Raw genomic sequence first — 70,970 nt, forward strand, 5'->3', positions numbered from 1 at the left:
AAATAATGTGAATTTTATTTTATGTACTCTAATTAAATTCTTTAAATAATAATGCATAAATATTTTTCACCTACGCCAATACCTAATTATCGCCACTTGGGATATGCCAATTGAATTCAATATAATATTGAGAGACTATTAAGGTATCTTTTTTTCTTTCAGAAAATGCTATTAGCATATTTCGATTCCTAAAATAAATAAATAAATAACTACAGTGTTTTTAATTTGTGAAGTTGTAAATCTAGATGCTTTCTTTATATTATTAGAAACCAGATCATATTATACATATTAAGTTTTTCTTAGAAATAGATTATTTTTCAAAACAAGTATTGATTGTAAAAATATAAAATTAACCATTAATATTGAGTATTTTAAAAATAGTTTAGGAAATATCTTATCAAGTGTCAGAATCATTAAATTCAACAGGTGTGTGCAGCTGGTTGGTCGATCGATTTTTGACGATAGTATATAAGTAAAATTTTCAAACGTTGAGCCACTTTTGTATGCACTTCTTCTCTCCAGATTTTTGAGTTTCTCCTCCTTCTCTCTATAATTCTCCTCCTTCTCTCTAAAAATCTTTACTTTCTTCTTCTTCTAATCATCATCTAGGTCGTGTTTGAATTCTTCTTTGGTGACAATAAGTTCTTTTTCATCAATCTAGTTGTTGTATGAAGTGGGTAAGTAAAATCATTCTTCCTTTTTAAGTTTCGGTATTTTCTGGAACATGCAAGCACTGTTCCGCTTGCATGTGTTTTTCATCTATCTCTCTGAACCTTTTTCTGTTTGATCCTCTGGTTGGTCCATTTTACCGATCGGAGTTGTAGTAAGTTGCTTTAGAAGTGGTTGCTGGTTAGTCAAAGTGGTGAAAGCTTAGGAAGTGCCTAGTTTATTCAAGGTAAGGGAAGCTAGTGATTTAATTATATTTTTTCTGTGTTTGAAATTGATGTGTGAATGCTTGCATTTATGAATGACAGTATGTTTGATTGAATTGTATTCAAATTTTGTGGTTGACCGAGACATGTGAACTGGATTGGAGTTTCTTGTTGTAGAACGTTCGGTCAGTTCTTGTTTGGAGAAGAGGGTGTGTGAAAATGGGAGTGGTAAGCAGTGTGTAATAGGTTCAATGGAATAGGTTTAAAATAACTTAGAAATCACGTTTGGAGGTTTAGAAATTAAGAAAAATATCTTGTTTTGGTTTAAGAAGGGTTATTCTGAGATTTGTTTTGTTGACCGTTCAACTATGTTATGTACTCAGTCATTAACTGGGTTCGGTTTATTAGAGGTATTATCTATTTATGACCGTTCGGTCTAATCGTAGTGTTCTAATATTAAACTGGTGTTCGGTTTAGATAGAGTATCCAATAATCTCTAAGTACTCGGGCTAATATAGTATTTTGTATAAGTTTTTTTTAAGAGTTTCAGTTTGAGTTATGAGTGAGTGGTTTAAACTCTTTGGGTTGGGCTAAGTTCCTAGTAGTTGGTTTCTATGGTGGTCAGCCTATAATAGCTTTCGGTCAGTTTCTTTTGTTTTGTCTCTTATGAACCGTTCGGTTCTCTCGGTTGAGTAGTGTGAAGGTGTTCGGTTTCCAACATTCACATGTTCTCTTTATTCTGTGAATCAAGGTATAATTGATGAATGATAGATTATGTTAAATATGAGAATGTTGGACTTTTGAATATTGTGGAAGAGAATTCCAAGGCGGAATGTTTCGTGTGTGGTTATTGAATGGTAAAGTATGAATATGGATATGTTAAGCTAGCGTTCATCCTGAAATTCTATGAGTATCATTCTCACATAGAGAGGTATATCATTTGTGAGAATAGCAGGAGGTCCTACCACCTCAAGGTGCCGAGGTAGGTATTATGGGATTAACCTGGGTAGTAGCTTGATTGGCGTCAGCTGTTACACTACCACAAGTGCAAGGACGACTGTAGCTACATATTCATACAATTCGGATGGTCAAGTTATAGTGTTCGGTTTATATACATATATGAATGGTGGTGATTAATTGTATTAAGTGTTTGTATGATGTACCGTTCGGTTTCATACGTATTGAACTTGCATGAATTGTATTTATGTGTTTATAATTAAATTACATTAGCTTACCCTACTTTCTTGTTTTGTCCGTTTTTGCAATGATCATCCTGTGAATGTGAACAGAAGGTGATGAGTGTTCAGTGGAGCAAGCACTGGTAGGCGAGGATCATGTTGCTTAGGTTAAGACCGCTCGGTCATTAGTTGTGTATAGTTTTAGAATGGATTGTTCGTTTAATAGGCTTAACCTATCTTTTGTAAACCGATCGGTTTATACATAGTGTTGTATCAGTGTTCGGTTTATGACTTTAAATTGTATCATACTTATTTTATTCTGTAAAATTTTTAGTTTTATTTTACGCATATGATCATGTAATCAAATAAAATAAACCTTTTTGTTTTGGTACCGTTTTCAGATTATGTTTTCGGTATCCTACTAACTAAAACCATATTTAAATATTCAACTATAATTTTGTTAAATATATTAGTTACGGATGGAACAAATTTTACACATTACATTTATAATCTAAAAATAGACGATTTGATAAGAATATATAATATTCAATAAAACAAAAGGAAATATATCTTACATAATTTTTTTAAGTTTTTATAAATTTGTATCTTAAATTGAGTTTTTACTAAGTTTTTTCAATTTGTTGAGCATTTAAAAAATTTATATTCTTAATTGAATTTTTGTTATTTAACTTTTATGTTAACCGGATTATAAAACTATTATTTTAACTTAATTTTGTTTATTTGTTTGTATAAATTAAAAATTATGAGATTTTATAATTAATATAAAATGGTATTATCAAACATAAAGTAATAACTGTTTTTATTATTTAAAAATGTGTGAAATAAAAACCACCTTGACAGTTACTCAGACAGTCCACAGAGTGATATTATGTAATTAATTATAACAATATATTATATTGAATGTATTTTTAATTAAAAGAATAAAAACCATTTATGATTTAACTTTAATGATGGTTATTAATTTATAGTAATGATAAAGCTAATGATAAGGGGGCATAGAGAATATATGGGTCCCACCAGTAGAGGAAGAAGGTATTACTTGAAGAAGGGTTTAGGGTTAATTTGTTTGTATGGAAAGAAAAATTGCTTGGGGAAGGGGTAATGTTATGAGCTAAGAAGGGAATAAATACAGAAGTGACCCCATTCATACGGTAGCAGCTGTTTTTCGATGTGGTTTTGACGATGGGGATAATCAGAAGCAGTTTTTCGCACGTCATGGCCGCAGCTTTGGGGGTGTACGTTGCCCAGAACTACAAAGTCCCAGACATTAAGGGACTTGCCTCCACCGCTTTCTTCATGGCCACCCAGATTGAACACACTTTCAGGAAGAATTCAAACAAAAAAGATGAAGATTGATTATTCATTCTCTCTCTACACTTTCCCTTTTTATCATCTTTTCTTCTCTTATGCGCTTGCTTCTTGGATCATTCTGCCTCTTCCTAATTTTTATGGTATTATTTTAAAAACTTCTAGTAATCCTCCTTAGGCCTCAGTATGATATTTGTTAGATCGTGATTAATTCAGTATAATTTAAATTTAATATTTTAAAATTCATGTATCGTCATTTAATTTATCGGTGATTGTTTTGGTAACGGATTAATTTGAATGAATTATTCACATTATGAATTTATATTAAGTTATTCTTTAAAGAAATATACAATAAATTTTTTATAAAATTATATGATATCAAATATAAAATTTAAAATATAATTACAAATATATAATTACATTTGAATTGAATTAAATTATTAAAAATTTAATTCACATCTATATCCAATTATAATTATTCATTTTATTTAATTATTTATTTAATATTATCCGTTTACTCGATCCAATTAATATTACCTGGATCCGACCTACTGTATACCTAACTTTATTTTGAATTGTTTTTCAGATTCAGTCGAATGTAGATAAAATAGATCCTTTAGTGAAGTATAATAATCAAACATTTTTATTAAATTAAAATTAAATATGCTTTTTAGTCTTAAAGCCAAATCTTTACGTGTCAAACATTTAACGATATAAACAAGATAAATAGTAACATGAAACACGTTTGATAAGTCAAAAATTTAATATATTTAAATTAAAAAAAATATATATATATATATTCATTTTCAAAAGATAAAAATATATTAACGTTTTCAATAAAATCCAATTTCAATTTGAATTCAAAGTTTATAAACTAAACACATTTAACTTCTTTTAAGTACATTTTCAAATAAAATATGAGTACGGTTAAATTCCAAAATTTATCTTATTTTAGGCCAATAATTTAACCCATTTAGATAAACAGTAGCTAGTATTTGTCAACTTTCAATTACATGATTGGATTAAAGGTTTGACAGTATTGAAATTCTTTATTGTGTATCAAGATGCAAAAAATACTTTCAAAACATATTCTTAAAAACCATTTGAAAGAAAAAACTACAAAACTGATGACCCTGGCCAAACAATGAGCCTTTTATCCAGCTTTCAGAAATCTAACAACTACAAAGTGATATTATTCTCATGAAAAATAAACAAAATATCCGATAATCATAATATGCATGCTACTAGTGGCCATTGTTTGACATTTCCAGACCGTCACTGAATGAACCACATAAAACAACAAATTTTTCCCTTGACTTAAAAAGAATGCATGTTACCAAAAGCATGAGTCAGTTCACAGTAATCTGCTCTTAAAAGAAATCATAGACCCACGCTTTCAACTAATGTTTCTATGTCCATATTGTTGTCGACCCCCAAAAAAACACCAACACCTACTGGATTTAATCTGTTTTGCCCTTCGTCTTCATTTCTTGAATAGCCAGGAACAACAGGAAAACTAAGATCAAACATATGGTGAAGGATTGAATCTCAGAAAGACTTAGGTCTTCTTCATGAGATACCCCATAATTATGCCAAGTAAGCCAATTAATATGACAATGACCATCGAGACACCGCCACGACTTTTGTTGCTTTCCCGTCTCAGCATGTCCTGCAGGTAATAAGATCATCAATTAAGTGTTCCCCCACAGTTCAAACGTGATATATACTAAGTTTGGTTGGTTAAAAGACACTTGCTTATTTGCTTTAATACAAATAGATCATACCAATTTGTCTGTCATCATATACTTGTCTATATCATAAAAAAATTATCATCGTATGCATGACTAAACATATTTGACTTGTGTCAACTTTGAAACTCGACATAAATAGGTGAGAAAGCATTTTACACGAAAAATGTGTTCCTAACAGATCTAACCAAAGCACAAGTGCACAAATTGAACAATATTTTCCGTAAAACAAAAGCTCAAAATGCTAATGCTCGAAATCTCTGTTCCTCAGTCTCCCAATTCCACGCAATTAACAGTCACGAACAATACAGAAAATTAAGAACAGGAAAATATTGATTCAACATAATATGCATTTTTAGGAAGAAAATAAAAGATCATGGGCCCCTATATTCAAGTGAAGACCCTCCTAAATTTAGTAGACATAAACATTAGACACTTCCATGTTCCCCATCTAATCCCATACCATCTTGTCAATCAGGAATTAATTTGTCTTCTAAAATATTTTGATATGATTTCCTAAGAATACACTAGGTATTCATAGATTGATCTCTTGTCCCTAATTTCACATTATAGGATATTTTGTAATTGAGTAATAATTATTGTAAATATTTCTAGCATTATTTATAGTGGGAATACAATAGTGAAAGGCATCAAGCCATTTTTCATGACACATCTTTTCTACTTTTCAGTTCAAATCAGGTTTTCAAATAAAAAGACAGCTTGGTTATGTGATGATAAGTCAGATAACGATAAATTAATATAATATTTAAGGCAAATTATTCCACCATAATATTTAAGGCAAATTAACATAATGCAAACTTCATTTTACTAAGCAAAAGCCCAAGGACAGGGGGCGAAAATAAGCCAAAAACAGAACCACCTTATCCAATTAGATTATACAAGAGTTCATTTTATCATGTCAAGAAACGGAAAGAAGCAATTCCTTCCAAAGAAAATCAGCACATCCACCAGACTCGGTTGTGAACCAGTGATCAAACCTTCAACAAACTTTTCACAATTCTCTTTCTAATTTATGGTGCTTTCCTTTCGGTTTTAGAACCGTACTACCAACTTAAAGAGGGGTAACAATACTCTTTGGTATTCCCCTCTCCAATCAGGAGAAAAGGAGAAATACAGGTCAGTCAGATGGAGAGACACAAGTTATCTATCAGAACATATTTTGTAAATCCTCACCAGTTCCTGACGAAGCTTGTTATTTTGTTGGATAGCATTATTCTTTTCTTCAGTCAGCCTTGAGATAAGAGCTTTTGCCTGCAAAATAAGCTGACTACAATCAAAATAAAGTTCCCAAACATAAAAAATAAAAAATAAAAAAGCAAAACAGTAGTTACAAGCTTTTAAAACCATTACAACCTGGAATTAAAAAAGAAATTGTTTTTCGTCCTGTTAATTCATGATTGATAGGTCATACAAGAGATGCTGATCCTGAAAATGTGAACTTAGCCTGTTTGGTTGAGAGAAGGGGGAGGAATGGAAATAATAAAAGGCGTGTTTGGTTGGGTGAAGATTTGTGAAGAAATAATTTTAAAAGTTGGTAGATCTGTCGTACTTCTTTTCATCTATTTCCACTTATTTCCTGAACCCTCTCCTGTTTTTTTCCTTTATTTCTCTTTAGACAAAGACCTTTAATTACTACTTGTTTCTTCTTTATTCCTACTCTACCAACTTATTTTCACAATAAAAGGTTCTGTAAAACAAACGCCCCCTTAGAGTTTGAAGCAGAAACAACCTACAAAAGTTATTTGAAATGACTCTAAAATCACACCAAGGACCTCACTACGCAACAAAGATACTTCCTCAAGCCACCGTTTTATACAAATGATATGCTCTAATACTTATATGATCATATGTATTTAATTAGATGCCATGTTTTGCAAATATATGACCAATTTAGAGAATTCTACAACAAAACTGGTGAATGCCTTCCAAAGTAGTGTGAAAGAAACATGATAAATGGACATAGAAAAGGTGAATGAAAATAAGTGAGAAATAAACAGGAAATTAGAAGTACTTTTCTAAGAGAAGTAGAAAATACGTAGGAAATACAGTGAAAGTGAATATTGGATCCCACCTTTATTTCAAGTATCTCCACTCTATTTCTACCCCCACAAAACAACACACTATTTCCATCCTCTCCCTTCTGTCTGTTAGCAGCCAAACAAGGGATTAAAAATGATAGAGCAAGAAGCCCCACCTTTAAAACCATTATCTTTAATGATTACTCTTGCTTAAACTACTAATTTTACTTGGACATAGTTGAAGAGCCCACATCAATTAAAAATAATATCAAATTATAATATATTAGTGGATACAAACATCACCTTATAAGCTAGCTTTATAAGGTCGAATTAAAATTAAATTTCACTTTCTTAAGATGATATCAAAGTCACTCAAAATCCATCTTAACAAGGCATTGGACCTTGTATTACCCACTGTCGAGTTCCCCTCTAGTCCCTTGCCTAAGATGTATAGTCCTCAGCATAAGAGGGTATGCCAAAGAGCCTACATCAACTAAAAACAAAGTCAAATTAATATATATATATATATATATATATATATATATATATATATATATATATATATATGAGTGTAAATCTCAATTTAAAAGTCAATTTGTGAAGTTGAGTTAAACTTAAAGACACTACTTTAAGATGGTATAAAAGTCATTTAGAATCTATCCTAGCAAGGTGTTGGATCTCATGTCACCTACTATTGAGTCCCTCCTAAATCCAAGAGTCCACATCTTACATACAAGTTTTATGAGGTTAAGTGAGACTTAAAATCCACTTTCTAATAAGCACCAAGTTAGGAAATTTCCTTCCAATCAATATTAGACCCAAGAATGCGAGTAAGACTCTATCTTAAGTATTGAATTGTAAATTTGCACACCAGTTTGGCACACAGTGAATGACATCGTTCAAATATCCAAAGTTGCTAAATGATGCAAACTAAGCAAGTGACATGTTCAGAAGTTCAGTTTTCATTTGCAGCATACTGACTGCAAAAAAAATGTAAATTGAAAAAGTGACGCATGTTCAAGCAAGAAAGATCAGTTCTCATTTGTATTTTTTCCTGGTAAGTATCAATACTGAATCACGACTATTAGCGTCAGTTAATTAACACGGCCACTGTCCTCAGACCAAAACGCGGGTTCAGTAACAGCGTATAAACTCCAAAAATATATCAGTTAGATTTACCTCTACAGACTTTTCTGGACCATCATGTCGTTCAGCAAATGCTCTTGTTACCTAACAAGCCCAAAGAGAAAAACGTTCCAGTTAATATCTTAAATCTTCTGTTAAGAAAAAAAAAGTTTCAACTAAACCACAAGTTAAGAACTCACTGCAGCGGAGTCAGCACCACTGATATTTCCATTGTCGGAAACAGAACCTCTAGGTGATGATCCTTCCTCGGAACCTTCCGGGACTGGAGACGGAGGTTGAGGCGGAGAGACATACAACACTCTCAATTTGCACTCCTCAACCACATGCCCCGCTTCCTTGTTGAACTACAAAAATCCCAATGGCAGGAGTCTCAGTCATTTCACCCGATAAACAGTTAAAAAAAAGAATCAAAGAAAATTGCAACGGGTAGCAATAGCATGACGCATTATACCATTTCTGCAGTGATATCCTTTGCGGCGATTCCATCCTCTACTCTTACGCTTTGAAGAAGAAACTTATCCTTGCATTGCATGTCAGTCGGAGCTTCCTTTTGCGCTTGCATGGTAACTAAAATAAAACAAAAATGTGACAAAAACACGATTAACAGTCAAAAATTAAAAAATGAAATTAGATATGGATAGTATTGTATCCCGATAGGTACCGATAACATCGCATGTAGATCGTGGCAAGACAATTCCAGTGTTTGGACGAACACAGTATTTCTTTGGATTGGTTGTTTTCACCTGCGAGCGGAATCAGAATAACAAAATTAAACATGCAAATCGAGCAAGAGGCTGGGGAGAAAAGATTTGTCAAAATCATAATGACCATAAGAAAGTTGTTCCTAAAAATTGAAGAGAGAGAGAGTTGAAATGAAAGGTTGGTTACCTTGAATGCTACATAGCTATCGGTCTTATTTGACAATTGAAGAGAACACGAGATCTGCTTCTTGAGCTCAACTGAAAGAAGGGAATGAAAATGAAACCCTAGAAGAATAGAAGAAAGGGAGAGAAAGAGAGAACGCACATATGAACTTCAGTTCAAGAGGTTCGATGCTGAGAAGGTCGCCGGTGCTCATCTCGGAATGCGATTGAGGAGACTGAATGGATTGAACGGATCTGGTGCGTAGAGAATGTGGATCGGAGAGATCGAGAAGATGGAAGAAAAGGAAAGGAAAAGAAAGAGAATTGAAACCCAAATGGGAATTCAATTGCAATTACAATTACAACAGAGAGGAGGGATTCTCATTCAACTTCCTTTTCTTTTCTATTTTCTCTGTGGTCGAGAACGTGGTCATTTTAATGCGCCTCCCTCCTAATTAATACTTTAATAATTACTCCTTCTACATTTTAACATAAAAGACAAAACCATAATTCAACAAAAGCAATTAATTCAATTAACTTTTTTATTCACAAAAAAAATCATTACCCTATGGGTTAATTACTAGTTTTGTTGTTAGCTCATAAATTTCTAACTGAATAAAAATATATTTGCTAAAATTAAGTGTTAAATATAAATTGAAACAAATATATATATATATATATATATATATATATATATATAATTACAAAAATTCCTATCATAAAATGTATGTTGTTTGTAAAAGAATATCTTATCATGTAATTATAATTTTATATTTTAAAAATTAATTAAATTTTGTAGTATTTTCATTTTTCTAAATATATATTATTTTAATAAATCATTTCATTTAAAATAATTGAGCCAATGGTTATTAATTTAATTTAACTTAATTGTATAGTTTGTGATGAGATGAAATGAGAAGGAAGTTGATGTTTTGATACTTGTCTTTATTCAGTTTTTAACTCACATAGCCGCAAGTTATTTGAAATTTTTTTAAATAAATTGAATAAAACTATAACTTTGGTGTTTTAACAACTTTGAAAAATATATAATATGAAGAAAATGTGTCTGCTTATGCATCCAAGAGTGCTCTTATTTATTCTACGTGTAATTTTACTTTGAAGTAATTTTTATGCTTTAATTGTAAAATTTATTTTAACCACATTGGAAATTGCATTCGAAATACCCTTGAGAGATGTAATTAACTACTAACATAATGGTTTGACCACATCTCTCTCTCAACCTACTTGTCCAATTTTCCATAGAGGAAATCTTCACCTTTGTTAATTTTCGATACATTTGTGGATCTTCGTATAAGCTATCAAATTATAATCTTTTAAAATATATTTCTTTGAAAAAAAATACATAATACCACTCAAATCAAAGTTGATTTTTTAAACTGTGATCACATGTCTAAATACTTAAACATTAGATTATTTTTTAAACTATTAATGCATATTATCCCATGTGTATAACAATAGAATGTCTTTAATATGTAATAGACTATTTTATTACACTTCAACTTTTTTAATCTAGTATGTGAAAGAAATTTAGACATGATTTGTAATTGATTTTTTAAATATATTCAAAAATTTAATAATTTTTAATTTTACAAGCTAATTATTTTGTAATCAAACAACTTTCAATCTTGATTTTTACATACTTAGTAAAATAAAACAAAAGTAAATTTATAATTCATTGCATTGTTTAATTATTTTTTTCTTTCGTGTTAGCTAATTTTAATCTAAATTCTCTACCCATTTTTATTATTTTTCACTTTTTATTCTAATTTAAATATTTTACTTTCTTTTTGTTTTTGTCATTTTCAATCCATTCTGAAAAGAGTAAAAAGAATGGGAAAAAAAATTGAGGGAGAAGATGGTTTAATATGTACAATATGTGGGAAAAAAGCAAAATTTTCTTCTTAAATGTGCTGAAAGTTTTGGAAAGTGTGATTGACCATGTTGTGTATTAATTATACTGTGGAAACATCTCGTTTACAGTGCTATAGCCTTTAATAACCTTTTTTTTTATCTATTATAATAATAAATAATAAAGTAATTTTAATGAACAAATATATTAAACAAAATTACTAATTTTAGAATTATTAATAATAATTAAATAAGTTCCTTTTTCATTATTTTTTTTAATCTTGCAACTCATCTAATCATTCATTTCCTACCCTTTTTTTCCTCTACTGTAAGTCTTTATTTATTTTGTCTGTACCAAGAACATTAATGTTTTTTAAACATCATTTAAACACAAAAATAAAATATTCTTAATCAACTATGCACATGATTTAATTCGTAAAAAAATTGACGATAGTTTATGAGAAATAATTGATTTTCCCAAAATATATATACTGAGGAAGTCGAGAACTTTAAATACATATACCCAACACTTATTAATCTTAAAATTGTCTCAAAGTATCAAACTTGGTAAACAAGTCTCACTCTTTAACCAAAAAAAACATGAGGATGTATTAATAATAGTTAATACTACCTGATTATTCTATTAATAATAAAAAAAAACAGGGTTTAAAAATAAAAATTACAGAGATCCAGTTCTCCCAATACTACCTGACTATATTATATCTTAATCAAGATAAAGTAAAAAAGAATAAAAAAAAACTTTGAATTTAAAATAAATAAAAATAGTAATTATTTAAAATAAAATATTAATAACAATTATAGTAAAAATATTTCCTTAAAATCAAATAACATTCATGACAATAATTTTCTGTTTATTTCTTATTTATTTTTAATAAAATAAAATATATTATTTATCTTTATTTTCATTTTGTTTTTCTCCAATTATCTTTATTTTCTCTACCTGCCATCAACATCAACGATTTCTACGTTTTCACTTTTTGTCTGAATTTCTATTGTCTGTTTCCACTCCCATTATTTATATCAATAACGAGAAAGTATAAAGTTTATTTCGTTTCTCTTAATGAAACTTATTTTATACACCTAACTAGTAACTGTATACTAACAAAGTAAATCGAATAAACCCTCTTTCCTTCCGATTCTGTCATTCTTTTCTTTTCTACAATTTCTGATACTTACCAATATCATCTCAATAGTATTACTGTGTAAGATTATTTTATTTTTCCTTTCTATACGACAAGTATTGGTAGAATTTTTTGCCACGAGCATGTTAGGATATTAGCAAAGCAGATCTTGTAAACTTCAATATATTACAATAATGAGAATTGGGAAAAAATCAATAGACTCACTGCAACAGCATACTGCTGCAACAGTGCTGAAACTACCCACTTTTATACAGCTGGTTGATCGGAATGCTGTGCTTGTTCTTTCGATGGCTGAAACAGAAAAGTAAAGGTAAAAATACAAGGCCGTTTCAAATTGCTAGAGGAATTCATCAAAGTTTTTGAATCTCACCACAATGGTCTTTTGAAGTGCATCTTCCAGCGTCTTGATTTTCTGCTGACATTACAAGTATCATAAAAAACATCCTATTACCTTGGTTTAACCTTAACGTGGAATCATTAAAAATATGAAAACTCACATTCTGTATGTCTCCAAGAGTAGCTTCAAGACAATCAATTTTTTGCATTGCTAACCTACAAGTACATGCAGAGTCTGACCCCGCGCACGCTGTCTCCTCAAGCAGACTCAAAGTGTTATCGCCATCTTTGGTCTGCATATCTCATTATCTTTAGCAACAAAGTTCATATCATTGGTAGAACAATTAATACTACCTCACCTTTTTAGGCATCGAGGAATCTTCTGTAGCCACCTCAACATCCTCGCATTTACCATCGATCTCTTCTCTCAAGTTAACAGCCTGCATATGTATAATAGCCAATGAGATCAACATGCCCCTCTCAACTATTTCTAGATCACAAATTCACAGCTAAAAAAACAAGAGTAGTAATCTCATTCACAATACTGTCAAACCTGAATCATTTCCAACACTTCTGGATTTTTCCAGGGCCCTCGATCACTCATCAGACAACCTCCATAATCGGAACATGTGCAGTTACCACCCAGAAAAGTTGGCAAATTACTGCAAATCAGACAATCAAATCTATGAACTTCATTATATGCAGAATCTCACAAAAACATTTACTTGTTAATAGCAGTAATTCATCAGCAAGGTACAAGTTGCTACCTGTGAATATAATCAGGTACGTCTTAGGTATTAGTTAAATAAAATAATTGTTCCTCCAAAATATAACAGTTTAGGTAAATTTAAGAACTTTTCTGCCTGTCGTTCGATTTTCCCTTGTTTATTTAATCAGGCCTTTCATCCTTACTTGTGATAAGCGAATTTGTTAATCTCTTTAATTATAAATGTATTTTAACGATCTACAAGTGTATTAATCATGCAGAAGTCACATTACCTCGGCTCGATAGCCTCAAGCAGTACGCTGAGATAATTAGAGCCCAACACCTGTAGCAGCAATCTTTCATGTTCAATATGGATAGAGGCCAGAAAACAATAATATGTGCAAACTCATGGCATCTGATCATGAACTAATATATATAGTTTCAATTATTGATAATACCTGAATTTTTGCTACTGTGCGTTCATCTAGAAATGTCTTTACTGCTTTCCACAGCATCCTAAACCCAGATCCGGCATTAATAATAAATAGCTTATTTAGGGTCTGCAAGAATAAATTGCTTATTAATAACACTAGTTAACTACGCACTGATCTTATAAACACAACATTAAGCATATCTTCTCCATCTCGCATGGTTAAAAATGCAACTAGCTGAGGTTTACAAACTCTATTTTGTTTTGTTTCCTTTCTCTTTTTCTCTCTATATACATTAAAAGTCTGACGTCAACTAAAAAATATGATGATTTCTAGTATATAAATGGACGGGAATCTCATTTTACAAGTGAGTCCGTAAGATTGAATAATATTTAAAATACTTCTTAACATACGAGAGTTTATTTTAATGTTTGTTGTGTTTTACGGGCTATCGAGTAGATCACTCATTAATGTTTAATCTTGTATATGATTCGATGTAATTAAATGATTATAAACCTCGTCTTACTAACTAGTTTATAAAATTAAAGTTAATTTCAAAGTCACTTTTAGCATAAACATGTATATGTATGTATGTATATGTGTGTCTATATATATATATATATTATATTTTGTTAATGATAAATTGCACCATGAATGTACCAGAAATTACAACAAGTATAGATTATAATCATGTCCTGTTATGTTGAATCACTGTCACAACTTGAAAACAAATCTTATCAGCAGAAGTGACCTCCAGTGTCACACATTTATCACAAGCATAAACAAATCATAGCATGTGAGACCTATAATCTAAAAAATTACCTCAGGATAGTAACAGCTATCGATCTTCTGAATTTCCATGAAGAGGTACCTTGCGGGCTTTGAGAAATTAGACATTCCCTGGAATGTAAGAATACAATACAGACAAATAATTGTATCAGTATTTAGATACCTTATAATATAGATATGCATATGTACTACTAGAAAGTGAAGTGAACCCAAATAGATCATAACAAGGTTACATTTTGTATAGTTTTTGAAAAGGCTATTTTCCTCACTGTAAACTTAGCAAGTCCTCTCTCCCATGGCCAGCAAGTTGAGTTAAAAAGAAAAAAAAAATGTTCAGAAAAATGTGCTTACTACTCCGTTGACATCCAAGATACTTGTAGTGGATGCTATGTGCCTTTTAGCCGCTAGAGAACAAGCAGGGTATCTTAGTTTGAGAGTTTTCTCTTGCTCTAACACATGGTGTTTGATAAACCTTTCAAATGTGGTAACTTGGCCCAGTTTGTTAAGGTCTACCATCCCAATTCTCTCAATATACAAAGGTCTTCCATATCTATCAACTGCGTGGTATCCATGAGGATAGCAGTTCTTCACTTCGTTGTACTCCGTGAAATTGAATTCCTGATAATGTGCCAATATGTGAAACCCGCATATAATGTTAATTGAGCAATTTCATATTAAATAATTAACATTTAAAGCTGTGAATTCCTGGTTATGTACTAATATGTGAACCCCGCATATATAATATAACCTTCAAGTTTAAAGTTGTTCGTTCACCTTTGGAAGCTGGTCTACTCGAAATTCCTTGCGCCAATTGAGATAATTTTGGAACATTTCTTTGGATTTTGACATGTCGAAATCCCTCATGCGCAGAAACCTTGCGTCATTGAAAAGCTGTGGAGTTAGAAAGCTAACTCTGAAATTAACTAAACTTGTCATAGAACAGCAATCAAGAGATACATGTTTATGTGTATATATACCTCAGAAGAGTGTGATAATCATCGTGCTTAGGTGGCAAGAGAGATTCTTGTAAAAGCATTTCGCGAAAAGACTCGACAATCTGTTTATCCTTGGGATCACGAGCTCCTTCTAGAATCATTACAAGGCTTTTACTCCTCCTAAATTTCATGAACGGGAATGACAATGACAAGAGTGACTTGATAGGTGACGAATTAGACTTTTTCCCTGACGTTGATGAATGCAGATCCCAATGCGTTTCGATCGGAGGGTGAATACTTTTTTTTTTCTTACCACTACCACTTCCACTGTCAAACTTCAATCCCTGAAAACCAGGACGCAATTCATCTTCACCTCTTGCTATGGTCACGTCCCTGTCGTCGGACTCTGCCTTCGGACTTCTCATTTGTAAACAACACAACGCTACTGAAAAAGTGCATTCATATATACAAAATACAAAATATGTTCAATACATCCGATAGCCTGCAATTGCATGCCTTCAAATTAAATTGTTTTCATGCCAGAAATGATTTAATTTCTCACTGTAATTCTTTTGCAACCAAATCGGAATTAAAGAATCAAAACCCATGTTTAAAACCTTATACCTCTCACGATTGAAAACCGTAATCGATGGCCATTTCTTTTAACCGTAAAAACTTTACCACTACTTGTGGGTGGCCTACGATGCTCAAAATGAATCATTATTTTATACGAACCGTGTGCTAGGATGCACGACCCAAAAAGTTCATTGAACAAGGGTCGAATTCTACATGAGAATTAGAATCAGATGGGGGAAAAATGTAACTAACAGAAGGAAGGAATTGTAAAACAGTAGAAAGAGGTTGATGTGATGTAACTAACATTAAAGAAAAACAACAGAGAAGAATACTCACAAGAAGGAATTCAATTGGAATGAAGAATGAATAGGAAGAGAGAAAAGGGTGTTTTTCTGAGAGGAAAAGAGTGACAATTGACGTAGGAAGAAGCACACGCTGGGGAAGAATGGTATTCGAATTATGTGTGTTCCAAGGAACCGCCAAAACAAACCAACCAAGTTCGGTATCTCATTTTTTAAACTACATCGGAGTATACCTTAACCTTTACGTGACTACTATTAATATTTCCATCAGAAATTAATGAGATAAAAAAATATTTTTACTAATTCCACAGTGACGAAAATATTTATAAATTAATATTTTATAAATTTATGACTTTTTTTAGTTCTTTTATATGACTGCTTTCGAAAGCAATGAATCGCTGCCACTGATATTTTATTCATCAACCCTATTTTTTTTAAAAAAAATTGAAACTTTGGACATTTATCATTTCCACCTCAATAATCGATTAATTTTTTACGTTAATATTTTTGTGGTGACTAAAATTATTCGTGAATTTCTTTTTTGTAAGAAATTTCTTGAGTTCCTTGAAGCTACTTTATCTCTCAAATTTTGAAGCTGCTTTTAACACTGACATTTCCCTTTGGGCTTCTCAGACACACGGCCCAATTAACAGTTTTGCCATATTTGGGCTCGTAGCCCAATTAGAAAGCATCCTATAGTTTTTTTCTTTGGCACCTTCTTTCAGCACCCCAAGTTTCCTTATGCACCTTGTGTCACATTCTCACAAAATTTATCTCCTTTTAGAAAATCATTCTAGAATGTCATATGATGCGATTTACCATTACGAAGTAACTCAATAGTTTAGAATTGTTTTTTATAATAATCTTTCAAAAAAATATGTTCAATTCATTGTGGAATCTCTCACCTATCCATTCTGAAAATATAATTTTAGGATAAATTTTAGACTCTCACAAAACAAAAATCGTTTGGTAATAACAAATTTCATTACAAAATGATAATATTTTTGCAAGTACTACGACGTTAAAAAAATTACTCGATAGTAGTTTTTTCATTTCATATTTTTAGAGTTATAAGTCAAAATTCATACGAGTAAAAGAAATTAATAGCCCAAGGAGACATTCAACAGAAAAAAAAAAAAACATTCAAAGTATTTAATTTTTATTCATTATATGTGACATGATATTTTTTATTATTTAAAATGTGTTAAATACATAAAAAAATTTACTAAAATGAGTAAATAGTACAGCTAACTAGATTGTTGTTATTTTAAAAGTATTTATAATTATATTCCTAAATTAAATATAAATTAATATTTTTTAAAATTTGTAATGTATGGTTAAATTTTCGAATTCTTAATTATAATGCTTAGATAGAGTAATTTTATTTTATAAATATATATTAAGAAAATTAAGCAATCAAAACATTCTAATTAAGTTATATTAATAAATATGCATTCATACGACTACTCTATCATTATTATTTTATCTTTTTAAAATTTGTATCCTCCACTTTCTTTTACGTGGTCCAAATTGGTTAATAAACCTTTTTATTAACATTGTTCAGTGTTGGAGTATGAATGAGGTGGATCCAATGTTGTCTAGAACCACACGTGCGCCTGTGTTGAGTTCTGACAACAAAACTGCATTACTTCTAACTTCAGATGTCCATGCATGTATATATGTATCGTTCTTCCTCCACCAACTCCAATACAATACTTTATTCTTATTCTTCTCTTGCTTTAAGATTACATTTCTATTATTTTGTAGTTAAAGTTAGACACTAATCTTTTTTAAAACATGAACTATAATTACACATTTTATGCATTATATTTAAGATTTAAATACATTTTTCATCTATATAAAACAAGTTAGTTTTTGGTTTCCGTAAAAAAAAGTTCTTTGTTTTTTACTTTAAAAGTTAAAATTATCACTTGATCGTTAATATTATATGACACGAATTAGTTACTTACATTTTGATAAATAAAAAATTAAAAGAAAGTTTTAAATAATAAATACTGTTCACGTGTAGCCTAAAATAGTGTTAAATAATATTCATTTGCTTGAGTAACACTTTCCTAAAATAGTGTTAAAACTTTATGCTACACATAGTTTCCCTCCAAAATATTTAGCAAAATAAACCAAATAGAACATTAAATACTCGTGATGTTTTAATAAAACACAGCAAACATATTTGTTTAGATCGAATTCCAGGAAGCCCCACCACAAAAGAATCTGTAATATATAGAACACAGTTTCAAATAAAAAAATCATTATTAAAAAATCATTAAAAAAAAAAAACTCGTCAGCATATGTACTTCACTTCTTAGTTTCCATATCATATACACTTGGAGAAGGGAGCCTGAACCCGAACCCGAACCCGAACCCACCACCTTATTTTTGATTTACAATCGGACCCAACCCACTTGTAGAAAGGAGTAATCCTGTGCTGCACATAACACAGTAAAACTAGTTTTTGTGACGGTTGAGACTATCCCAAAGCGAAGCGCATTGCCTCTTAGCGAAACCCACGCGCTGGTTTTCCAAGTCATACACCACCTCAAACCCTTGCTGCTGATAGTTACCAAGTGTGGCTCCAGGTCCACCGCTCAACTCACTGTCATCGCCACCGTTCATCAACATCAAGCACCCCACCTTCCTCCTAACCCCATCACCACCGTCTAAAAACTCATAAAAATAGTTTCCCCTAGGCAGCACCACATTTGAATCATTCCCCACAAAGTGCCACGTCACCGTAGGCACCTCCACCAACCCTTCCAAAAAATAACACGGCCCGAGGCCCGTTTTCTCCTCCACCTTACTCGCGCGTTTCAGAACTCGCCCCACTCGCCGGTCAAACTCACTCACCACCGAGTTATACAAACTCGCAGGCAGCATTGTGAACGTGGTTCCGCTGTCAACAACCACGCCGCCGTCCCCTCTGCGGTTCACCCTTCGCAGCATCTCCGGCGCCGGAATAGTCCTCTTCCCGACTGAGATTCCGGCGAGTCCGACGCAGTAGAAATAAGGATGCTTCGGGTTCCGAAGCATGGACGTGTAAACAAACTCACTACCCTCTGCGGAATCGTCGTAGCGGCCGAGAATGAGTGGACTCGGTTTGCGAACTCGTTGTTGATCGAAAGAGTGAGAAACCAGACAGTAAGAAAAACGGTTACCGAGGTTTGGAGAGATGGTAGCAAGTTGCGCAGGGAGTGACAACAAGCCCCGACCGAAACCTGCAACGCCGGTGGGTTCGGCGAGTGCGGAGTGGGCGCAACCGAAGGTGAAGTTTTTAAGGAAAAGAGAGGACATGGATAGAGAATCGCGGTAGAGGCGCGCGATGAAGCTTCCGTCGCCGTAAGCGTAGTAGAAAGGTGGACACGTGGCAGAAGAGCAATCAGAGGTTTCGATACTGTCGAGAGGACAACGTGCGATTGCGCAGAGGTCACTGGAGGACATAGAGGAGTGTGCTGCGGAGCATGCAGGGGATTGGCAGGAGACACGGTGGGAGCGCGTGACGTTGAGGGGTGTTGTAGCGTTGAATTTGCCTTCGCAGAGAATGCACTGGAAGGGAGTGCATGGGAACCAGACGAGGTCGCTGCCCGTGTCCATGTAAAGGGTTATGGATTGAGAAGGGTTAGAAGCTAAATTGAAGGAAAGGGTGTAGTCGCTTCCTGAAGAAAGCGGGAGAGAGATTGAGTTCTGGGTTTGGCGGTGGCGGTGGAAGCGCGAGGCTGAGCGAGAGGAGGTAGCTTTGAGAAGGTGATGGGTACTGTTGAATTGGGTTTTCGAAATTGAGTTTGTTAAGGGTAATATAATGATTTGGTGTGTGTGGGAAATGCAGAGCATGAAACAGAGGAAAAACAGAGGAGGCATGGTTTGAGTGAGAGACAGGTTTTGAATAGTTGCAGAAGGAGAGAGTGTATTATAGTAAGCTGTTGGTGGTGGTGGTGGTGGTATACGAGGAAGGTGTTATTGTGTATTGATGATTACTCAATATTCAAGTAAAGAAGACTTTACTCATTAGAAAATTCAGCAACTTTGGAATTGGAGACGGCGATGAAGTTGGATTTGGAACAATAATTGGGATTTGTTAGCTTAAGATTAAGCAAAGTATATGATAAGAGAAGCTTCATTTGTTCTGCGGCTTTTGCTGTTTTACCTTTCTCTGTTAATTGGCGAGGGCTGGGTAAAGACAGCAGCTACATTCGTGTCTGAACAAAAACTAGTTTAATTTGTTTTGTTTTTTTATAGTTGTTTGTCTGTAGAAATATTGTGATAAAATTATGATCTGTTGCGGAATTCCTGTGTCTCGTCTTGTTTCTTCTTACCTTTTTGGGTGTTAAGTATTATGAAGTGGGCATCAATCTTTTTCCAACATATTAATGGGATTGGACCCCTTCCTAATAATACTCTACCTAGTCCTCCTCATCCTTAAGCTTAGCTTTCCTATCAAATCTTAAATTCCAAAATCACATTTTTACATCATTAAATTTCACCATTCATATTATCAAAATAATATATTGTTATTATTATTGCCATTATTAGTTTTAGAATGCATAATATTTATAAATTTATAATTCGTCAATAGTGTATTTGAAATGTTATGTAAAATTTATCTCCAAAAAAAAAGTTAAATAAAATATTTTACAAGATTCATTTATTTTAGTGTCACTTTTTTATCTATAGAAATTTATAAACAATACGGATAATTTTTTTTTTAGATTTAAAATATGTAGGATACTTTTTTTTTTACATTTTTTCATATTTATAAGATAATTTCTTGTGAATTTTTTAGACTAAGACAGCCGATAACTTTAAAATTCACATGCAAATCATATAACGACCTTTTACCTTTCTCGTCATCGGTTGGTATTTTAAATCAATGTTACGTTAAGAATTTTTCTTCACATACTCTTTTATTTTCAACGAATTTATTGTTAAAACAGATAAAGACAGAAGGCACGACCAAGAAACAAAGAAAAGACCCAAAAGAAATCAACGTCAATGTTAATTATTGAATGCAAAACTTTGAAGAAATCAACGTCAACCTGATTTTGGATTATTTTATCTACTTATAACTGTTTAAATTAATGATTAGTATAAAATTACTTGTAAGTTAAAGTTAGAACTGCGACTAACATTCTAAGATGGATAAAACTTGCAGTCTTCTTTATTTCTGATGAACTAAAAATAATAGAATTATTCTGTTAAATTGAAAAAGTCATGTAAGTTTTATAAATGTTCATAGAATAACAACTTTCAAATTAGAGTAATTTTTCAATATTTCAAAATGGATGGACTTGAAATATGGTCGGGGTTTTTATATTAAATTATTTTAATATAAATACATATTTGTTAAACAGTTGTGAGATCCTTAATAATTAGCTTAAGTTAATCCTGGCACCTCACCCTTAATGCTTGCCACCTCATTCCCAGCCATTTAAAACCCACTCCCAATTCTGATTTTTCACCTCTGCTGTGCACGAAAATTTAAGCCATCATCATTTCTCTGCTACATTAAAAATGCACCAATCTTTGCATGCAAGCACACCACGTGTCACGGGAGAGAATTCCAAAATCAGAGTTTGGTGTGCATGTGGCAACCTGTGACACGTTCTTCCAATTTAACATTAGTTTAACAAAAACAGACTTTTCGAAAACACACTTTCACTTACACGAACTCATCTTCAACCTCTGAAATTCACCCTTTCATATTCTCCAACTTCTCTCTTGAACCAGTGAACTTCCTTTTTACTGTAAAAACTTATATCTCTTCTCCAACCACGATTTCAGCACCGTAGGAGTGTTCGTCCAGTTGTGATCTTCATTTTGGACCGAACAGAAATTAAATCCAACCTGGTAAGTCTCCTTACTGTAGTTCGTCCTTAGGTTTCTGGAAAAAAATAGAGTTTTTCATACATGCAAGCATGTATTCTAAGTGTTCTGTGTTCCATGGTTAGATTTTTGTTTGGAAGAGTCAAGAACGTGAGGAAAGCTTAGTTGGTCAAGCCATTTTGTATCTAGGACAAACTTGAATTTCAATCCGGGTAAGGGAAGCTTATATGTTTAATTTATACTGTATGTTGAATGATCTGAGTTGCATGAATGAAGAATATAAGATTTGAGTTGTATGGACGATCACTGTTATTATGCATGTATGAATTTCATGAAGTTGAGCTGTTATGAATGGTTACTGAGATCTGATACGAATTCTGGTTTTTGATTGATCTGTTATGGATGAACACTGACTTTTATGTATGATATATGTTGTTGATCTTGATTAAAATGCATGTTGAATTGATTATGTATGAATGGAGTATGTTATGATATATTTGGAATGATTTGGATATTGAAAATGTATAATAACGATGTTGAAGGTGAATTAAATCTGGAATGAATGTTACAAAGTTGGAAAAAAATGAAATCTGGAAAATTTTGTTAAGTTTGAGAAATCTGGAATTGTAATCTTCCCCTTTTATGAATGACGCTCGTCACTGTACGGTCATAGACCGTTCGGTTTTTCATTAAAATAACTTAGTTGGAATTCGTTCATTTGGAATGAATTGCTCGAGAACGAGCGTCCCCAATTTAGTGAATGAGCATTCGTTTCAGCTCAGCTTAGATAAATATTTGAAACTTTGTAAAAACGTGACGTTCGGCCTTAAGTCGAACGTTCGTCCTCAGTGACGTTCGGCCTCATGTCGAGCGTTCGTCCTTAATGTCGTTCGGCCTTATGTCGAACGATCGTTTTATAGAGCGTTCGCCCTTATACTGAACGTTCGTCTGAATTGGCGTTCGGTCTTATACCGAAGCGTTCGTCCTAAATAGCGCTCGGTTTGTATCCAGCGTTCGTTCTGATTTGTGCTCGGTCATTGACCTAGCGTTCGTCCAAAGCAGGGTTCGGTTTCAAACTGAACGCTCGTCCTTATTATTGAATTCTGAGCGAACGAAATTGACGTTCGTCCAAAGTAAATTTCTGAACGTTCGTTCATTTACAGTAAGAGTTGTTTTCTGTACTTTAACTTCTCTGGTTATTTATCTAAGCTATTCTTTATCTAAGTTATTCTGTAAGATATTTATTCTCTTAATTCAACCTAAAGTCTTTGTACTCAATATTTTCTGAGTATTACTCTGATTTTCTAAACTCAATCCCATTTAAACTATTTTAGTATTCTTAACGTCCGTAAGTGGACTATAGTTCGTTTCTTTTGTTCAGAAACGTGAAGTCAAATGCACTGTAATAAGTTCGTTCTTATTTGATTAAAGGATGCCTGTTGTTAATATATGAGAATGGAACAGAGAATGAGAATGTGAATAAAGGGAACTTGTTATTATGGGCGAATGATACTTTGAAAGAATTATTGGAAATGGATTTTAACGAGCGTTCCAAGGAGGAACGTCTCAGATGTGTGAAATATTGAATGGTAAAGTATGAACCTGGATAAGTTAAGCCTCGCGGTCCATCCTGATATTCCGTGATACGCCCCTTCAAGTAGAAGGGGGTATTCATGCGTGGGAATGGCAGGAGACCCTAGTCCATTGAGTACTTCGGGCAGATAGGGTTAACCTCGAGTGGCAGCTGGGAGATTTGATCAGTTACTACACCACTCGGGTGCAAGGACGCTTGTAACTACATGGTTCATACGGTCCGGACGGTCTGTCTTATATGTATATTGATATGCTAATTTTATGATAAGTTACATGTTGTATGCTTGAATTGAATTATGATTGTATGTGTTAATTAGATAAATTAAATATTATAAGCTTACCCTTGCATTTCCATTGTGTTGTCTCTTGTATATGTACGTCCGTCTTGTCAAATGCAATGATCATCCGTTGTGGATGTGAGCAGATGGTGGTGCATCCCTTGAAGCAATGCTGGAAGAAGAAAATTTGGACGACTCCAATCTGGTTGAAGTTGAAGTAAAGGTCGAGCCTTAGAGTGCTCGTTTGATTTAGGCTGTATATGTTAGCATAGTTATAACGTTCGGCCACCTATTTTGTAAGGCCGTTCGTCTTAATCATCTCTGCTTGTATTTTGGTGCACGTTAGTTTATATATTTAAGAGCGTTCACTTTTGGTTTCATTGTATGCGTTTACACGCGTCCTCTGTACTGATGCCGTTAGGCTTTTCAATCCAGTTTTAATGTAAAGACTGTTTGTGATTACTGTTAATTGTAATTAATTCTGAATTATAGTGATTACTGTATTTTGGGATGTTACAACAGTGAATCATTAGATTGGATAATATTTTAAATTTTATATTATTGAGTGATTTTACTAATAGATTTATATATTTTAGTAAAGGTATTATAAATTTTAATTATCCGTGAATTTGTCAATTAGTAATTATATATTTTAAAATTCATTTATAAAATTTGTTGATATTTTAAAAAATTTATTATTGATAACTTTTTCGTTACTAAAAAGTTGTCAATTTTCTGCTAAAAAATCAATAAGAAATATATTATAAATTAAGTAAATGAGTATAGAAAAAGAAAGGAAAAAGAAAAGAAAGATAAGATTAAGGAGAAGATAAAGGAAGAGTGGGAGAAGAAGCTGGTAAAAGAAAAGAAAGAGGAGTAACAAATAAAAATGACAGTGATTGTGGAACGACAACGAGGACCATATCGACAAAAGAATATAAGAGTAGATAATATATTAAAGGCTTAATACTTATTTTTGTCCCTCTTTTTAAGGGAAATGTTCACTTTCGTCCCACCTTTTTCAAAAAGTTCAATGTGGTCCCACATTGTGAAAAAAGTGTCCAAGTTAATCCTTTTTGGTCACGGCGTTAAATATTTAACGATTCTGCTGCCAGCTAGGACTGATGTGTGCAACGTGGCTTTTTACCTGCGTAACGTGACAGTTGATGTGGCAGTGGCAGTGATAAAAAATTCTGAGTTAGGGTTTGAAGAGCAAGTGATGAGAACGGAGAGTGTAATTTTGCCGTCGAAGCCCCTGGTTGAAGAAGCATCAATGGAGAATCCTCCCACGGCCTTTTTTTGCTGGCTCTGTTTTTCCTTTTTAAACACTGAAAACAGGTATATTGTTGTTAGGTGTAAGAATTATAAGAACTTGACAATTAAATGTAGAATAGAGTAGTGTGGAGCTTCCTTTTTCTCTCTCAAAAAGGATAAACGCACAATTTGCTCTGCAGATTTCATCACCCAATTTGTATTTCCAGTTCTTCCAAAATGTTGAAGGAATAGATCAGTGGTTAGGTTTCCTTTTAATAGTATTTAGAAATAAAGTAAGAATTAGGGTTTCATTTTAATGTTAATTAAAATTAATTAGGGGTTGTTATATAAAGTAAGAATTTTTATTTCCTGTTAACGATAATTAAAAATAATTTGGGGTTGTTAATTTCTGTTGTAAGTGATAAACTTTAATTATTTCTCTAATTCTAAGTGAGAAATTTAATTAAACCAATTGAATCCTAATTACTCTAGTTAAACCCCAAATGCTGATTCATCTCAATACCCTAATCTGAAGAATTTTTTCCCCAATTTTGTTTGCCTTCCTCTTCTTCGCGGAAACCCCAACTTAAGGCGGCTTGGGAGTCTTGGAGCTCGCGCAAAAGGATTGCTAGGGGAGCAACTTTATTCTTCCCCATATATGTTTTCGGGTTCTCTTTGTTCTCCCTCTTTTCTCTGTTCGAGCTTGACGTTGCAGGAGATCCTCATCCTCTCTGTTCTGGTTCACCCAAATTTGATTTGCAGGCACTCCAAAATGTTTATCCCAAATCGCGATTTCGAAATACCCAAATCAAACCCTAACACTCAGAATTTTAATCTCACTGCCCACTGCCACGTTCTCAATTAATGGAAAATTGTCACTGCCACGTTACGCAAGTAAAAAGTCACGTTGCACACATCAGTCCTAGCTGGCAGCAGGATCGTTAAATATTTAACGCCGTGACCAAAAAGGATTAACTTGGACACTTTTTTCACAACGTGGGACCACATTGAACTTTTTGAAAAAGGTAGGACGAAAGTGAATATTTCCCTTAAAAAGAGGGACAAAAACAGGTATTAAGCCTATATTAAAAGAAAAGAAATGAAAAGATAGAAGAAAGACAAACAAGGGAGGAGGAAATAAATGAACTAGATTATCACATTTATCAACATATTTTTTTAGTTAATAATTATCAACAAAATTATAGTTTTGTCAATAAAACTTACCCACAAAGATTTTTGAACAAACTTTTTGTCGTTAATATATCGTTGATAACTTTGGTTATTTTGATTAATAATAAATTTTAAATATTACTGGTGAATTCTTACCGTTAGTAATATAAAAAAAAATTATAGTATTATTATTTTTGAATATTAAATTATAAAGTATTTGTTAATGATCATAAAAAAGTTAAATATTTTTTAAAAATATGTTTTGTTTTTAAATATCCTTTTATTATAATAAAATATTATAATTAAAAGATTATTTATTTTGAAATTAAATGATTTTGCCATAATTTTATTCACAAAGTGTGTTTAAATGATTATAAAAGTAAGAATTATATAAATTGTGCTTCATTTAAATTCCTAAGCTATATATATATAAAAACTTTTCAACATACTTAAACAAACTCTCTAATAAAGGGTCAATGATGAAAATATTCACTTTTAAACTTGTTTTTTAAACATTTGCTGTTAAAAATGTACTTTATTCCCATAAGCAATCACAACGTTCTATTATTAAGATAGTATCAATAAATTCATTTGATAAAATATATTCATGTACTATTCTTAGAAAAACACAACCTCGATAAAGTTAAAACTAAAAAAAAAGGGTTGATTGGAATACCTCAATTGCGTATGTTGGAATTTTTTTAAGAGAAAATAATGTGTTGGAATTGTTTTACAAAATATTATATTAGAAAACAGAGATGTTGATCATTGAATTGATTAAGACTGAAACCAAATTATGTCAGAGATTCAGAGAATCTGCCAAAGTCAATTTCGATCAATTATTTAGATACAAAATATTAACCTAATAATGTACACTACTTAGTCAAAATTACTTTCTCTTTGACTACTTTTTTTAATTTTTATTAGGCTATAATGAAAATGATGGGTGGACATTATTCTCTGTTAGCATGATAACAAAATCTGCTCATATACTTGGAAAAACAGATCAAATGGCTAATTTTAATAAAAAAAATAATTATATATAACTTTGATATTGATAGAGAGTATGATTATTATAATATTTATATATTGAATGTTAGTAATTTTTATTTACATATTTATTTAGAACGAAGTTTTCAAAATACAATTATTAGAAAAATATTAACAATAAAACAATTATTTAAAGTCTGATTTTATAATTTTATTATTTAGATTGAGAGAATTATAATTATTTAATGAAATTATTCAAGCTTAGTTTTACTTGTACTATAACTTATTTAGATTTTTTCAAATAATTTTTATTTGCATTAATAGTTTATGATGCGGTTTTATTTAGATTATATACTGATATAAAGATTACACTTGCATTTATATTTAAAAAAATATTTTAAAATAATTTTATTTATAATGTTAAAAAATCAAAAGTAATTATTGGTATCGGTGAAAGAAATCCATAAATATAAAATAATTTATAAATTTTAAATGGGTACCAAAAGATGACGTTTATATACTATTTAGCGCACATCTAAAATGATAAAAAGATAAAAGAATTTAAAATATAAATATAATGTAAATGAGAAATATTACATAACTAACGAGCATAGTTAGAGATAATGATGAGATGCAATTATATAAGTTGTTGTTGTTCAACCTTCTGAAGTCGCTTTCATGTCATTAGTGGATGATAACTATTTGGGTCGGTCTCACCAATTATTTGTCTCCAAACAATCCAAAAAAATGCAGTTTTCCTTCGCTGAAATTCCTCATGTTTTGGTTCCACCGAAGTTTGGGTGACACATAAATATATAACTTGCATTCTTTGTGGTTAGACATATTAAGGAAAAGCACCAATCATCTTTATTCTGTGATCATGAATAGGGTCAACAAAGTAACATAAGATTGGCTGCTTCTATCAAATATTGATGTTCTACCTAATGGATGGTAGACCGATCCCCAGAAAGAAGTTGCATTAAGAAGGAAATGAGGACAGTATAGACATTATAAATTATAATGCTTTCATAGGCAACGACAACAAAAGAAGCACAAAGAATTCGTCGATGTTGGTGAGTATATAGACAAGTTGGAAGAAACTATAAGAATTCATTATTTTGTAGGCCAATCCCAGAAAATCCAACTCATCTGTACATAATATATGGTAGCTTTTTAACCAATACTGAAATTAAATATATGGGTCAAATCCTTTTGCATTGCTGGTTTCATTCATTAGCAGAAAAAAAAAAAACATACTATGCACTAATTACATGTTTTAGCTAAAGTTTCTTGGTGGTGTGGATTATCTCTATTCTTGATTCTTCTCAACTGCAGAATTAAATAATTTCACTTTTTTTAAAGTTTTCTACAATTTCTATTTTACAGCTGTTGGCATACCCCCTTATTTTGGAATTCATGATGGATAAATTGATTATTTGATGTCGTCTTGTGAATACAAAAGCTAGTATACTGGTTCTACTTTTTGACGTTGGGAGCAACATAAGAGATTTTGGCACAGAAGTTTGTCTCATTAGTCATTGGTGTTCAAAATATGTACGCGAATGTTCTGGAAAAACATTTAATATATGCAATTCTGCAAGGATCATACCAAGTATTGAAGCCTTTCACAGTTTCACTACCATGTCCATTATTTTTCTGTTATGTTATCTGAAATATGCTTCCCAGCTTTAGGCTTTTAAACATTATTTTTTTACTATATATTTTTGGATATGGTTAAACACTTTTTGCATGCTCAATCCGTCCATATTTTTTTTTATTTACGCTAAACAAGTTTCAATATTTGTATTTTCAAATATCCATGTTGCCGTGTTAGCGTAAAAGTACAGAAAACGAGATAAATGTAGTTATGATTAGACGATTAAACGTAAAAGCTGTGTAGACACAAGATAGAACAAACATGCGTCAAATTTTATACTCATTTTTTTTTTTTGGGTAAAGTGATCGATCACTAACGTTTTTAAGAATTACTTAACTGTGTTTTTAGAATAATGTTTTAAAGGAAAAAAAAAAGGGATAGCTTGTAAAAAATGTTTTAACAAAAATAAATAACATAGTTGACCAGGCATTTTAATGCTTCACAGAGGAGTTATTGGTGAACCTTTTCTTCTGCTGTGGTTGTCTGGCATGGAAACTGGGAACTCTTCGTCTTTTTACTCAATCCCTCACAACCCGGCATTTAGACCTCGGTATATACGTTTTTTCCACTAAACATTGCTTACACTTTTAAGTGATTCGAGATTTTACAATTTTTACAAAAAATTGACAGAATCTAGCTCCTAGTTTTTCTTCTCAAATTGTGGAAATATCGTGCATAATATCGTAAGCCATACTGGAGATAAAACCCAATAATTAAATTCCATTAGATTCTGAATCGCAAACTTAAAACCCAACTCGTGGATACAGCACTTCTTGGTCGTATCAAAAGAATAAAGAACTGCTGGTAAATAAAGGACCAAGATGCGTCTTTCGCTCTTTACTCTTCCATCCCAGGCGCTTATAGAAAGCCAAAGAAATTTGCCTATGCGTATTATGACAATTACTAAACTCACCACAACAGTATCCTGAAGTTCCAACAAAGGCGTCAGACAGCTATGCTAAAAATCTGTCAGTAGGGACAGTGTTTCAATGTATAGTAATTAGTTGCCATCATTATTCTTACCATAAGAAGGTCAATATATCATATCAGGCATCACGATCAACAGATCCAGAAGGATAGCTACAAACTTTGCTTGTCATAAAATCTATCACAGGTAAGTTTGAATGAGATCCAATCTATCTATTCCATCTTTCTGGAAAAATGAAAAAGACACATAATATAAGCAGTAATTTTAAGTTACCTAGAATCAATTTGTTTGAAGTGCAAACTATTTGGCAGTGAATTAATGGACCCTCCTAGATCTTCAATCAGAAAGAATTAAACCTTGGAGTAACTGGAAATCAAACAGAGCCTTATACTTTTCATTGAAATGTGGACGATGGCTTTATCTTTTCCAGAAACTTCTCCGCTTCAATGAAGCCAAGTGGTCCAAAAGATAAGTATTTTATTGATCGCCATCTGCTTAAAGCTCATGAAGTAGCAAGTTTAAGTATCCACATGCAGCATACACGACAAGCTTAAACACGCCGTAACCATAAAGATTAATAGGTACCTGGGCGTATATGGTAGCGCCAAACAATGCAGGTGTAGGTGGTTAACAGAGTTCAGTGGAGGCTGATGAAAGCCAAATCTGCCCAAAAAACGAGACATAAAGAATCACATTGTGATATTTGTTCAAGTACAACAATTAACTTCAGATCAAATCAACATACTGTTTTAAACAATTGCAGTAGCTCCCTGTATTCTATTACTATTTATATGGGCCTAAGATTCAATCCTTGTTCAAGAAGTTAACAGTTTGTTTATATTAAAGGTCGTCGATTAGTATATAAGCTTCTGTATGATTGAATTAGACAAACCCAACTTTTTAAGAATTTATTAGTAGCAAAACAAATCTCAATAGTTCAAAGCTAAAAATCTTGTTAAAACAAATCGTAGGGTGATTGACCCATTCGATGAAGGTAAAGTCAAATTAAACGATATGACCACTCAACCTAAATGACTGACCCTTTATTTTTGGACTCAAATTCTCTACATAGTTATCACACAAGACACCATTTCCCACAAACACAAAGTATTACCCCTCAAATGTTGATTCACCTACAAAAATATATCTACAACTCACCGGTTACCATGATTCATGCGCAAAGATAAAAAATCAGTATTTTATTGCAGCACAAAAAAGTGAAGCCACTTGGGTTGTGCCAGTAATTTTGACAAATATAAACATTTCTTCTTGATAAAAACTAACTGAATACAATTCGTGTTAAAAGGGTATAATCCAATCAGAATGCAAGCAATGATAGCCTTATAGAAATGAAATATTATAATCAAAGTGCAATTAGGGGGAGGACTTGCAAATAAAATCACCATCGTGGATCAATCTAATAACACATCAGAAAATAACAAACGCAACCAAATTCTTTGTAAATTGTAAACAACAAAATACCTGTACTGCTGGGACTGAGGCGCATCTCTTAGTAATAACGTTTTTCCCACCTCTAACATGTGATTCACTGAATAAAATAGCCAGTCATGAAATTCGAATATGAAAAATTGAACACATACATACATAAATTTAAAAATCTGAACTGGGCCCCAGGCATGAGTTTCTTTACCCAAAGAATGGTCATCAGGTTTTCTCTGAAGATCTTTAACAGTAGGAATGTGCGCCACAGGAACTACTAAGTAATGCCTAAAAGTTGTCAGGTTCAAAAATGTCACCACAATTAAATGTCAAAAAAAGATAAATATTTGAAAAATTAGTTAATCGTGAAATTGGCAAATCGAAATTGTTCTTTCCACTAATTAAGATTGGAAATTAAAATATGGACGCGTTATGTGTACCTGAAAGCGGAAGGATTAATGTCCTGAAATGCGACAACCTTATCGTCCTGTGATTTCAGATAACGAACTGAATCAGAAAGGAAACACAGACTAAAGATTGGAGAGAGAGAGAGAGAGAGAGAGAGAGAGAGAGAGAGAGAGAGAGAGCGAGAGAGAGAAAGAGTGAGAGACGAACGGAATGAAGAAGAGTATTGTCAGGGGTGGATTTGGCGGCAATTGCACAGAAAACACAGGACGGAGTAGCTCCCGCCATTAATTCGCCCTATCGCTGCTACTCTTGTCGAGTTGGGTGGAATATACGATTACCGGGTCTCACACTGTGCGTGTGTGTTACGATATTCATCTTTAATTAAACGTGATTTACTTTGTAAAGAAAATATTTTATATTAAATATAAAAGTCATTGTGAAACAAAGGTTAGCAAATATCAATTGAAGATAAACTTTTACATGTATTTGGAATCGGTTATTTGAGGGCTCTAAAATCGTCCGGATTTTTAAAACTAAAGAAATCGATCGCCAAGTTGATTTATACTAAAAATATAATCGCCTACAGTAAATTACATGTCAGTCGAGAGGCAGGGCGTTCCCCCTCTCTTTCTTTTTAAAATATATTTTAAGGTTAAATATTAAAATAAATAAAACGGAGATATTTTCACTTTTAACTTCAAAATTATCTAAGAATAAGAGACAGAGAAGGCTCCCACTTTTCCAAAATACTTTCTTTTTCCCAGAAGGTTAAAAATGCTAAATTTTGAAAATATGTATAACTTAACTGTAGACGTTCACGGAAGAAGAGAACCAAATGGCAATTAAATCATGATATGTTACATTTTCCACACCCTAATTATACTACAGTGATAATACACCACCTAACAGCACAAAAACATGAAAACACGTCCAATTTATTAAATAAACTCAAGCTTAAAGTTAGCTTATTTGAAATTTCAAATACAAGTACACAAGTTAGCTTGTTTGATATTTCAAATACAAGTACACGTAAAAACTCGTTATTACTAATTTTGTTAAACATTGTCATTCTTTTAATTACAATAACTACAGCCAAACTTCATTTTTTTTATATTATTAGATAGGGTATTAAATCTTTAATTAATCGTAGTCAATTGGAAGTTGCATGAAACAGCCATCACAGATAATTAGCGCCTTGGCAGGTACAAGTGAACAAAATTGTTTCGGCGCTAAATTTTGTTCCCATATAAAGTGTATTATTACTATAATGACAACTTGATTGTATTATCATCACACAAACTCCTAATTTTGTTCCCATATGTCATTGCCATATAAAGTAGCCTTTGCACTGATAGAAGCTTTATGTGAATGGTTAACGAATCAACAATAAAAGGATTATATCAAACCAACCAAAATTGGTATCCACCAGCAGCAGAGTTGTCCTTATTTCATACATTTTGGGGGTAGTAATTATGAGAAAAAGAAAAGATTTAAAAAATAATCGACGGTACCACTGGCCCAAAAATTGTAAAAGGTACCTCTTCTATTTCCATCTGACAGTGTAATATTCTAGACCTGAAACATGTAAAACAGGCAAAACTGCAAAAAGTTACAATGGAATATTGATGTGTTAATGATAACCCTTTATATCCTGTGGCTGCCCTTAGGGATTTGTAATTCTTCATAATCACCAACCCAAACCTGTTTCAAATTTTGAATTAGCCCTTGGATCAACCAGATGCGAAAGTTTTATAACAATTTTAAATCGTAACAAGCAACTTGTAATACCTTGAATTGATTGCCAGCATAAACGTACTCTACATACAACTCTTTAGGTCTTCCTGGACATGGATCACAAAAACCCATAATTCCTGATTTTTTCACACCTTCATGAAGCTGCATCAACAAATAGGACATTCATCATCTAATTAAAAAAGGAAACAGTCTCGATAAGTAAACCGTGCATTTATTGAAAAGACTTATTTTGGTGAAGCCACTGTCTTCAACTGTGCGATATTAATTTATGAAAACTTCAGCTATGTAAGACTGTTCTCGAGTCACAGTATAATTGCACAATTTTTTTAATTTAAAAAAAAAAAGGGAAATTTCTTAATCAGTGATGGCTAAATCAATATTGAACATTAAACACATAAATCGGTTGCGTCTTTCAGCTTGTTTGTAAATTGAATTTATAGATTAAGTTTTGAATGAAGTTCTCCCTCGCTTGACCTTCCAACTAGGTTTCTGCAGCTTCCATTGACTAAGAGGGAAGGGTACACTGTTGATTAATCGTCTAAGATTCCAGAGTTATTTTAATACATATATAATTATAGCACTGTGTCCATTAGGTCAATTGAGAAGACAAAGGAATCAATGAGATGTAAAGGGCGATGATTAGTAAAGCGGGTGGTTAGTGTAGTTAGAGAGATTTCCTTGACGGTTTAAGAACCAGTTATCCTTGAACCCTGAGACTCTTTAATGTAAAACTCAAGGTTTAGATTTTCGGTTCTAATTATTAAAGAGAAACATATCACCCTATCACTTAATTTCTAGTACTGTTCGACCAAAGATGCATGCTGTATCTCATCCTTATCCCATATTTACTGCAAATTTATATTAATATGGATAAGTTGGCAGAGACAAAAATTTGTTAGACCTCGCAAGCTAACTATAATAATTTTGTCAGAACTTGCACCAAGAAAAGGAAGCATACCTTGAGTTGGCCAGAATCATTAACAAGAAAATTCAGAGGTATCGTAACATCAATGACATCAGAAGTTGATTCAAAACTTGTTTCACTTGATGACTTTAAGTTGCTCAAAACTATCTGATTTCCATATAGTGCTCTCGTAATAACCAGTCCACCTGTTTCTAATTGCCTGTTTCTTTTCCTATTAGCCACATTTTGTTGTAATTTCTGTGCTTTCTCTGCTGCAGCCCATGCTTCCTTAACCTGCATAGGGAGGAGATGATTAACGAAGATATTCAACAGACTTCATTAGAAATGTTGACATGTACCTCCAAAGACAATCTCATTCTATGAATTAAAACTTTACTACGTATGGACATTTTACATGAGGAAATGAGGAAGATTGTGAATATGATATTTGAAAATAACTACTGAGAACTACAAGAAAGCACATGGTTAAATAGAATCCTAACTCCACGGGTATTTTGGACTAGTGTGACATTTGGGTATGAACTATGAAATAAATGCAGAAAACGAGTTGGATCACACTTGGATATTAAACAGAACCACTATATTGGATCCCCAGTCACATGGCAAGCATGGGATAATAGAGAAATGCAGGGATTCTAGGCATCTTATGTTCAAGTTACAAGTATATCTTACATAACAATGTCAAAAGGATGATAATTGGATGATAATTGCAAGTTGCAACCATCTAGGAATCCACATCAAATTGTTAAAAATCATAAAGGATTCTCCATAATCAATGGTTAAACAAACTAATCTTCAGACATCACAATCGGCAGTTTCAAGTTCAACCCTTGGGTGCAGCATAGATTATTAGAGTGAGAGTGGGTTGAGGAGCCCTCATACAGACACACAAAAGTATCGTACATTGACAAGAATCGGATCTGGCAAGAGAACATGTGATCATTCTTATCACACGGTAAATAAATTATACAATGTTTGACATGAGGAGAGTAACAGTTGCAAGTAAGAAACAAAGATTTGCAGTAATAATAGAAGTCAATATCTGCTTTAGGCACATTGATCACCCGTACCTGAGCAGAACTTTCCTTCTCCTCCTCCAGAGCCTTCTGCTTACTCCTTCTAAGGTAATAAGGTTTAATAAGAAACTTCTGCAAACACAACACAAATATTACTACAAAAGATGAAGGAAATATCACCTAACTGTTCAATAAATCAAACAACTGTTACACTTATCTGAATGATAAATATTATTTCCATAGTTTTTCTGGTTAAAAAAACAAAAATTATTTTCATGTTACACCAATGATTTCAATAAATTGAATATGTACCACATTATTTATTTATTTAAAACGAGTTAAAACAGTCGACCTTGCGGAGCCATTAGTATTGTGCTAGCTATAAAGTGCGGACACAGCTCTTCAATAGTGTGTCCCCATGTTTGGCATTGAGATGTGTATGGCACATGTAAAACACTCCTTTGAAGTGTCAAATTAAACAATTTTAATGAGGGCAGATATGGCTTGATCGTAACACTTTTTTAAGGACTAAATTTTTTTTTTTGGAAGTTGGAAAGTGAAAGTAGTTGCTCTTCATTTGTTCAGTGTTTGTGCTTTATTTCAAAATTAAAGAATTTATCTATTTTTTTACAATAGTTGTATTTAGTTATCTGTTTTTTGACACTTTCAGAATTTTTTTTTTCTATTAAAAGTATATACAATAATGATGTTCCCAATTCTCTTTCACCAAAAGAACAATGCCAAGAACCAGAAATCAAATTCTAGAGACTTTGAAAGTTTACTTCGATTTAGTCTATGGTCCTGATGTTTTTAATTCATGTTTGCTGTTTCATGCTCTGACTTTTTATGCACGTATATTATTATTTTGTCCACCATGGCTTCCACCACAGTCCACCATCCCACCCACTATTTGTACACGGCGGTTTTTGGCTCACTGCCATGGCTACCATCCACTACTTGTGATAACACCTCACTACTACAACTAGCTCATATCCATTGATGAAGCTGATTTTGTACATTATTTTATTTATAGTTTTGTACATATGATGACCCTACACCATATAATGATGGCTTTATTTGAAATCATGGCAAAGGGGGAAATCCAAAGGAGTTAGAAATCATGGCACAGGGGGAAATCCAAAGGAGTTAGAATTATTCAGATTGAGAGGAAAGCATATCACCACCACGAATTTTTTTCCTCTTCACTGGCATAATAAAAAAAATTGTGTGCAGATATTTATGGTTAAAGGTGAGGAGTCTTCATAAAAATAAAATGGCAGGGAAGCACTTTGATAGATGTAAAGTTAGATAGAATTCACCTTTAGACAAAAGTAAAGAGATGCAGGAATGAAAAATGCTCCAGTAGCAAACACAGGGTTAAGATGCCTTGTCAGCAAAATCTGCAAGTAAAAAAGCCCATATATTACAAAGAAGTCAAACAAACTATTTTAAATTGCAATGATACTTGTTTTTAACAAAAGATATATTATCTAAAGTTACTGAAGAAGAACATGTTGCTCAGGTCAATCGCAAACCAAGGATTAGAGGCATTTAAAATCTAAATAAAACAAAAGTCCAGCTCAAAGCCATGTAATACGACCAATATAAAAAATGCAAGACTTTTTAAAGACAAACTTATGTTAATAAAAAGGGTTGTGCATGTTACCCAAATGAACAAAGTATGTGAATGTTTGGTTCAGTTCGTCGCTTCATTTTAGAAGAATTATTGCATTTACTTGTCAGCTTTCTAAGATAACTTAAAAAATTAAGTGATTATTTCTCTAAAACCATCTGAAGCAATATTGCGCAAGCTTGTGACTTACTAAGTCTAAGAAGGTAAGTATAAACTACTTTATACAAAGTATATCTAAATATAGGTCAAAGTCTGAAATTTACTTCGTATATATATGTAAAGAACTAAGTGCTTACTGGAAGAATTATCTTCTGACCCCCACGATAGAGTTCAAATTTCCAGGAAATACCCTGAAAAGGTTAGAAAATAATATAAGCCACCTTATACAACAGATAATGACAAAGTGGGACAGAGGAGGATTCGCAAAACATTAAACTTCAAGTACAAGGAAAAATTACGAAGGAAAGTAAATTTTCGGAACAATCCATATATCCAAAAATAAATTTTATGGTACTTGGGCATTCCAAAATAGCACCTGTACTTAATAGGTACAATTGTTACATACCCCAATACTAACTCAAATCAGTCCATGCATAATGCCCAATTTTAATTGGTTGGTTTATTACTAAATGAACTAAAGCCTGATTTCCTTCAAAATTTGTGCCATCTTTGAATTGTTCAAATTAGAACTTTTTAAAACATTATATTATATTCAAAGTGTTTACTTCACTGTTTACGTTTTTTTTTTTGGTGGGGGGGGGGGGGGGTAACTGCACATCTTTTGCAAACTACTATATTACATGTTTAGGCTCGTGTGTAAATGAGAATATGGTGGCCAACCTTGAAGCTGGTGAAAGACTAAGACACTAAATTTGCATGATTATTTTTCTTTGTTCTAGTTGATAAATTGATGTGTTTGCTGCTTTGCATGATTATTTTTGGTGGGGGGGGGGGGGGGGGGGTAACTGCACATCTTTTGCAAACTACTATATTACATGTTTAGGCTCGTGTGTAAATGAGAATATGGTGGCCAACCTTGAAGCTGGTGAAAGACTAAGACACTAAATTTGCATGATTATTTTTCTTTGTTCTAGTTGATAAATTGATGTGTTTGCTGCTTTGGTTATGAAGCTTGATGATCTAATCACCAATTACGAATATGATTTTAATTTTAGGAATTTTTAATTATTTTTCAGTATATCTATATATGAATATATTAATATATTAATATTAATACTATACATTCTGTAACATAAATCCACTTAGACATCGAATTAGGTATCATCGCACTGTTCACTCTTTGCTATAGTGTTTGTAGATGGCCGGGATCCTCTATTATTGACAACTACTATGATGAGATCATTCCCGTACTTTCACCTAACAGTTGAAAAGTTTTGGGATAGTTGGTTTATGATGATACTATTGGTTGGTTTAGTTGGTTTATGATGAACTACTACTCCTTTACATGCTCATTCTTCTAAATAAAGAGAAAAAAACTTGAAAGTAAGCACAGGCTAGTTATAGTTGAATCCACGCTTCAAACCAAGAGAACGTTGCAGAAGGGTACGTTTTGAAGGTATATAAGCCATAAGAACACAAAAAAATGTTCATTTACCTTTTGCCTAAAAGTTCAAACTTTTGGAATAATTGGTTGTGTCAAGAAGAAAATTAATTTTATATGGTAGTAATTAAAACAAGTTTTCATCCTAATGCCTAGCCCAAATTATTAATCACGGGGAAAATAAAAGATCCAAGATATAAACAACTTGAGTAACAACGAAAATTTGGTAACTATATTACCTGAATTCCTATTACATACAACCACCGTACTGAGCTGAACTTGGATAACTTCCTACCACCACCAACTTCAATCTCGAGGGAAGAACTATAAGAACAAATAGCTTAGTTTCAAAACCTCGCAAACAAATGAAGACATTGACTATCAATGGGTAACTGAATATATGGATGATAATTATTCAGGTGATTATGCATAATCAGCATTAGTAGTCATAAAATAGTATAGGTTCAGTTAAAATTAGCCTTATAAGAGTTTCTACTCACCCTTTTTTTACATAAAAAAGGAATATTAATTCAATTTCACATGAAGAAATTGTGGAACCAATAGTACATCCATAATACTCCCTTGTTTCAAAAAACCAACTGTAACAGGTGTGTGTAAACTTAGTTCTAACAATTCATTTCTAATCACGATAAAAATTTCTTTGAGCACGCATGTGTGTGATGCCATTGCCAGACAAGAAAATAGATCCCAAACACGTAAAACAATAAAACATACGTGATCACTGCAGCACCGAGAAACTTCATTTGTTATCCAGAGCTAAAGGGGACTCAAACAAGCATGTATTCAGAAATCTGAACTAACTTCCAAATCAATTTTGAACAAGAAAGACACGATTCAAAAATCTATGGAACCAAGCCTTTTCCGTACAAGGACAGTGGGATTGCAATGATGGACCAACCAACACCATTGAGATCTATCAAACAAAATAAATAAATAAATAAATCCACACACATATTTAGATTACGATCAATTTTATGGCTTCTTTTAATGTGTTTGTGGTCTTCCTCTACACTTTTCTAGTTTCAAACGCATTAAAAGATGATATAATCAGTCACAGCATACTACTACTATATTATATAATCCTAAAACCAAAACGATCGTTGTAAATTACACACTAGAGTAAGAATTTAAAAGAACCCAATTCTCATTTAGCGGTGGCACGCAGAAATGAGTCCACAACAAAGGTTTACAATTTCTAGTCCCATCTTAAATATAACTAAACTAGGAATTCTCTCCATCCAATCAGTAAAATTTATACTCGAGCAAGAAAACATATAATACAGGAGTAATTCAGAAGAGAAAAGGGATGTTATGCGATACACAGTTGGTTCATTAATTTAATATATAAGCTATGAAGCTAAATTAAATTCTCAAAAAATTCATAGAGTATTGGCAATAATTTCATCCTTTTAGAAGATGCTCATCAAGACAGTAAAGAAGCAAAGGAAATATTGATACAAAGTGTTGGGTTCTGAGTCAGGATTTGAATCTGCACAATGTGTGTAATCAAATATTAACTTGAGATACAACTACAGAAACATTTCCCCGACAACATCATATGAAAATGTGAGCATTTAGTAACCAAAATCAAAACCAGAAGCAGGAAGATAACACCCTGACTAAATTTACATGTAATAAGATTTTGTAAACCTACCTCCCAACTCTTCCCGCAATGCAACCAAGAGATTTACGAGAAAAACGATGTGTACAATGAACTGCTGCTTCAAACAAACCTGTGCCAAACTAAAAGAGTTGAGAAAGAGTTAATTCAGAATGGGAAAAGATGGATATAATAGTCCTATAAAAAATGCCAATATCCAAGGCACTGTTTAAAGATTGAAGGGAAAGACCTGTCAACTTTTTTCTAATTTTTGGGTATAGAACAATGGATTGTGAAAGCGGGAAATTAAGGTAAGATAGAAGTACCTTTAATTCTCCAGAGGCAGACCTTCTCTCATCTTTCTTTTGCCACCCAACAGCTATAGATGATTGCTGTCCCAAATTAAGCTCTATCTATAACACAGACGAGAAGAAAGATGATCAAATATAAATGATTTTCCAACAAAAAAAAAATCACCAATTCAGTGCTGCAAAATGGTCTTAAAGTCTATCTTAACCACATAAAATTGACTTGTAAAGTAATAATTTACCAAGTTTTATAAGATCTATTTAAGTCATACATATAGTTTCTGTAGGATTAAACCACCCCCCTTGAAGTTGCAATTAAGGAAATTCCTAAAGCGACCACAAATAAAGCAGGTTAGGGTAACCACATTTCAGGCTACTTTTCAAGACTCCTGCAGACTCTCAGAACTAACAACCTGATGTGAGGTAGATGCTGGTAGACCCAACAATGAATCTAACATAGAAACCAATACCATCTTAGAAATTAATCTTAGGATCTAACTATATCTCATAAAACCAGTTTGAAAGGTCAAGATTGATCATAACCTGTATTTAAACTATATCTCTAATCGATGTAGAAATAAAACACCAGCCTTGAGATTGCAATTAAGGCAAACACCAAAAGACAGACCGAATTTAAGACAGGCTAGGAATGAATGCAATTAAAGCTAAGTTTTACCACAACACTACACTACAGATTTGGATATCTAGAAGTACCAAAGAAATAACTGCTTTATGAATCCATAGAACAAATTAAAAAACAAAGTGTCCCCACCAATAACATACAGATCATTCATCTGTTCCTCAGGTTTTGAAAAATCAAATGATGATAAATCGGTTAAGTGTACAGTATAGTGTTGCATTTCCAAAAGAATGTATGACACTTACTGACTCTCCTGACATCAACAAATCTGAATTCTAGTTAAAAAGTATTCGATTTAAAAGTAAACGCTATACAAATTTTAATCTAATACTTGACTAGCTGATCAATATATGTTGACACTGTGTTATGTACAATCATATATCTCAGCTCCCTGTCACGTTTGCATCCATGTGCACTAGCTACCGTGCCATTGAAGAGAAAAGAGTTTGAGGTAGAGACTACAGAGTATCATACATGTCCACTTGCTGTTTCTGACAGTTGGCGGGTCCACAAATTTGAAAGATTCAATGAACCATCTCTCAAAGACATTGCTACGCCCATTGTTGCTGTTGAGTGTGATGACAAATTACTGGAATATGAATCGCGAGAAACATACAAAGGGTCACTAAAATGGGTAAAGCAGCGCAATTCAAATTGATCTACATAATGCAAATTACCAACCGAGTTGTTTGCACGCCAATTAGTGCACGCAAACCAACTGAAGCCACAAACTCTACTGACGAATCTTTTGAAAGTTGATGCCTAAATAGAGCATTCGCAGCTCCACCGCCTTCACCTCCGTTCACTGCTAAATTACCACCAATTGTAAAAGCATTGCGCTTGGATAAGTGAGACTGGATTTCACTTGTCATAGCCATTCTGATGCTCATAAATGTAATAAAAGACAAGCAATCAGATAAAAAAACAAAGAGTAACCAAACATACAGATTGCATTATGAAACTAATATTTAATTGTCGGGACTCAGGAAAGGCTTGTATATAAAATCAAGAAACTAAGGTGTAATGTCCTTCAGAACGCTCCACTTTCTGTCCACCATTGCTTACATTGAGTCTCAGCATCATTCAAGCCATTTCTATATCAAGGCATTAGCAATATACGATTAAAAAATACAATAAGCATCTCATTTTCCAAATTGAACTGTTAGCACTAGAGTTGTTCAACGTCCACATTCAGATTTATATAAAAAAAAGGGGAGGAAACTATGATGAACAGAGGAATACCCTACGAGGAGGCCATCACCGTCTAAATAGCGCGGCAAAGACATATTGGCTATAATTGTACCAGAAGGTAGAAAATGCGCCGCCAATTTTTCCCTTTCCTTCATCCTCTTTAATCTCTCTAGCTCTGCCTTGATCACTTCAGCTCCATTGAGCGTTGAACCAAGCTCCAAACCAGAAGTCAAACCTTCCATTCCATAGATATCATATATTTGTCTCTTATGTGGATCTGACAGAATCTCGTAAGCTTCACGTATGCGTTGAAAGTTCTCCGTGGCAATATCCTTCATCTGATAGAAGAGAACAAAACGAGTGAAGAAAGTACAAACGAGAAGGAATTAGCATGAGACAGAGAAGAAGGCTTACGTGAGGAGCTTGGTACTTATCGGGGTGATAAGCTTGCGCCCATTGACGATATGCTCTGCGGATTTCTTCATCGGAAGCATCCGGAGACAAGTTGAGAAGTGCATAGAGTTCTCTGTTGTCTTGTGATTCATTCCGCTCAGCCATTGCGGTGCCTAGTAGGGGGGATTTTGGAACCCCTAGAGGCTAGGGTTTTGCAAAGAATCGAACGAACTGACTCACTGAGTTTGGGAATGAAAGGGTTTAGCGTTTAAGGGTTTTTGGCTTACGTCACAGACGGTCTAAATCCATCAATCGCCAACCGTGGACTCAGTGGAATGGCAGAATCCCCTTAAGGTGTTACTGTTAACTAGTCTTCGGGAGGTCACGCCTCAATATTCTTTCTTTGTGTAAAGTTAAAACACATAAATAAACCAGGAGCCACCTTCCATTCAGTATTTCCTTGAGTTTTTTTTTTTCTTTTTTCTGTGGTTATGCTTAAATATTGGAAACAAAACTTATTTTAATTATGATATTGTGATCATTAGTTGTTAAAAAAATGTATTTGTGGTCCTACAGTAAGTATGTTGGGATAGCATATTTAGAGTTACTTAGTGTATTTGAGTTATTATTTGCTTTATAATATGATTTTGTTTTTAAAAATGATTTTACAAATTAAAAAATATGTATTTAAATTATTTTTAACTCAATTTTTTAAAAATATATAAAATTATCTAGTATATTAGAACAGCATATTTTGATCTCTTAAGTTCGATGAAGTAAAAAGAAAAATTATATTTAAATCATTCATAACTAATGAAAACTTTTGTATTTGCGTATGTATATATATTTTTTTTTTATGATAACAAAAAAATGATAAAATTATAACTATAAAATAAATATAGTTAATTTTATTATGAATAACTTTTATTTATTTTATGTTTAATTTATATTTATATAATTTTAAAAATGATTAAATTAAAAAATGATTAATAAAAAAATTATAATAAAATCACATAAAAATATAAAATTAAAGAAAAGAAAAGTGAACAAATAATAGTTTCTTTTATATATAAGTATAGACGTGAAGTTATAAACGATATAAAATTATTGAATATAAAAATAATGTTTTTTCTTCATTACACGTTTTTCATCTAAATAAAAGAAAGTAGTAAAAAATATTATCTCTGTGATTAATTGGAACCAAAAATAATAATAAAATTTTTTTCTAATGTAATATACATTTAATAAAAAAGAATATTACATAATTAACTAACTATTTCGGATGTGAATGGTTGTGTGGTTCAATGTCTCTACATCCTTCTCGCCTCGTGCTTCGTGTGTCCAGTCCTCCGTACTCGCTCCTCAATTTCTTCCTCAATCCGCGGGTGGGAGACCTGCGAAAGATTCTCCGATGCCAAAGTCAGTTGAGAGCAATGGCGTTTTTCTATCGAACAGTAATAAATGTGCAGTAAATTGCAACCTATCTACCACTCACCCTGAATCTGTATTTATAGTTTTCGCTGTGGGTTTGGAATTAGTGAAAAGTTAATCACGACCCATATTCAGCCCAATAGCTTTTAACCTCAACTTACCTTAAACCTGGTTAATTAGCAGTATCGCCGGCCGTTCTCCCATAGCCTGCCCTTTCGGTCAGCCAATCCCTATAGGTTGTATGACCCAGCCGACCTCTTTGCTGTTTATCCGGATGACGAGCGGCAAGATTGCGTGATCGCAGGTGAATGGGCGTCCGGCTCGGCGCGCCCAACCCTCGATGATGAGCAGAAGGATAGCGTGTTTGGTCCATTGTGGGCGTACGGTCCATCGCCCGTCCGGTCCCTACTGGTACACTAACTAATACCGATATGCTAACCTATTTTAAAAGGCTCGTCCTGTTTTTGAATGTTTGATGTTGAAAAAAGAAGGTTTAAAAAAATGAAACAAAATTCAATTTTCTAATATATGAATAAAAACCATTAAAATAAGAGTTTTAAAATTTCAGGAAACAAATGACCCGAAATTTAGTACAATAACATGCTTTTTATTGGTTAATTGAAAGTAATCACAATTTGATTTTTATGCATACTTAATTATATATTTAATCAATTGTGATTATATTCTAAAGTAATGATTGTATCAAATATAGTTTTTGCTAGTATATAATGTTGTAATAAATCTTTTCAATTTTTAGAATAATTATTTTAAAATGTACCTGGTAGTATTTTCTAATTGATTAACAGTGTAAAATAAATGATGTTTAAACTCTGACTTTATAGTATCATTAAAGGGAGATTGTTTAATGTAAAAAAAAAAGGACGCGTGATAATGCTTTTTACCAATGGTTTGCTGCAAATTAATGCGTAGTGCTTAAAGGAATGCTAGGCTAAATGAATCACAGGCTTTAATAATAGAATTTTAGTAAGATATCAAGATTTGGTGTTGAATTGAATCGATAAATTAAAAAGTGAAAGCAGCATTGTGGGAATTAAAGTAGTGTTAAGGATAGATCAATTAACAATGTCTTCTTAAGTAAAAAATTATAAACACTTATGTTTTTTTTTTTCTTTATTTTCTCATCTCTACTCTATTTTTATTTATTTCATATTTTTTTTGCGATTCCGTTCTATAGAAAATAAAAATGCAATTTCAATTTAGAGTTATGATCCCTATGTTTCCTTTTTCTTTTTGTCATTTTTTTTCTCATGCATGTTGGAGATTGTTGTTAGGAAGTGAAGTTTTTTTTTTAAGTTGTTGAACTAATTCTTTTTATAAATAAATAGCCTTTTTTATTTAAATTTATTTATAATCTTCAAGTGACATTTTTATTGTCTAAATCCTTTTACAAACACTCTTGTGTATAACTTTAGAGTAATAATTTAAATTTGGTAAGTTAGCGTTAACTACATTTTGATTTAGTAGTTTTAATAAACATGATAACAAATTTTAAATTCTAAAATATTAGAAAATGTCAATACCTAAATTTAATATGACTACACAAATTTTTTACTATATCAAATTTAATGTTAATGACTACATAATATGTTCACAGTGGGATGTTTATAACTTGTTAGCAATGTAAAATTGAAAATTGAGTATATGTTGTTAATATTTTATAGTGCATAAATGTGTCAAAAGTTATCTTACAAGAGCTAGGTTATTCTTCCTAAGATTGTTAAAAGTACGTGTGTCAAAGTGATCATGAAAACGAAGTCATTAATTAAAAAAAAATCTTAAAGAAAAAAAAATCACCATTATATTTACGTATAAAATGTACAATTATGTAAATTTAACAATAAATTGTAAAATATAAAGTTAAACAATGTATAAAATAAAAGAAAATATTGTGGTCATATATTGAAAAGAGATATATGTTAGAATAAATTGCTTTTTGGTATTAGAACAAATTATGTTATAATAACTAACTTATATGTGTATAATATCTATTTATTTTTAAAGTTAAAAACTAAAATGTATAAAAATTTTAAGCAAAAACAAAATTTAATTTCACGTTCAAGTTTATAAATTAAAAATATGTTTAATTATAAATTTTATGTATCAATTAATCCTACAAAATAATTATTGAATATCCATCATTATTTTCCCATCTATTGTATAGTAAGTCAAGGCCCAACCAAATAAAAAGAAAAAAACCAATATAACCCTTTCTTATATGCTTCATTGTTGTAATATTTGTTGCATCTTAAATTTTTCATTTTAACACACGTAGAAAACTCACCCGTAGAAATTGTTGCATTAGAGGTTTATTCATAAATATGTGACAAAGAATGCAAAAATGTGGAAGATGGACATTTCACTTTGATTAATTTTTATTTAAGTAAGATTTGTGTACCAAGTTATGAAAAAATTTAAAATAAAGTTGTAAATAATTATACTAATAAGAACCAACACGATAAAATTAATATAATTCCAATTATTGTATTTAAATTGTAGAAGGGTTATATGAGTATAGAACATTATAAATACGAGTGAAGTAATTTAGATTATATCATACAGACGTCGTAATTGATTAGAATTGTAGTAAATTTTATTGAATATTAAATTTTTTAGTTTTGAATATGAATATTAATGTGAAGTGAATAAAGTTGTGTTTCAGTTGAAAAATTCATCTGGTTACCAGTAATTGGCCAGAACTATATATATGATAATGAATATTTATTTAGAAAGAGGTGGATCACTCTATATTTATATTTATGTTACACAAGTTAATTTAATAGTCAGTAACAGAACGGTTACAGTCGATTTCCCAATTTATGAGGTTAAATTCTGATAAAAGAATAAAATAAAATCTAAAGTTTAAAGCTACAAATCTTTGGAGAAAAAAGAACGAAAAATGAATTAAAGTAATATTAAACGTTGAAATGGTAATTAACTTTTATAAATAAATATATAGCTTTTATATTTAGGGGAAAAAAAGAAAACTGATTTTCGGATGCATTCGCCATCATTACTTTGGCATGATATTATCTGTAACAACAAAACAACAAAATTTCGTCTTCATTCGCCTCCACGAAAGTTCGAGGAAATTTCTTCAGTGACCCCACTAGGATCAAATTTCTCCTTTGCAATCCAAAACCGTTAATCTACTTTTTATACATAAAACCTCGTATGCCATTTTGTACGGACAGAGTATACTGTATAGTATACACTACTGTCATTTCATATGATGTAAAATGGATTAATGAAGTTAATGAATTAATGCAATACAGAAACAATAGACATTCCTCCTAAATTATACAAGGCCAGGTTATAATTATATATTTTTATTTTACAAATTAAATGAAAAGGTGTTTTCTTACTTGTATTTTTTATTTTATTTTTTAATAATTTTTTATGTGATAACAAATAATTGATAAATTTTTGGATATCATTCTAATTAAAATACCAAAATTAATTATGATGTCTACTATGATTTTATTTAAAAATTAACAAATTTCATGTTTATAAACAAATTATATAACAATATTATTTCACATCAATAAATGTATACAAAATAAAGTATTGATGATTTATCATAATGGATAAATAAAACTTTATGATAATAGTAAAGATTTTCCTAGCATGAATATTTTCGTAAAGTAATTCTAAATTGAGTAAAAGTTTAAAATAAAATAAAAATTATTTTTTGTATAAATTTATTCCTACCTTCATCACTAACAACTTTCATTCACATACTGTGAATAAATTTGGATGAATTAATCGTATAATGTGCTCCATTACGCTTCTACAATCACCATTGTGATAAAAATAATTACAGTTAAATTGATTACTGAAAATTCTATTATTAAAGGCTGTGATTCATTTAGCCTAGCATTCGTTTAAGCACTACGCATTAATTTGCAGCAAACCATTGGTAAAAAGCATTATTACGCGTCCTTTTTTTTTTACATTAAACAATCTCCCTTTAATGATACTATAAAGTCAGAGTTTAAACAGCATTTATTTTACACTGTTAATCAATTAGAAAATACTACCAGGTACATTTTAAAATAATTATTCTAAAAATTGAAAAGATTTATTACAACATTATATACTAGCAAAAACTATATTTGATTTTTTTTGAAACAATCTGATTTATTATTGAATATGTAATGAAAAAGTTGAAAGAATTATTTTAAATTATTTTTTAAAGCGTTCGTTTATGCACTATACGCATTAATTTTTTTTCCATAATTATTATATAACAATTTTACATGGTAAACATTACAAATCAAATCACCATAAATAAATAATGTACTGAATCTTGTTAATACGCACCCACCTTCAGAGTTGTATACACACACTGGTTTATTTTCCCCCACAGACAAGCATAGCTGTATACGATAATAACATAACTATGCGAAGGGACATCGAAAAAAATGTCTGATTGAAAAGACCAGGTTTTGCCCAAATGCGAAGGTGAATGAACAATGGGGTTACACATGGTGGCTGTGGCCAAGTTCTACTTGATAGTTTCCCGACACAGTATAGGCCCTGTGGTGGCTTGGACCGTTTGTCCTCTGGCGCTAAAACTCTTTCTGGCTCTGCGCCTGTTCACAGATGAAGCTGTTTATTCAACCAGGTTCTTCTTCTTCAGAATGGCTCGGATTTTCTTCAACAGAGAAACAAACTTTGCTCACGGCACAAGGATGGGGCGAGCTTTCCGATTAATGTTCCAAATACTTAACAACAACCACGACAACACTTCTCCGACAACACAGGAAGAACAACTCAACGAGGACACCTTCAACACTCTCTTGTCGCTCACTCTTTAATTTACTTTCTCTTTTTAATTAATCGCTTCTGTTTCTCTTTTTTCTTGTAGCTGGATTAATAAATGTTATTAATAGCACGAGTCGCAATAATCATTGTGCAGAATTATGTGTTCTGTGATATATATATATGATATGGTTTGGTTGGTTCTATCAGTTTGATTCTGGCATTTTTGTTGTTTGTTCGTGTTTTGGATCTCAGTAACACTGACACTGTTTGCTTTAATGGAGTTTTTTCTTTTAGAGGTGTTCTTGCAGGTTTTATTAAGTGGCAATTTTATGATTAAAAATTAAATAAGAAAATGTTTTGATAAAAAGTAAATCTTCTCTATTGGACGCCTTCACGGATAGCAGAGTTCAGAGATGCATTATTGGCAACTTATTCGTCCTTGTATTCATGATTTTTTGTATGCTTGACTATTTAAACATTAATATTTTAAATAATGAAATCTATTTAATGGTTAATGTGTTTTCATAAATAAGATGAATTTATATTGAAATTTATAGCAAATAAATCTTGAGTCGTGTCACCGGAAAAGTTTAGATTAGGATTAGGTTTGATTTGACGACAATTAATTTATACTAACACTAAAACTTAGAAGCAATAGATGATTTATTATTATTTGTCAAAGATAAAATTATTGTTAGGAATATTTCAACTCACTTTTTATCTAAAATAATTGCAAAGGTTGTAATGAAAATTTCAAGACAGCGACAACAAAAAAAATCTTCTTATATAATTTTATTATGACTTCTAATATGTTTTCAATATTTTCTAACAGTTTTAAAAGGCTCATTATGGTCACCCATAAATCATGATAAAAAAATATAAAAATAAATATTAATTAAGATAAAACGGATCCTCAAAATATCATCCTCTGAATCTTCTGTTTTTTAAAAGGTTCGTATGATTTAAAACTATACCCGTTTCCTCGCTGGCAGATTTTAATTAATTGGAAAAATAAAGAAAAATATAAATAAATACGAAATATAAATTTTCTTTTAATCTGTGTACAGTTTTTAATTAAATGAACAAAAATAAATAAATAAACAATATCAGAATTAGAATTCAAACATTCCATTTAATTTTAGTCTAACTGTATTATTTAAGAATTATATATATATATATATATATATATATATATATATATATAAATTTATATATATATAAATTTATATATTTACATATAAGTAAATTAATTATGTTATGATTGTCATATGACATAAAACACACAAAGTAGTATATATTATTTTCATAGTATTCTTGAATTATTATAACACAAGAAATAAATTATAATTGCGTGATTTAGTTAATAATATGATTTTTTTATAGAATATCTAAATGAAATAGTATCATTTATTATAATTATTATTTTTAGAATATCTAGACCGAAAATGTTTTTCTAAAAATTAACATATGTCTCGTTTTAAATGTTTTTTTAAAAATTAACATATGTCTCGTTTTAAATGTTTTCCGTGTGCAAGTCTTAGTTTTATGATTCAAAGTAGTTTGTAGCATAGTCATTAATGGTAGTAGTGAAAATATTTTACGAGTTTTTTAACTTCTATTATATTAATTTATATGATTTAATCTAGAGATTGGTGTAGTTTCTCATGTTTTGTATTCATTTTTCTCATTTTAATAATTTTTTATGTGATAACAAACTATTGGTGGATGTTAAAGTTAATAGTACTGTCTACCATGACTTTATTATAAATTTTATTTTATAAATCTGATAATAAATGTAATTTAGTAATCATTTTAAAAAGCATAATTTTTTTTTCAATAATGCATTCTTTAAACATATTTTACACCATTATATAATTTATTAAAATTTACAAAATCTTGTGAACTCAGTTCTTATTTAATTACTTCTTTTAGTTTAGTAATTTTCATTATTTTTTTTAACATAATAGTATCTGTTAGAACAAAAATGTTTTTGTTACCTTCCCCGAACCTACATTACGTGTCTTTTTAATTGATTGGTTATTATAAAAAAATATTAAAATGCATGAAAGTTAAACTATACTTCTTTTAAAAAAATCATGATATTGACAACATTTTAACATCGTCTATGATTGATCCATGTTAATGTGTATGATGATTATTATTATTGATTGTTGAGTAATTTTGGACCAATAATGACATGTAAATGATGTTAAAATATTGTAAAGAAATGTTCTTAAATATCATTATCCTTTAAAAAATGCTAAAAATATATATTTTTATTTATAAACGAAAAACCGGATGAACCTGGTTTGTTTGGGTCTACAGGATATTTTCTCATCTGTCGTCTTTTTATTTTTTTTTCACCAATATTTTTCATTTTTTCCCATTTGTGATGACGTTGAGAAGGTTAGTATAGGATCCTCACTTCCCAAAAGTTTTTTTTAATATTTTATTTTCACTTTTAAATTAATTTATTTATTATTTTGATTTTGTTTATCTACACGAGCTTTTTTTTTTAAATTAAGCCATACAGTTACTTTAAAAAAAATGAAAAAAGTAATTAAAAATATACATTGTAATCAATTCAGATTAATAAAACATAAGTAGCAGCAGTTACATAAATTCACTTCGTCAAATAACTTAATTTTAGTTTATTTGTCTGTGTTAATTAAACTTAATTAACACAGTAATTAGCAAGCTCATTTTATAATGAAGACAAACAAATACCGTTCATTTAAAGCCCCTCCGACACAACAACAAATCTTACAGCAGTTTTGACTCCATACCATTTCATTTCACTCGGAAAAACTTGATGAACATATTGGTGCTAACTTTGAAATGTCATAGTTAACACATACTTATATGGGAAATTAATTGTTCTTTCACATAGTCTTTGCGTAATATCTCCATCCATTGACACTAGATTTAGATGAAATTGTAAGGCAAGATCAACCAATTATTACTAAGTGTATCAAGCAAACTAGATCTGTAGTCAGAAATTTTTCTTACTGTGATCTAGTGTTATAAATGTTAATGAATTTTAAGATCATTCAGTAATCAAATTTACACTTAAGTCTTACTTTTTTAGATATTAGACTATGATTATAAATGATCATAAATTTCATTTTGAAATCTATAAACATAAATATGAGATAAGAAAATAAATGATTATATTTATTATAAATTTAAAACTTTACTCTAATAAGTTAAAATAATGGCTTGAGTCTCAATTTGATTTAAAAATATTGAAGATAATTTTAAGTGACTAAGAACAAAATGTAATTTGATTGTAATTCTCTGTCCTATACCTTAAATGTGGCATCCCAAATATATAATAACCACAATCATATAACTTAGGCGTCCACATTCTAATAAAGAGAACAGTCAGAGTAGAATAGTAGTTCATTAGCTGATATTACAGTCATCACAAAATGACAGAACTTAAAACTTAAACAGTTTAGAGTACTTCAAAATAACATCAACTTAAATTTAGAAATTCTAAAAATACTATACTGCATCATCAGCATCCTCAAACTCTTGCTCCAAGGGAACCTCCTCAACAACATCTGCTCCCATCCAAGTGGATGATCATCGCAAAGGAAAACATACACAAGCAGCACACAACAAAGAAAGCAAGGATAAGCTAGATAACCAAGCAGTAATCATATAGTTCAATCAATAAATATCATCGTGCTTAGCTACATATAAAGAACAATCAAGGCACACCACTTTAAACCATGACTCAAACACTCACACGACTCATCCGGATTGGTATAACTGTCGAACTATTGGTCGTCTTTGCACTTGCGTAGTTCAGCTGGCACTCCCCAACACTATGCAAGGTAAATCCCCCATCTGTCTATGTCTAAACTCTAAGGCTATAGACGAGAACCTCACTCTACTCTCACCACTTACACTGCTAGATAACCAAACAGTAATCATATAGTTCAATCAATAAATATCATTGTGCTTAGCTACATATAAAGAACAATCAAGGCACACCACTTTAAACCATGACTCAAACACTCACACGACTCATCCGGATTGGTATAACTGTCGAACTATTGGTCGTCTTTGCAATTGCGTAGTTCAGCTGGCACTCCCCAACACTATGCAAGGTAAATCCCCCATCTGTCTATGTCTAAACTCTAAGACTATAGACGAGAACCTCACTCTACTCTCACCACTTACACTGCTCTCCTCTATTTGAGCATGAACAGTGCTTCGAGTGTAGGGATAGACATACCAGTTCAAAGCTCCATACAGTTATACAGAACAACAACAACACCCCACACATCACTTTCAATCATCTCACCCTGAGATTTCCACTTCATACTCAATTACATCATTGTAGTTCACATTCATATGTTTTACAACCACTCAACAACATCATACATACATCCTGGCAGTCAAACAACATCAATCAAAGAAAAATGAGTGAGATCCCCTCCATGCACCAGTTTACGTTTATATATATATATATATATATATATATATATATATATATATATATATATATATATATATACACATCATGGTTCTTATTTGATAAACTACTTGTCTAATTTTCATCATAGTAGAGATCTTACTTTCTCCCAAATTGGTCACCGGAGAGGGTTCAGATGTCTGAACGCATCAGACTCACCTTCGGCGCTAGCACATATGACTAGTCACAATGTACTGGACCAGGCCAGGGCTGCTCTTTGATCAGGGATGTGCCAACTCAGGTTTTTAAGTCCTTCTACCCTACCAACAAAGAAAGGCTTTTAACAAGTTATGATTTAATTATCTAAGTTATTAAAACTGTCCTACAGTGTTCTAGACATCAAATACCCAATTACATATATCACCCTTCCCCTCACAGTAAACAGTACCTGCCCATATACATGCTATCACATAGCCCTTACCCAAACCCTCCAACCAGAACAATTTCAACCAAAACAAATTAATTTCAACCGAAACACTTACAAACATAATTGCCACATGTACCAGTTCAACACCAAAGCATAAATTATTTAAGCACAATTCCACAGTCTCAGTTATAATTATCCAATAAAAATTAACATCGCAAAAGAGGTTCACAAGAACACCCATTCAACATTCAACCTGCATATATTTGTATAAAATAAATTCATACAAAAATAATTAGCTCTCCTTACGTGAAAAACTTTCACAGTTTACTTGACAGGATGATCTAAATAGTGCTCCTCACAGCAAAATTCAAAGACACCCTATAAATCAACCAATGGTGATATAATTAGCTTTTTAGGATAGAAATTACCACAAATTTGAAGTAGAACACTTCTAGTGGCATGCATTCAGTAAAATAGCAATGCCCTAGGTGCTAGAAACGGTGTAGAAAAGGAGAAAGTGACTTACCGGTTGGAACAAGAACCCGTTCGGTCGGTTACGGAACCCTTGACGCGGTGAATGTTTGAGCACCACTTCAAAAATTGAACCGTTCAACAGGATTGTATTTTAAAGAAAAGGCAGAACAATATTTAGAAAATGAGTTTTTAGAGAAAAAAAAAAGTTGACAGAGTGGAAAGCTGACTTAGGAGAAAGACCCTTGTTAAAGTCAGCCTTTGATCTGATGGACCTAACTACCCCACATAAAACCCAAACACCCCTTTATTAATTTTACAGCCCTTACCTGAAACACGAACAAAAACATAAAATCTGTATAAATCCGAAATCTAAGGGTTAAGTCACTTCCTTTGGTTGGTGAGAAGGTTTGGTTGGTGGCAGTGGTAGAACATATCTAAAAATTTGCCTCAACCCTCGGTTTCTTGGAGAATCACAAGTATACGTTGTTAATTTATTATTCCATAATGTCACTGGTCCTACTTTCTTTTGTCTTACAATAATTCAGTCATCAGAAATTTAAAACTTAACGTCTTCTAACCTTCTCGAGGTGTTAACGTACTTTCCACTTTTATATAAAAATAAAATAAAAAAGTTTGACTTGTCTCCTACTTTTCGTTGCCGTGAAAACCCTTTTAAATAAATATTATTACACATGAAAAATAAAAATATTTGAATAACACACTTGATTAATTAAAATAAAAAGTAATTAAAAAGTTAAAAAATGTAAAATCCAAATCCCTCAATCAAACAAATATTCTAGAAAATAATTAAGCAACTTTGATTTTTCATCCCGTTTGGGATAATAAGTTAAGAATTAATCTTACTCATTCGAAAAACATTTTTTAAGTTATTCCTTGTTTCGAAAAGCAGTAAACTTTGTTCTAAATAATGAAAAATTCTATTTAAAAAATGAATTTTGAAAAACCACGTTGTTATATTTTCAGGAGCAATTAAACATCTATAACTTATCAAAATCATGAAAATGTAATTAAAAAAATTAAGAAAAATGTTGTAAGGTGTTCATATATATGTTTTATCCATGTAACAAAATATTTTTTCTTTTTCAATTATTAAAATATCCAAACAATTTAATCGTATATTTACTTAAACGCGTATTTTATTTCTTTGAAAGAAAAATTATATATTTTTTTTTCTGAAAAAAAAAATATTCTGCCTATTTTTTTTTATCTCCCGTTAAAATTCCAATTGCAATAACTTCAAAATTCAGAGTCCAATTTTTATTCCACGTTTTCAATTTTACGTATAATAATAAGAACATTAGCAATCATTGTTGTTAATAAAAATATGTTTTGCTATGGAGAAGTTATATGATCGTTGTGCACATTTGGGTGTGTGTTTATAGAAAATATATTTTAAAGTAATCTTATATGTTTAAATAAAGAGGGTAATTATACTCTTTAGATATTATGTCAAGACAACATATATGTCATGGTTTATCACATTTGTTTTGGAAACAACAACCAGATTACTCAATTGTATTTTAAAATTGGGTTGAATTACATTTTAATTTAAGTTTTACAATTGTGTGAAGACGATGTATAGTTATAAATCTAACATTTAATTTATAACATAATACTTTTTCTTAAATCTAATATTGTACTTTTTTTCTATCAATGCAAACTTAAACCTTGATAAAGTTAACATGATTTATTCTCTCACCATTGTTAATTAGAGCTTTCGTTGTGTTTTCAAGAGAAAAACACGAAAACTTTTAAAAATAGTTATAATCAAACAAATTTATATAAAATATCAAAATATCACATTAATTTAATATTTAAATATAACAAAACTTCAAATATTTTATTTATATATATTTTTTATTTAGTATAATACTTCTAACTCATACTAAATTTATAAATTTTCTTAACTTATTATTTTGCCGCTAGCTAGGAAATATTGTTTTCTTCTTCAAGACTTTTACCACGAGGACAACAATAATACCAACACACTTGTCCTATTTATGACTTTATTTTGCTGTAATGTACATTGTACTTCTAGATTTTAAGTTAAACAGCGAATGGTGCGAGAAAATATGTTCTTACATGCTTTCTCATATACTAGTTTTTTTTTTAATAACTCTTGACTGCTCGTATTTTTGTTTCTAAAGCAACAACTAGACGTTACTTATGTTTTGAAAAGGCTTATTGCTTTAGGTATTAAAATATGGATTACCTAGGTTTTTGTTATTAATCTAGAATGCGAATTTGGTTTTTCATAACGTGATTTTAATTTTTATCTTTATTTAGAACTTTTATCTTACATGGGTAGTTTTTTCAATGACATTATACTATTTTTTTACGTGACAAACGAATATTATGTTGAATACAGTCCACACATTCTGTTTTTATTAGTTTGTTTTAGAAGGTTAGTGTAATTTACTCTTTGTCACACAACAAAATAATTGATACTATTGAACATCGAAGATTACGTCCATGATTTTCTTTTAGTATAAAATTTAATACAATCAATGTTTGAAACAATAATTTGGGAAAAAAATATAATTAATTCTTGAAATATTAATGATGTAATTCAACTTTTTTTTAATCTCAGGGGAGTTATATATTTTTTATACTTTTTCTTTTTATGAAAGATATTTAGATAAATTCATAAAAGATATTAAAATATTATCTTAAACTTAAAATTTTAAAATAATATTGCTTTGGTAGGATTTGGTGGTTCCTTGCTTAAAACATTTCATGTTGTCTCTAAGTTCGGATGGACCTTGAAGACTGGACCGACCTTGAAGAATATTAATAGGCATTCCTTGAAGACTGGATGAACCTTGAAGACTTGACGGACCTAGCTCAAAGCGTACAAACGTTGCTCAAGGTGCTCCAAGTTGAAGACCGGACGGACGTTGCTCAAAGAACTTCGGGTTGTATTGCTCGTTCTCCCTCCTCCTTCTCTAAGCCGGACGGGTGAGCACCTGTCAAAGGCGCTCAGACGCTCAAGTTAGTAATGTAACCGAGTGGTTAGCACAACAAGTAATGCATGTGTATTGTGCATCCTAGTCTAAAGTCATGCTTGAGACCTTTATTTATACTAGTTGTAATGGACTTTTACATCTCGCTAGCCTAATGACTGCCCAATCACACCTTATATATTATTCATTTTATTTATTTTTAATTAATGTTAGAAATGAGACTAATTTATAATATATAAATATATACAAATCTCATTTTACAAAATAATTTTGTAGATTGAATTAGATTTAAAGTTCCATGCTTGACATGTTATCTAGGTAACATTATAAGTAATTAGTACACAAGCTAAAGTAATAATACAAATATAATGAAATTATAAACAAATTATTAAATTAAATTGGAATTATATCGAAAAGTTTTATCGAAACTTTAAGATGTTTGTTTTTTAAATATTGGGCAGTTTCTCATATGGAATTATTTGTTTACTTAACACACACTATAAAAATACGAAGCAAATTATAGGATACCATGTGATATTTCATGTTATTTGTAAAAGAAATCTATGTTTGCATGTTAGTTAAAATAAAAAATAACAAATGAATAAAATAAAATAGTTTTTAAATTGAAAGTCAACTTCAAATGGAATGCACCATATTTTTTTTTATTAAGTCTGAAATGAGTCAATTTTGCATACATGGTATTTGAAATATTCTTCTACAACATATATTTTTATATTTTTATGTGATATTCAATTTTTCTTTCATCAGATACCACGCCCTTCATTTTTACTAAAATAAAGATACTATATTCTTCATCAATTTAACAACTTGAAATAATTACATTTCACTGTTTTTAAATTTGTATATTTTGAAGTTACTGACCAACTTTAATACACGGTTTGGAACGTTTACTACGATCGTTAATTACATATAATACAATTAATGAAAATAAGTAGTTAATAAATAAATGTATTGATATTGCATTAATATATCTTATGAATGAAATTAAACATTAATATATCTTATGAATGAAATTAAACATTAAACAAATATTAGCTAAAATAAATTCTAACATGACTTTGATAAGACGTTAAAAATAATAATTTAAACATAACTCAATTTTAATCTTTTCAAGATAAACTCTGATAAGATGATAAAAATAATAATTTAAACCTAACCTAATCTTTAAAAATCCAATTTATGAAATGAAGTTCATTTCTTTATCTGTATTCAATGTGAAAGTTTTAACATAAATTATTACGTGATTTAGTAAAATTGTTTGATAAGTGAATGTAAATGATAAAAAGTGTAAAGAGTGTGAAATGACAGTTAGTTGTGAGAAGATTTTGATGGAGAGACTAAATTGGTGAAAGAAAGCAAGAGAGGGAAACTCAATTTTCGTTACACAGTAGGCGTGAGTGAGCTGTGTTTTTTTGGCGGAGGAAGAGAAGAAAAAGAATATTACACAAAGATTCCAAAATTTAAATATGTATTGGCACGTTACTGAAAACTTGGCTGCTTCTCTCGCGTGTTAAAGCAAAAAATCGTGAGTTGATTCCTTCTCTGTTACTGTGTGTACCGGCCTAGCTAGCAACCATTTAAAACCTGTTCCTTCTTCTGTCTCTCTTTCCTTGTCCTCATTCGATTTTCATCAACCACGCACAAAACCTCTCTCTCTTTCCTTCCTTCTGCTTCCAACTCCACCACCACTTTTCACAAAAATGGGCTGCAATGCAGCTTTTCTGAGATGGTCGACGATGCTCTTCTTATTGGGCCTGGGCCTGTGCCATTCGCCGTTTACCAAAGCGACGTCGTTCAGGAATGCCTACGCCACGATGATGTACGTGGGCACTCCCAGGGACTACGAGTTCTACGTCGCCGTTCGCGTCCTTCTTAAATCCCTTTCCAAACTTAACGTCCAAGCCGATCTCGTCGTCATTGCTTCCGTCGACGTCCCTCTCCGATGGATTCGAGCTTTGTGAGTCTCTTTCCTTTCCCTTTTTTTTAAATTTCTTAATAATAATATTCTTATATTTTCGATTTAGTCCTTTCTTCGCGGCGTAGATTACAATGCCTTTGCTTCGATTATGTTTATGTCACATTAATCTAGCTCTCTCCCCATGTTTGTTTCCCCCATGAAGCTAAAGCCTGCGAAAAACGTAGTCACACCTCACCGTATTTGGGGTTTTGGGGAATATGCTTTAGCATAATCAAATTATTATTATTTTATTAATCGACAAATGTCCAACGACCTGGTGAAGCTTCAATAGAAGCCCCGTTGCCAGAAAAGCCCGCCTAGTTGAAATCAAGTTTATCCCTTACTTTATTTTTGCTTAGAAAAATTCGTAGTTAGCAACGTAAATAGGGATTATTTAATTGAGAAAATATATATCGATAATATAAATACTATTTTTTTGAATTCTATAATAATTATTAAATATATCCTCATTTGAGCTAGTTGGCATATTACATATTTTTATATTATAAGAGGTATGAGAATGAGAGTATTTAATTTAAGTTTGCGCGTTAAGGACGTGAGTTGGAAACGACGGGTTCAACCATTTTTCTTTCTAGCCGTTTTTGCTTCACCTAACAGTTACAAGTGTTATTATTATTATTATTATTATTATTATTATGGAAACATTAATACATTTTTTTTTCTGCAGTTATCAAAATAAAATAACAGTTAACACTGCAACTTTTACAAGAAAACATTTAGTAAACTTGTTATTGGAAGTGCAATATCGTAAAAGAATATAACGTGTACATAAAAATAGTTAAAAAAATAGATTATTACATGACCACTTGACATGCGTACCACTAAAGACCAGTCCCTCCACTTAAATATAGTTTGAGAAGGGACAGTGGTGGGGGTTAGGTGCTGTCTCGTTTCATAGTTTTTGGTGCAACTAACTTCTTCTTACTGCTCATGTTAAATTTGGTCAACAGTAGTGTTATTAAATTATCCATTTATGAGTTCCCGTCTCATAATTTGTCAGTCTCTTCAGCTTCGAACTATTTTTTTTAACTATTTTTGGTCAATCAACAATCAACGAGATATTTGTCTATGAAAAATGGCTTTGGAGAGTTAGATGAGACCTTCTCAATGACAAAATTGCTCCAATTATCCAAAGTAATTCTAGTTATAAACACTATAATTTTCTTCGAGGGAAAGCAATGTCTCTTTGATTATCTTATTATTATTTTTATCAGCTCTTTAGGTTATCTTTTGTTAGCTTTCTAAGTAGTATTCAATTAAAATAAATAGCAATAATGACTACGTTTCATACATTCTTGAAAACACAAATCGTGTTATAGTTTTTTTATTTGATAATAAAAATTAATACAGGATTTGCAACTGATTTATGTACTTTTGAGATATAATACAGCAGCATCATTTCATCATCTTATAACAGTCTCTGGTCCACCTTTTTGATATTTTATAGAAATGTTCAAATATCAAAGAATTTTTTTGAAGTTATTGAATGTCTACAAGACATAAAAAGATGCATAATATTAAATAAATAACATTTTTAATGTTAAAGGAGGAAATCACATGTTACTTTGAGGAGATTCCAAAACTACCCGTAGTTTTTGCATTGTTAAATTGAAAACACTAGCTGGGTTGAACAGGCAGCCAAACTGATGAGAGTGGGGCACAGAGTTTTCCAAGTTTTGTTACTTGGTGGGTCACTTGGCACTGTAATGAATTTATTGGGTGGGGTAAATTAATTAATAGGCAGTGTGGGTTTTATTTATCAGTGAAGAGGAAGATGGTGCAAAAGTGGTTAGGGTGGAAAACATGGAGAATCCCTACAAGCATCAAGATAATTTTGACAAGAGATTTAAATTATCATTGAACAAACTGTATGCATGGAGCTTAGTGGACTATGACAGGGTTGTCATGCTGGACGCTGACAATCTCTTCCTTCAAAACACAGATGAGTTATTTCAATGTGGACAATTCTGTGCGGTCTTTATCAATCCTTGCGTCTTCCACACTGGTCTCTTCGTCTTGCAGGTAATATTTTAGCTAATTCCATGTCACACATTCCTGTTCCTTTTTAAATTCATTATCATGGTGCACTAAAAAGTATCAAATTCTTTTATCAATTTCTGTAATAATTATTATAAAAATCATATTTGTTATAATTTTTCATTAGTAGAATGAGTTCTGATGTTTGATATTGGCAGCCGTCAACGGTGGTGTTCAAGGACATGGTTCATGAATTACAGAATGGGAGAGAAAACCCAGATGGTGCAGACCAGGGTTTTATAGCTAGCTACTTCCCGGAGTTGCTTGATAAGCCAATGTTTCATCCACCTGCAAATGGCTCCAAACTTCGTGGAGCATATAGGCTTCCTTTAGGTTATCAGATGGACGCTTCATACTACTGTAAGTTCTTTCGGTATATATTTTAAACTAAACTTTTGAAGGGCTTAATGAAATCAATCTATGTTTATTTTAATTCAGATCTTAAACTTCGCTGGAGCGTGCCTTGTGGACCAAATAGCGTGATCACATTCCCAGGGGCACCGTGGTTGAAGCCATGGTATTGGTGGTCGTGGCCTGTCCTGCCATTAGGTATCCAGTGGCATGAACAGCGTCGTCAAACTTTGGGGTAATCAGTTTTAGTGCCCTCTGATTTTATTGAGTTTCTGATAAAAAGTCATTAAGGGGGTCTATACTTGAAAAACAGGATTCAGAATATATCATAAAGTGATAGATTATCCATGTACATTATGATCATTTCAGTAGCATCTTAGTTTCTAACTTCTAATCATACCTTTGTTCCTTGAGATAGATTTAGATGTTTACCTTAATTCATTTTCATGGAATTTGAAACTATTTTAAAAATTGACCTATCATTGGTGTAGGTATGGTGCTGAGATGGCTGTGATACTAATCCAATCTGCAATATATCTGGGAGTAATAGCAATGACTCGTTTGGCAAGGCCAAGCTTCTCAAAGTTATGTTATAGGCGCTCTGATAAGAGCATCAACCTTGTCCACAACAGCCTCAAAATAGTAGCTTTGTGGTGCATCCTTGCTGCTTACGTAACACCATTCTTTATCATTCCTCACACGGTTCACCCTCTTCTGGGCTGGATCCTCTATTTACTTGGTGCTTTTGCACTTTGCTCCATTGCAATAAATGTCTTTCTGCTACCAATGTTACCAGTTTTGGTACCGTGGCTTGGAATTGTAGGGGCCCTTATGGTCATGGCATTTCCTTGGTACCCTGATGGGGTAGTGAGAGCTCTGTCAGTCTTTGTTTATGCCTTCTGTTCTGCACCATTTGTGTGGGCATCTATGGTGAGAATAGTGGCAAGTCTTCAGTTATCTCTAGAAAGAGAAGCTTTTCTTCCTGCAAGATTGGTAGAATCTTCGTCAAATTCATGGTTTAACAAGTTATATTGACATGTTCAGTTGGACACAATACAAGGCTGGGTCAAAGAAGGACGTTCTTGGCAAGCTCAGCAAAAACGGAAGGGAGCGCGATACATTAGTTCAAGATGTGACTGGTTAATTTATTGAAGTTAGTTCATCGATTAAATGAATTTGAGCTAAAAATCGAGCTCTAAATGGACAAATCTTGAATCATGTATATTGGTTTATATATATTTGTGTAATATGAGAAAAAAATGAATTTACTATATTCACATAAAATTTGAAACTAAATATATATTTTTTAATTTATGTTATCAATTTTCAAATAAGCTCATTATTAATAATATGATATCATAATATACGGGTTACTTTATTGCTAAAATGATTTTGTTTTAATTTAAATAAAAGTTTTATTGGTATTTTGGGAGTCAATTTAATGTTAGTTGTCTGCATAATCAAATCGGTCACATGCTAATTAAGCGAAGACATAACATAGGCCACACATTGTTATCATTTTTGTCAAATGAATGTAATATGTTATCAATTCTTTGTTCAAAACTCATCTCCACTTTTTGTAATAGAAAAAAGAAAACTCCAGTTCGAGTTCAAATTAAATCGATTGAACGTTATTATGGAGATTGAATTAACATCACATAAACACTCACTAATTATGCGGCAGGATTATTACTCCAACAATATTCATACTCACATCTTCGATCTTCTTTAAGATATATTTGGAAAAACCGATATCACAAATACTGTTTAGAAAATGAAATCTTTTTTTTTATATAAATTAAAATTATTTATGAATAAATTAGTTTGTCACTTTTGACAAAAATTTCATTTAAGTAATTTTAACTTATAAAAAACATTTAATGCAAATCTTTAACTTTTTCATATAGTTTAATTTTTCATCACTTGACACCTTTGAATATTTATAATAGGCTCTTACAAGGTGTTAAAGTAATTTTTTCTTTTTCACTATCATTATTACACACGGAGAAATAATATTTTGATACACAAATTTTCTTACATAATTTGATATTATTTTTTTATTTTTTATTCAAAAATAGAAAAATTTACTATTTTACTTTTTTTATGTCTAAAATAAATATAAATATGTGTTACATCACCATTATTTCACAAAATATTGAAAAGATTGGTTTACGTATACAACACAAAATAAACACATTTAATATCCCAAAATAATCTATAATACAGATTCAGAGGACTATAATGACGTATTTGCAGAAGTTAGAAGCATGAGACCACGGTGGTTGTTGCCTTCCCCTGAAACTCCAGTCACCGATGTTCTTTTTACTTTTTCGCCATAATCATAATGAACCACTTTTCACAAGTTTGGAAAATATTGTCTCATCTCATTCGGGCCCAACGTTCAAAAATTACGTGGGCTCTGGTGGGCCCCACTTGTCTGGGACTGGAATGAGCCGAAGTGCAAAAAATATTATTTAATCCATGCCGGGACCATCGTGTGTCATAATAAAACTACGTATCATCCCCACCAAAATGACCGTTTGAAATTAGCACGACGTGAATGGTATACACGGTGCTGAATCAGTGTCATCGACAGAAAAGATGAGCATACAAAATAAGCCAAACACACCATCTTATTAGAAAGAGGATTCTGGCCTTTGCATTTCGTATCTTTTAAGTGCATTTTATGGCATATTATCCGTAATCAATGAACGGAATAAATAACTCGGAAGCTATCACACATATGCTTTTATGGCAATGAAACACAATGGTTGAATGAGTATATAGTAGAGAGCAATTACAAGAATAAGGGACTTCAATAACTATAAAAAGAATCCTAATTTCAATCAAAACATTAATCACGAGGAGATTTACTGAAAAATAACCACCACTTTTTTAAGACAATGTTTACATTTCTTACATCCATTAAATATAAAATTAATTTATAATACTGAATATAAACTTTATTATCAACTAACAATAATTATTTAATAATATTTTAACATAATTTACGTGTGATTTTATAATTGACATATATTATTATTATGAATATGAAATAATTTTGAACGGAATGACACGATAATATTAAAATATTGTAAATTTTTTTTAAAAAGTATCATTGTCTTTTACAAAATTTAGACTTAAGTCATTTTTAACATTAACTTTGTATCAGCACAGCGATATTTGGTATTTGTGTATCTTAATTAGAGGCACCAAACCCAAGATTTTGCGTCCATCACCGTAGTGTCAACCAATAAAATTTCCAGAAGCCAGTAAAAATGACCGTTGGAATAAAGACCATAGTCTCCTCTTATTCTTTCTTAAAAATATATAAAATAATATATAAAAAAACACCCCAATAACCCCTAGTCACAATACACCCAAACAGTATCTCTCTACCTATAAAATATAGCAGCTTGCTCTCTCTATTTTTTCTCGCTTTTTGCTTCCATACAAATATAAAATCACTTGTCTCCGCTGTTTCTTCGACATTCTCTTTCTCTTCGCGTTCGTTCGATGCTACAGTCTGCTATCTAATGGTGTCACTGCAAGTACTGCTCGTGGTTTTCACCTCTATATTCCATGCAACAACAGTGACGTCTACACCCCACCACGACCTTACCTTCAACACATTCTCTTCCGCCAACTTCTCCAAGAACCAGCCCTGCGTCGGACCCATCGGCCACCGTCGAATCACGGTTGACATTAACGGCGGTGGCCACTACCGGTCCGTTCAAGACGCCGTCAATGCCGTCCCAGACAACAACAGAAGGAATATCCTCATTAAAATCAACGCCGGATGCTACAAGTATATATATATATATATTAAACAGAGTTCATTATTCATTATAAGCAATTATAGCGTAATGATAATTAGTACGTTAGGTGTTTGATAGTTTGCATTAGGTGGTGTTTTGTTTGATTTGTTTGTTTTGAATATGGTGCAGAGAAAAGGTGGTGGTGCCCGTGACGAGGCCGTACATAACGTTTGAGGGTGCAGGTAGAGAAGTGACGGTGATAGAATGGCATGATCGAGCCAGTGACCCTGGTCCCAGTGGACAGCAGCTTCGTACTTACAGAACCGCTTCTGTTACTGTTTTTGCCAGCTATTTTTCTGCCAGAAACATCAGCTTCAAGGTATTTTTACTGCAACTGTTGCACTTAATGTTTTACATTTTTATTTTTATTTAGATAATAACATTCAATCAAATTTCCATAAATTTAACCCGAAGTTCTGGACTCCATATATCTAGACTTATACCAGAAAATGAACCTTTTAATTTTGCTCAGTAAAAAGCCAAATTTTTTATACTTTTGCCTTTTCAGTACTCATATTACATATACTTTTTCTCACATAATTCATGACATCTACAACTTTTTATAAAAAGTTACTATATGGTGATACATGCAGAACACAGCGCCTGCACCAATGCCGGGGATGCAGGGATGGCAAGCGGTGGCGTTTCGCATATCCGGCGATAAGGCATACTTCTCCGGCTGCGGGTTCTACGGCGCACAAGACACACTTTGTGACGATGCTGGCAGACATTACTTCAAGGAATGCTACATTGAAGGATCCATCGATTTCATTTTTGGCAATGGCAGGTCCATGTACAAGGTACTACAATTTTTTATTTTATATTCAGGGTCTATGTATATTTCTCAAGAGAAAGAGAATCTAAAGAATGAGAGATACAGAATACTAAAGATAAAAGTAAGCAGACAGAAAGAAACATAAAGTGAACTTTTACTAAAGAAAAGTAAACATCCATCTTTTTCTTTTCACACACTGGATAAGAAACTGCTGAGTACACTTCTTTTTCGATGCAATTTCAACGACAATTTGTATCTGTTTTTTGATTTTTTAGCTAGTATTTGTTATTATGCTTTTTCAACAAGGGAAAAGAATACTGATATCGTGCTGCAAAGTTGATTATGTATTTTTATATTGGAAAATGTTATTTGGACAACAAAAGTTTGACACAATTTTGACAACGGCGACGTGGCAGCTGTGCATTGGCTCAGTGAACCGGGGTGAGGGATATTTTGGGTTTTTTCTGGTTTGTTTTCAATTCACTGAGCCAATGCACAGCTGCCACGTCGCCGTTGTCAAAATTGTGTCAAACTTTTGTTGTCCAAATAACATTTTCCTTTTATATTAGAGGGTTGGCTTGGGTGAGGATTTAGTTGTGCCAGGAAAAAAGTAAGCAAGCTTTTCTGCCCATTAAACCTTTGTGTCAGCAAACATAGGATTCAGCTGGAGAGATCCAAAACTGGACATTGAATTGTGCAACATCATCAGCATATTATATTGTGCACATTGTGTTATCCAAATTTTTTTTACATCCTTTTGATATTGTCTTTCACTACAAAAGGTTTTTTTTTTTCTTATGACTAGTGGTGTGAAACAACCTTTTTCTTATTTAATAAAATTAAAGTAATTGTGAAAGTAAATAAAAGTTGTTGGGTGTTGGGAGAAATGTGGGGTGGTGTAGGGAGTAACATTCGGAAATTGATTGGTTGATGGATCAGGATTGCTGGCTGCACTCAATAGCAAGCAGGTTTGGGTCGATAGCGGCCCAGGACAGGAAGCAGGAGGAGGAGAAGACAGGGTTCGCATTCGTAGGATGCAGGGTGACAGGTACAGGTCCACTCTATGTGGGACGAGCAATGGGACAGTATTCTAGAATCGTCTACTCCTACACATATTTCGATGACATTGTTGCACATGGTGGTTGGGATGATTGGGACCATGCAGACAATAAGAACAAGTACCTCTTCTAATCTTTTTCTCCTTTTTGTTTTATCTTTATTTCATACACACTCTATCCATCAACTTTCAGAGACATCCATGCAAAAGGAAATTGCATCATGAATGAAAAGTCATTGTTGCAAGTTATGTTTATATCTTACAATGTAAGTTTTGCATGAAGAAAAAAAGTAAAAGATGGGTATATGTTTTGTGATGATTACAGGACTGTGTTCTTCGGAGTGTACAAGTGTTGGGGACCAGGAGCAGAGGCTGTTCGTGGGGTTTCACTGGCCCGAGACTTAGATTTTGAAACGGCTCATCCATTTATCAGGAAGAGTTTCGTCAATGGCAGACACTGGATTGCACCATCTGATGCTTAGTCATAACAACTTTTTTTTTACTGTTAACCATTCAACAATTACTTTTCACATTCTTTCATTTATTTGTTTTTGTCATTATAGAAATTCACTTGTTTGTTTTTGTCAATATACTCACTTATTGTCTTTCATTCTTATTTCATGTGCAATTGATCAATGATTTCAAAAATAAATTAGTTTCTTTTTGTCAGCTATGTGTATTTTTATAATATTTGGTAGACATTCTCAACTTGAATGTATGTCAGTAAATGATGTTAATTATTAAGAATTTACAGTTGAGGTGAATAATAAATCCAATCCAAGGGTGTGATATAATCTAATATATGGTTTGTTTGGATTGGGGAGACTAAATAAAGAAGTGAAAAAAAAAAGAATAATTAAATTGTAATTGAATTCAAGTTTATATTTGAAATAAACATTTTGAAAATTTATTGAAGGAAATCCAAATAATTGGATTATATTTTAAATTCAAATCCACATTTTCTGAAATTAAATATTTTGAGTATTTATATATCAGTTTGATACTAATTATAAAATAGCTTTTGAATTTAAAATTCATATATATTTTGTAGGAATACTTTTTACAATGAAAATTTGGTGGAATATTTCGTATTTCTTAAAATGTGTGGTGAATTATAATAATCTAAAAAACAAATTAGTTTTTTTATACTTGTAATATATTCGGCCTAGAACTAATTATTTGATATATCTTGAATGTGAGTGCACATCACTTCATAGTAAGATAAAAAATATTTATGGTTGGAAATGTAAAGATCAAGCAATATCAATTATTATATTTCAGTGAAAAAAACACATAAGTATGAAAATAACGTGTAGTTTGGTTACCTATATGCTTAATATGTAGGCTTTTCTTTTAGGAAACGATGTTATGCATATATATTAAGATTTGGAAAAACAGCCTAAAACAAAAATATAAAATATGTACTTATTAATATCTATTTTTTGTCTTCATATTGCTATAATTAAAAATTGAATTAGGTAAAATCACATTTTTTAGATATTTTATTAACATTTATTTAAATAGATTACTTTTATTTATTCATACATAAAATCGTTTCTTACTAAAAATTATTTTTTAATTTTATCATAGTAACTTTTAATAAAATTTGTTGTTTCCTGAGATATTCTTATCAATAATTTGAAATAGTTTTAGATTTATAAATAAAGATTTCAAAACGATTTATAAATAATCAAAGTATTTTCTTTTAAAAAACATAGATTTAAATTTCAATCCAATCATCTAAATTTGGATTTATACAGATATAAAAGAATCTTACTAAAATAATATGAAATTCAATTTAGCTCTAATCCAAATTATACGAATCAATGATAGATTAAATAAGTTAAATTTTATGGATTTTGTTGTCGTCATATACAAATTTGGAAGTATTGAAAAGATATAATTTAATAAATGATGGTAGAAAGAAATACAATATAACAAAATTATATTTCACAATTCGGTACACTATTCTTTTATGGTTGATCTGTTGAGGTGATCTTTCCTCGTGAGGAGTTTCCTTGTTTAATAAAATGAACAAATGAGTTGTACTACTCACCTAAGCAGGTGGTCCTATCCATTGTTGTAGCACACCAGTTCCATAATCCTCAGACGGTGTCCACTGCCAACTCCCGAGGCATTTAAAACAATACAAAAACAAAACCTACTCTACACTCCAGTCGACCACATTTAATCATACATCACCAGGTTGGGAGTTGGAAGTTGGAGACATAAAAAAATACTGAAAAGAGGAAATGGTACATATCTGTTGTTATTGTCTGATCTCTTTCTGTGAACCCCACTTGTGTGTACCACTGTTTCGTTCATCCAGAGAAGCTATTCCGATCATCAAAAACAAAAATTATATTTACAGCTTGAGCATCTGCTCAGAGTTCAACCTCGTGAAGATCTTCCCCATAACTGCTATTTCTTGCTGGAGTGTGCATTGAAGATTCATCGGGCATAAATCTTGAGGCATCTAAAGGCCTAATATTGCCTGAATTTGGAGGGCTAAATGAATCATTAAGACTCCCACTCCATGAAGCTGCTCGGCGTGAATTAGAAAAATGAGAGTTGCTTCCTTCTGTCGCTCCCTGTTTTGGGATGTTACCCAAGCTCGGAAACCTCTGAATGGCTGTTGCCGGTACATGTGCGGGTGGGCCTTGGTATGACCACTCATTTGTGGCAGATGTTGAAGGATCTACATTTGTTGCACTATCTTCTTGATTGCTTTCTGCTATCGCCCCCATTGCTTGCTCATTTGACGATGGTGCAGGACTAGGAACGAAAAACTTTGCATTGGCAGCAAGAGCCGGTTTAACAGATGGAACAGAAGGGGATTGAAACAGGTTTGCAGAGTTTCCCCCACCTTGGTTGAAGGTGTCAACATACCTGTATAGTCATAAAACATTTTAATATATATTATGCCTTTCAAATTTTGTCATTGAATAATAAATTTTTCTTCTTGGTTCCGGAAACTGAGCTGACTGCAAAAGAATACCAAGAACCCATAGGTCCTTCCTTATTTCCATTCTTTTCATGTGTAGCATTTTCAGATACATATTAGTTAGGTTTACAAGACAATCCTCCATAAGCCAGGTCTATAGCAAAATGTATATTGCATTTTGAGATTCAATTATTGTGCCAGCTCAGCTACATTTTTTACCACTCTTTAAATTTAAAGGCCTTCCATTTCAAATTTTATAATCAAACAGGGAACCAAAGGAATAGGAGTTCGACATTACAATGCTTAGGAGCCAACAAACCCTACTCATAATTAATATAGACAAAAGGTTTACCTTGATCGAACACCCAATCGACCTCGGGCAGAGAATTGATTTGCGGTGGGTGGTATTGGTGGCATCCCTGGACTCAGTTCAGAGGTAGATGTTCTTATGTTTGATCCCTCGAAAGGAGGTGAACTTTCAGTCTTCAAAGCAGATTTCAGGTTGTATTCAGTTGGCCCATTCTGGAAAGCAGCAGTTGTTGGTGGTGGTGGAGGCAGTGCAGCTTCTTCAGCTGGAAGTTCCG

General features: G+C 31.9%; 8 protein-coding genes and 1 pseudogene across 12 annotated transcripts in view; 3 read left to right on the plus strand and 6 right to left on the minus strand.

Moving 5' to 3' along the window:
- Window positions 1–3,126: 3,126 nt before the first annotated feature.
- Window positions 3,127–3,644, plus strand: LOC148191919 (uncharacterized). The gene has a single exon (XM_088101086.1). It carries the CDS (start codon window positions 3,254–3,256, stop codon window positions 3,425–3,427), a length of 174 nt encoding a protein of 57 aa, XP_087957212.1. The 5' UTR covers window positions 3,127–3,253; the 3' UTR covers window positions 3,428–3,644.
- Window positions 3,645–4,550: 906 nt separating this feature from the next.
- On the minus strand, window positions 4,551–9,592 carry LOC124819513 (vesicle-associated protein 1-2-like). Its single transcript, XM_047291051.2, has 8 exons — window positions 9,339–9,592; window positions 9,201–9,271; window positions 8,974–9,055; window positions 8,764–8,879; window positions 8,492–8,656; window positions 8,346–8,396; window positions 6,322–6,399; window positions 4,551–5,048 (listed from the first exon to the last, which is right to left on the minus strand). The coding sequence occupies exons 1-8, from the start codon at window positions 9,388–9,390 to the stop codon at window positions 4,938–4,940; spliced, it is 726 nt and encodes a 241-aa protein (XP_047147007.1). The 5' UTR covers window positions 9,391–9,592; the 3' UTR covers window positions 4,551–4,937.
- A 2,761-nt stretch (window positions 9,593–12,353) lies between these two features.
- On the minus strand, window positions 12,354–16,290 carry LOC124819514 (Sec14p-like phosphatidylinositol transfer family protein). Its single transcript, XM_047291054.2, has 12 exons — window positions 16,029–16,290; window positions 15,447–15,849; window positions 15,244–15,343; window positions 14,821–15,087; window positions 14,503–14,580; window positions 13,708–13,809; window positions 13,543–13,592; window positions 13,097–13,205; window positions 12,903–12,983; window positions 12,705–12,836; window positions 12,578–12,619; window positions 12,354–12,498 (listed from the first exon to the last, which is right to left on the minus strand). Exons 1-12 carry the CDS (start codon window positions 16,123–16,125, stop codon window positions 12,454–12,456), a joined length of 1,506 nt encoding a protein of 501 aa, XP_047147010.1. The 5' UTR covers window positions 16,126–16,290; the 3' UTR covers window positions 12,354–12,453.
- A 2,197-nt stretch (window positions 16,291–18,487) lies between these two features.
- LOC124819519 (putative aspartyl protease At4g16563 pseudogene) lies at window positions 18,488–20,588 on the minus strand (annotated as a pseudogene).
- Window positions 20,589–29,753: 9,165 nt separating this feature from the next.
- Window positions 29,754–32,250, minus strand: HINT4 (histidine triad nucleotide-binding 4). 5 transcript variants are annotated; one of them, XR_015782543.1, is made up of 8 exons: window positions 32,043–32,250; window positions 31,868–31,914; window positions 31,639–31,715; window positions 31,470–31,536; window positions 30,573–30,650; window positions 30,344–30,478; window positions 30,083–30,212; window positions 29,754–29,984 (listed from the first exon to the last, which is right to left on the minus strand). XR_015782543.1 is itself a non-coding variant. In XM_088100210.1 (7 exons), the coding sequence occupies exons 1-6, from the start codon at window positions 32,118–32,120 to the stop codon at window positions 30,382–30,384; spliced, it is 444 nt and encodes a 147-aa protein (XP_087956336.1). In that variant the 5' UTR covers window positions 32,121–32,250; the 3' UTR covers window positions 29,754–30,212; window positions 30,344–30,381. The 5 variants fall into 5 exon arrangements, 2 of the variants coding, with proteins under 2 accessions (XP_087956336.1, XP_087956335.1); XR_015782542.1 differs by having other exon boundaries at window positions 30,083–30,164; window positions 30,261–30,478; window positions 32,043–32,236; XR_015782541.1 differs by having other exon boundaries at window positions 30,083–30,478; window positions 32,043–32,235.
- Window positions 32,251–33,207: 957 nt separating this feature from the next.
- OWL1 (DNAJ heat shock N-terminal domain-containing protein) lies at window positions 33,208–43,279 on the minus strand. Its single transcript, XM_047316648.2, has 13 exons — window positions 42,900–43,279; window positions 42,537–42,823; window positions 41,976–42,173; window positions 41,769–41,883; window positions 40,673–40,759; window positions 40,401–40,489; window positions 38,965–39,049; window positions 37,461–37,514; window positions 36,851–36,931; window positions 35,586–35,663; window positions 34,549–34,788; window positions 33,624–33,731; window positions 33,208–33,536 (listed from the first exon to the last, which is right to left on the minus strand). The coding sequence occupies exons 1-13, from the start codon at window positions 43,041–43,043 to the stop codon at window positions 33,480–33,482; spliced, it is 1,623 nt and encodes a 540-aa protein (XP_047172604.1). The 5' UTR covers window positions 43,044–43,279; the 3' UTR covers window positions 33,208–33,479.
- A 15,614-nt stretch (window positions 43,280–58,893) lies between these two features.
- On the plus strand, window positions 58,894–63,102 carry PGSIP7 (Nucleotide-diphospho-sugar transferases superfamily protein). The gene is made up of 5 exons (XM_047315676.2): window positions 58,894–59,383; window positions 61,168–61,426; window positions 61,600–61,801; window positions 61,880–62,027; window positions 62,284–63,102. Exons 1-5 carry the CDS (start codon window positions 59,127–59,129, stop codon window positions 62,825–62,827), a joined length of 1,410 nt encoding a protein of 469 aa, XP_047171632.1. The 5' UTR covers window positions 58,894–59,126; the 3' UTR covers window positions 62,828–63,102.
- Window positions 63,103–65,174: 2,072 nt separating this feature from the next.
- On the plus strand, window positions 65,175–68,150 carry PME5 (Pectin lyase-like superfamily protein). Its single transcript, XM_047315655.2, has 5 exons — window positions 65,175–65,600; window positions 65,740–65,929; window positions 66,204–66,410; window positions 67,325–67,563; window positions 67,768–68,150. The coding sequence occupies exons 1-5, from the start codon at window positions 65,329–65,331 to the stop codon at window positions 67,922–67,924; spliced, it is 1,065 nt and encodes a 354-aa protein (XP_047171611.2). The 5' UTR covers window positions 65,175–65,328; the 3' UTR covers window positions 67,925–68,150.
- Window positions 68,151–69,329: 1,179 nt separating this feature from the next.
- The window catches only part of LOC124839754 (RGPR-like protein), a 7,335-nt gene continuing 5,694 nt past the window's right edge, over window positions 69,330–70,970 (minus strand). The window contains exons 12-13 of the mRNA XM_047315665.2: window positions 70,739–70,970; window positions 69,330–70,331 (exon numbers count right to left, since the gene is read on the minus strand). The exon at window positions 70,739–70,970 is cut by the window's right edge and continues 67 nt beyond it. Of these exons, the coding sequence (XP_047171621.1) occupies window positions 69,827–70,331; window positions 70,739–70,970 (737 nt within the window). The 3' untranslated portion in view covers window positions 69,330–69,826. The remainder of the gene's footprint in view (window positions 70,332–70,738) is intronic.

Source organism: Vigna umbellata, chromosome 10 (assembly GCF_029865625.1).
Source record: "Vigna umbellata cultivar VRB3 chromosome 10, Vumbellata_1.0, whole genome shotgun sequence".
NCBI lineage: Eukaryota > Viridiplantae > Streptophyta > Magnoliopsida > Fabales > Fabaceae > Vigna > Vigna umbellata.

Bases quoted from the DNA above. Each gene is read 5' to 3' on its own strand.
- PME5 (XM_047315655.2), top strand. From the start codon at position 65,329: ATGGTGTCACTGCAAGTACTGCTCGTGGTTTTCACCTCTATATTCCAT. The intron at 65,601-65,739 runs GTATATATATAT...AATATGGTGCAG, and splicing joins ATCAACGCCGGATGCTACAA to AGAAAAGGTGGTGGTGCCCG. The intron at 67,564-67,767 runs GTACCTCTTCTA...TGATGATTACAG, and splicing joins CATGCAGACAATAAGAACAA to GACTGTGTTCTTCGGAGTGT.
- PGSIP7 (XM_047315676.2), top strand. From the start codon at position 59,127: ATGGGCTGCAATGCAGCTTTTCTGAGATGGTCGACGATGCTCTTCTTA. The intron at 59,384-61,167 runs GTGAGTCTCTTT...TTTATTTATCAG, and splicing joins CTCCGATGGATTCGAGCTTT to TGAAGAGGAAGATGGTGCAA. The intron at 61,427-61,599 runs GTAATATTTTAG...TGATATTGGCAG, and splicing joins CTGGTCTCTTCGTCTTGCAG to CCGTCAACGGTGGTGTTCAA.
- LOC124819514 (XM_047291054.2), bottom strand. From the start codon at position 16,125: ATGATTCATTTTGAGCATCGTAGGCCACCCACAAGTAGTGGTAAAGTT. The intron at 15,850-16,028 runs GTATAAGGTTTT...GCACTTTTTCAG, and splicing joins ACGGTTTTCAATCGTGAGAG to TAGCGTTGTGTTGTTTACAA. The intron at 13,593-13,707 runs GTATTATCAATA...TTGCTGCTACAG, and splicing joins GCACAGTAGCAAAAATTCAG to GTGTTGGGCTCTAATTATCT.
- HINT4 (XM_088100210.1), bottom strand. From the start codon at position 32,120: ATGGCGGGAGCTACTCCGTCCTGTGTTTTCTGTGCAATTGCCGCCAAA. The intron at 31,915-32,042 runs GTTCGTCTCTCA...CTGAAATCACAG, and splicing joins ACAATACTCTTCTTCATTCC to GACGATAAGGTTGTCGCATT. The intron at 30,651-31,469 runs GTATTTTGTTGT...TTTTTTGGGCAG, and splicing joins CCTCAGTCCCAGCAGTACAG to ATTTGGCTTTCATCAGCCTC.
- LOC124819513 (XM_047291051.2), bottom strand. From the start codon at position 9,390: ATGAGCACCGGCGACCTTCTCAGCATCGAACCTCTTGAACTGAAGTTC. The intron at 8,657-8,763 runs GTATAATGCGTC...GGATTTTTGTAG, and splicing joins AGGATATCACTGCAGAAATG to TTCAACAAGGAAGCGGGGCA. The intron at 6,400-8,345 runs GTAAATCTAACT...CTTATTTTGCAG, and splicing joins GTCCAGAAAAGTCTGTAGAG to GCAAAAGCTCTTATCTCAAG.
- OWL1 (XM_047316648.2), bottom strand. From the start codon at position 43,043: ATGGCTGAGCGGAATGAATCACAAGACAACAGAGAACTCTATGCACTT. The intron at 40,760-41,768 runs GTATGATACTCT...TCTGTGTTATAG, and splicing joins CAGAAACAGCAAGTGGACAT to ATAGAGCTTAATTTGGGACA. The intron at 33,537-33,623 runs GTATTACAAGTT...AATTTGAAACAG, and splicing joins ATGCTGGCAATCAATTCAAG to GTTTGGGTTGGTGATTATGA.
- LOC148191919 (XM_088101086.1), top strand. From the start codon at position 3,254: ATGGGGATAATCAGAAGCAGTTTTTCGCACGTCATGGCCGCAGCTTTG.